Below are 60948 nucleotides of genomic sequence, written 5' to 3' on the forward strand. Positions count from 1 at the left end.
GCATATAGGAGGATGCCATTTGGATTATGTAATGCTCCAGCTACCTTTCAAAGGTGCATGATGTCAATCTTCTCTGATCTTATTGAGGATGTGGTTGAAGTTTTTAGGGATGACTTCTCTGTCTATGGAGATTCCTTTTCTTCTTGTCTTGCTAATCTATGCAGGGTTTTAAAGAGATGTGAGGAGACAAATCTAGTCTTGAATTGGGAATAGTGTCACTTCATGGTTGAAGAAGGGATAGTTCTTGGTCGTAAGATTTCAAAGAAGGGTATTGAAGTTGACAAAGCAAAAATTGAAGTCATGGTTCAACTTCAACCACCAAAAACAGTCAAGGACATAAGAAGCTTTCTTGGTCATGCTGGATTTTATAGAAGGTTCATCAAGGATTTCTCAAAGATAGCTAAGCCATTAACAAGGTTGCTTTGTAAGGAGACTGAGTTCAACTTTGATGAAGATTGCTTGAAGGCTTTCAAGGAGATCAAGGCTGCTTTGATATCAGCTCCAATAGTCCAAGCTCCAAATTGGGATCTTCCATTTGAGATTATGTGTGATGCCTGGGACAGAAGAAAGATAAGAAGCTGCATGTTATTTACTATGCAAGTAGGACCTTGGATGAAACTCAAGGAAGATATTCAACAACAGAGAAAGAGCTTCTAGCAGTGGTCTTTGCCTTTGAAAAATTCAGAAGTTACTTAGTAGGGTCCAAGGTAATTGTGTACATTGATCATGCTGCTTTGAGGCACATCTACTCAAAGAAGGACACAAAACCAAGGTTGTTGAGATGGATTTTGCTTCTCCAGGAGTTTGACATGGAAATAGTTGATAAGAAAGAGATAGAGAATGGAGTAGCTGATCATTTTTCCAGAATGAGGATAGAGGAGGAGATTCCAATCGATGATTCAATGCCTGAGGAGAAACTGATGCAAATTGGGACAACTCGGCCTCCAACTCGCCCGCCTACTCGAACAAGCACTCGGCCGAGTATGTTTGGGCACTCGATCGAGCAGGATGAGATGGAGGAGTGGATGGCACTTGAAAGTGAAGATCTACCTTGGTATGCTGACATAGTCAATTACAAGGTGTGTGAAGAAATCCCAGCAGACATGGACCCTTATAAGAAGAAAAAGCTCCTCAAGGACATCAATGGATACTATTGGGATGAACCTTACTTATACAAATAGGGATCAGATGGACTGTTTAGGAGGTGCATAGCAGAAAATGAAGTTGGAGGAGTGCTAGGGCATTGTCATGGTTCTACTTATGGAGGCCATTTTGCAACTTTCAAGACAGTCCAGAAAGTCCTACAAGCTGGTTTATGGTGGCCTACATTATTCAAGGACACTCACAAGTTCATCACAAAGTGTGATGCTTGCCAAAGAATGGGGAATATCACAAGAAGGAATGAGATGCCCCAAAATCCAATTCTTGAAGTTGAGATATTTGATGTGTGGGGAATTGATTTCATGGGACCTTTTAACCCTCCTTCAAATGGGAATGTCTACATATTAGTGGCAGTGGACTATGTCTCCAAGTGGGTAGAGGCTATTGCGAGCCCTACTAATGATCAAAAAGTGGTTCTTAAACTTTTTAAGACCATAATCTTCCCAAGGTATGGAATTCCAAGGGCTGTGATTAGTGATGGAGGAACACACTTCATCAACAAGATCTTTGAAGGAATGCTAAGGAAGTATGGAGTTAAGCACAAGGTATCTACAGCCTACCACACTCAAACAAGTGGGCAAGTTGAAGTGTCAAACAAACAAATCAAGGCCATTCTATCAAGAATAGTAGGAGCAACAAGAAAGGATTGGTCTAGTAAACTTGATGAAACACTTTGGGCCTATAGAACAGCTTTCAAGACACCTATAGGAAGAATCCCATTCCAACTGGTCTATGGCAAGTCTTGCCATCTCCCAGTTGAAGTTTAGTACAAAGCCCTATGGGCAATCAAACTTTTGAACTTGGATCTAGAGACAGCACAAGCTAAGAGAAGCCTTGAATTGCATGAGCTTAAGGAAATCAGATTGAAAGCTTATGAAAACTCCAAAATCTACAAGGAAAGAACTAAAGCCTTCCATGATAAGAAGATTCTCATCAAAGACCTAAAGGCTGGAGACCAAGCTTTGCTTTACAATTCAAGACTCAAGTTATTCCATGGGAAGTTGAAAAGTATATGGGGAGGCCCTTTTGAGATAAAGGAGATCCTACCATTTGGAGCTGTCACACTTCTCAACAAGGATGGTAGTGAGTTCACAGTCAATGGTCAGAGAGTTAAGAAGTATTTGGGAGAAAAGGAAACACCTGAGAAGTGCACAATGCTTCTCCAGGATGCTCCTCAAGCCTAAAAAGGCATCAAAGTCAAGCTTAGTGACTTTAAACAAGCTCACTAGGGAGGAAGTCCCTAAGGTATCTCTGTTTATATTGCTTAGGATTTGTTTTGGTATTTTGATTTATGTTTTGGTGTTTTGGTGTTTTCATGGTCAGGGAAGCAAGGGAGTTTAATTAGAAGAAGAAAAGGAGATTCGCAGTCCAGCTCGACCCCCCCCACTCGAGCACGTACTCGACCGAGTCCCAGTCGGTTGCCATCATCGAGCTGCCCCAATCACCTTCTCCAAGTCACCAACCAGACCCCAACTACACATTTGACAGCATGAATGAGGATGTGGACAGCTTCTTCTCCAATCCTTGAGGTACCATTATCACCTTCACTTGTAAATATCATTGCATTTCATATTGTGTTTTGTTTTTGGTCTTGAATCCTCTTACAAATTTCTTTCACACAGAGGACTGTGTGATTTAAGTTTGGGGGAGGGTTTGAGATAACATTTGATGTTGTGTTTTTTTTTCTTATTTCATATTTTTAGCATCATCATGTTAGTATTTGCATAGCATCTAAGGCATAGAAAACCCCTAAAAATTTGAAAAAAATTTGCAAAAATCTTTATAAAAAGAGTGTTCATATAGTTTGCATTGCATAATAGCATCTTGTTTAGCATGTTTCATGTAGGACTGTTAATTATTTGCATTAGGGATCTATGATGAGTTTTGCCTTGTTAGCTTGTTTAATTCACTAAACTAGGATCAATGCCCAAGTTAATAGTACTTTGATGCTAGTTGAGTAGTTAAAAGCATAAGATTGAACCAAGCCTTGAATTCCTGCATTGCATTTGGTCTAAATTGAAGCATGTTGTGATTTGATGCCATTTCCTATTTATATGAACCTAATATTGACTTGTAATTATCAGTTTGTGCATTGCTTTAAACTCATGGATACCATATACATATTTGGATCATCTTTCTCCTTTTTACCACTTTTGTTGATCCAAGTAGCTGATTGAATCATTAAAATCAGTTTCCAATATCCTTAACCAACCCTTCTTTCAAGCCATGTTTATTCTTGAGTGTGTAAGGCCTATTTTGGGATTGAGCTTGGTAGAAAGTGTTAGGTTTGAACTGACAAGAATAATGCCTTGCGTAGTTCTAGATTGCATTTTCCAAACTAGATAAGACTAGGTGACTTCATTGTTGGGTTTGGGATTTGGTTGTTTGAAAAAGAAAGAAAAGAAAAGAGGAAAAGAGAAAGAAAATGTAAGAGTCTTTAGGAGGGGAATGTGTTTAAGTAAAATCAAAGTCTAGTGAAAAAATGGGAAGTATGATATTGTTTAAAGATGGTTTCAGTCAAAGAAAAGAAAGAAAGAAAAAGAAGAGTATAGCAAAATGCTTTTATGTCTTAAGAATAAGAAGAAAAGATAACCATAGCAAATAAGTAAGAATCTTCCATTCCACTAGAAAGATCAAATAAGAAACCTCTCCTAAGGCTTGAAAACAAAAGAGAAAAGGGTATTTGAGAAGAGAAGATAAAGGGTAGAACTAGGATCATTTGGGCTTAGAATGATAGGATCAAACACTTGGGTTACTTTTGGGTAGACAAGGTTTTGCTCTTGTATGTGTCTAAGTGTTCTTACCTTTAGCATTCTTCTAAAGCTCAATCCATTTTTTATGAGAGAACCTTGATATTGATAAGCCCCACTCTAAACAGAGACCATCATTGTCTCTAAACCTTTATTTCCAAGCCAAATAAGTTTAAAACATTGCATAAGATTGATCCATGTTCTTGATTAAATGAACGTTAAAGGAAATGGTTGATTTGAATGCATGTGGACATCTAAGGCTCAAATCAGTGAAGGTTGTGATAGGTTTGTCTAAAGTCTTTAAGTACAGCTCATTCAACTTGCATCATAGTACTAGTAACTTGGACATTGATTCTAGCTGGTTTATTTGCAAGCTTTAGGAGCTGAGATCCCAATTTCAACCCTCACCTACCTTCTTATGTCTTGTTTATTTGCTTGAGGGAAAGCAAAGACTAGGTTTGGGTGTGTTGATGTTCACATATTTTATCCTGTTTTCCCTTAATATATTCACATCTTTTGCATCTTTTCCTATCCTTTTTGACCATTATTGCATAGTTTTAGGATTGTTCTTGCATTAGAGTGTAGTTGCATTGCATTTGCATCTTTTCTTGCATAAACAGGTGATTTTGGAGCCTAAGGAGCATGGAAGCAATGCTTAGGAGAAGTGAAGCAATCATGAGGAGAAAGCAAAGGAGTTAAGACTGGAGAACCAAGGTTCGGAGTCCAACTCGACTGCCCACTCGACCAGACACTCAACCGTGTGCTGAGAGTGACTCGACCGAGTGGAAGGAGCACAAGAAAACCCAACTCGACCGGTCACTCGACCGAGCACCGGGTCGAGTTGGCTGAGCCGCCTGGCTGTTTTGTCTTTTAGCATTTTTAGGGTTTCCACTACTTTTTCTATTTAAAGGCCTTGTACTCTGCAGCCACAAAGAGTCCAGCTTTTTAGATAGTCAAAAACCTAGTTTTTACCCTTTTGGAAATTATTCCTTTTGCACTTTTATTTTTAGATCTTGTACCTCCTTGAAGGAGAAAAACATAAGATTCTTGGATTTTGTTGGTTCCATAACTTTCAAGATATTAAGAATTCATTTTTGATTCCTTCTTCAATATTGTAGATCTTTCCTTTATCTTTCTAGTGATGTAAGTTTCGGTATTTTATGGGTTTAGTTGTTCATCATGTGTTCTTGTGAGTAGTTGTTTAGGATCTTGAGGATGGGTTATGCTGGGTTGTGTTTGAGGTTTGTTTGATTTGGTCAAGCTTGATTGTTGTAGATCTCTTCTAGGCTAGATGTTCTTAATGCTGGTCCTATAACCGAGAGGGTAGGATCTGATCTCAAGCATCTTAGCATCACACCAATGTCTAAGGAGCATAGATAAGGCTAGATCTAGAGACTATCATTAGGCTTGCTAAGAGATTAGAAGTCTTGCTTGATTTTTGACATATTGCTTAATGCTTGCTTGTATAGGTTCTTTACTTTGTGAGAACAAGTCTAGAAATATATGAGTTTGATTGTTTTTTGCCATGAGAGTGGATTAAACATGTTCTTAGAAATTATTGTCTAGAGATTAGCTCAAGTTCTTTGAGATTTGTTGGCCAAGTTAGATGACCTCAATCATTAGTCCAGCCCATGAATCCCTCCTCAAGACCTTCCTTGTTTATTGATTTCCTAGCTTAAATCATGTTGTTTGATTTGCTTTTGTATTGCTCTGTTTTTCTTGCATTGCTATGTTTTCCGGATTTGTCCAGCTCGACCCTGCACTCGATCTACACTCGATCGAGTGCTTGCTCGAGTTCATCCCCAGAATTCTTGTTTATGATTTGTAGTTGTCCTGTCTTGTTTTCTGTTTCATTTTAGTTGCATTTCTGCTGCATTCACTTAGTGTCCCGTTCATTACTTGTCTTGCATTAGTTCATTACTTGCATTATCATAGTTCTATTTCTGTTCTTGGTTCATCATAGCTTTGATTAGTCTGTTCTCTTTACATTTAGCATCTATCTTAGTAGTTTTTACTTTCTGCATTTTACATTTCATCAACAGGATTGTTAGTGACAAACATCCTTTACATTTGGCTTGACCTAGACATTTATGCACATCCTGATTGCTTGCAAACTCTCATATTGGATTGACACCTCTTATTCTACAATTGCATAAGGAGAATTGAAACACCTTGCTTTCACCATTGTTCATCATCATATCATTCATTCACATTCCATTTCACACACCAAGAAAGAGACAAGTTTCTGTTTTTTGTTTTCTTCATTATTTTAGGTTGAATGTCAAAAGAGTCGAATAGACGTATATATACATGTAATTTAATACAGAAAAGATATTTACTTTTTTTTTTGATAAGTGATATATAAGAATATATGTTTACCATTTTTTAAAAAATATTTTGTATAGATCTCCAGACATAAATATCTTTATTACACTTTCATTTAGTTTAGAGATAATAGTAAACTTCTTAATGTTTATCATTACGACTTTTAATGCGTATATATATTTTCCATTTTTACTTTAATCATGATATTAAACTTTATTCTGTTCTGTTTTGAATATGTAATACTTCTTAAGTTTATCCACCCTGCTTGACATAACGTAAAAATAATAAATTTTAATATTCCATCAAAAAATAATAATTATTACATTTTAATAAATTCATACTGAAAAAGTTATATATAAACCATTTTCATATACTTAATACGGGTACTTGATTCGTTTACTTCTATCATTCATATATACAATTTCGGTATTTAAATATACAATCTCACGATATATTGAAATTTAAATAATGATGCAAGAACTTCAGCTTTTGGTCGATTGTATTGCTACTAATGTAACTTCGGTACGCACATTTTCATTGTTAACACGTCTCATCTCATTTACCTTAAGAACGTCATTATAAACACTGTCAATTTTAAAATTAAACTTTATAGGAATATTATTATTTCATAAATTATTCATCCGTATAAAACAATATCCAGAAAACAGCCATTATAAGATCTCAGAACATTCATTATATTATTCTCTAAAATATGTTCTTCTACTCGCTTCATGCCAGAAAATTTGCTACGACACCAATTATTTTTCCTTCCATATGCAGTCTGTTTTTAAATAACAAAAAATATTAGATTAGATATAATAAAATCTAATTCGAATATACTTTTGGTAATTACCGTGTATCTTAAATAAAAAGGAAACGACTTAGATTCTTTGCGATAAATTCCTTCTCTGCAGATAATATCAAAGAATAGGGTTAGAGTTAAGGATTTACAAATAAACGCTAGTATCATGTTTTTGTAAAAGGTTTAATATCAGGGTGACCTTTATACACAAATTGTTACCGTGATAATACCAAACTAAGCAATTTTAACAAACGTTATAACATTATTACTGCTGTTTTAACATAAACAACTACCGAGCAATAGCTGTAAGACGTCGTATTGCTAACAATGCATCTTTCACCTGCTGAATAATTAATCAATCAAAATTATGCTATATCCGTGAAAATAAGATTAAGTAATTTTGAACATTAACATTTAGTTAAATTAAGTTTATACCATAGATTTTGGGATACTATTAGCACCAATAATAGACTTTCTACAAAAAAAAAAGAAAAGTAAATACAAAATATTAGTATGATTTCTGAATCAAAAGTATAATATTAATAATCTTTCTTATAAAATTTTAAACAATACCTGAGTTTCAGCATACGAACATTGGTGGATTCACCTAAATAAAAACATTTGATAGACTTTGCCACCTCTACCTATTGATTTATATTTAATTATAAAGATGATAGAATAATTTTCTATTACAATTACCAAACATCTTCCATTAATAGTAGCATCTTCTGAAGTGTTCCTGTAACTATAAACATGAGTCTTTTAATTTAGCAGCATCAAGGTATAAAGGAAATTAGTTTAGGTATACAAAAATATATATCTATATATACTTAATTTTCTTGGGGGAGCACATAGAACTAAGATCACGACCATCTACTAACTCACCTGAAACATAGGAATTAGTATAATTTGATTTACAAATATTTTAATAATTCAAGAAAATATACAATATTATTCAATTAGTAAAGAAACAATACACAAAGTTTTGGTGATGCTTGAACTTGCGTTCCAAACAAATAGTACAGAAAAAGGATATGAATAATTAGAACACGAACACGAATACAAAGATCCATATAAAAGATCATCAAGACTAGAATACAAATATAAATTCGAGAACATGAGAGTAATTTAGGGTTTATTCTTTTTTAAATATTTCGAATTATGGAGAATGGTTAGGGATGTACCTATTTATATTAACGAATAACCTATATTTTTAGGGTTTCAAAGAAGTCGGTATAATTTGGTTGAGTTTTCTATTAAGCTCATTATTATTTCAGGTTTTCGGGTTTTATAACTTATAGAAATCACGTTTTTGACGATTATATAGATTAGATAATTAAAAAAAAAACTAATCTTTTTAATTTTTTATTAATCTAAAGGGTATAAAGGTCCAATTTTGAATCTCATTAATGGCAAATTAGTAATCTTAAGTCTGAGGATGAATGTGATGTGTTTCACCAACTTAAATAGAGAATAAAAGCTTGTCCAAATTTTTTTAAGGGCAATTTCATTAAGGGTAAACAACGTCAATTTTTGTGAGAATGGTTGTGAGCCATTTCGACTTCTCCTTTAATATATTAGATTGTATTTGAAATTATTTTGAAACCCAAAAGATGCATTAGTAATAGAAAAGTCTAATATCTCGTTTTGTTTCATTTCTGCTAGTTTGTTTGAAATTATACTTACCACTGAATCTGACAAAACTAACTCAAGCGTTTCACTAGTGTTTTGAATATACTGACGCCATGCATAGATGACTTTTACTTGGACCCTCTATGCGGTTTTGTAGGATTGAATATCTTTCAAGAAGGCAAAAGTAGCAGCCAACAATTCTTGGGTTCACCCCTAAGGTGAACCCTTTTGTTCACTTATCTTTAATTAAACCAATGAGAATGTGACATGTCATAATATATTTAATAACTTATTTATTCACCTCTTTATAAAATAAGAAAACAAAATCTGTATATATTATTATAAAATTAAAAATTCAAACCGCTCTTTTGTAAACCCAAACCGGTATATAATTTAATTCTAATTGTAAAATCTAAACCCTAACCATCTCATTTGTAAACCCATTAGCTGAAGTAGGGTTTTGGCCGGAAATTTCGATCTTCAAGGATCCAGCGGTTCGCTGAGGACATACTTTCAACCAATCCTTCAGCAATTTGACAATATCAACTTGTCCTTTTGAAACATGGATCTTTTCTATGGGATTAAATACTTATGAATGTATGAATGATGCAATCAGACAACAGACACAAGCTAAGTCCCTAAGATGTATGATTAGGTGGAATGCAAGAGGTTTCAATTACTCTTATGTTGTTGCAGTATAAGAGATGTCAATCCATAATGAGTATGATGCAAGCAGTCTAGATGTGAACACTTATTTAATTTAAGCCAAATATGAAATGGTTTTGATGTAACAGTTGTTGACAGAATTGTAAATGCAGAATATAAAATAGTAAGATAATAGACTAAATGCAAGGTAATAACTGAAACTAAGATATGCAATGAAACAAGAGTGAATTTAAAAAGATGCAGAACATAAAGTAAGAACTTGGAATTGGACTCGAGAAAGCACTCGATCGTATGCTCGATTGAGTATAGGGTCGAGTGGAAAGTTACGAAGAACAGAAATCAAACTTAACAATCAAACAGAGCAAATCTAAGTAGATCAAATGAAAAGCGGATAACTGTAATCAAATAAAAGAAATCAATAACACAGAAGGTCCTAGGGATGGATTCATGGGCTGGACTTGAGCTATACTAATCTAAACTGATCAACAAACCTCAATCAACAGTGAGTTATCTCTAGACAATGATCCTCTAATACTTATTAATCCATTCTCATGACAATAATAATCAAGCTTAGATGCTCCTAGATCTAGTTCTCACTAGCTATTACACATAAAAGCAGGCATAAAGATCCAGATCATCACATGTCAAAAACCATCCTATACAACAAATCTCTTGGGATAGGCACAGTAATCTCCAGCATTAGTATTATCCAGAAGCTTAAACATTGGTATGATGTTAAGCAACCTAGGATCTGTTCTTACCCTCTCAGATATAAGAACAACATAGAGCATGCCTAATCTAGAAGAGATATTTAAACAAACAAGCTTGATCAGTCTAAACTACCATAACTCTCATCCAGCCTAATCCACCCCTAAGATCCTAACACACTACTCAGATGAACAACTCATGATGAACAAAATCATAAATCCAGAAATCAATGAAACTTGCATGATTAGAAAGATAAGATGGAGATCTACAACTTTGTTCAAAGAAATAAATTTAGATTCTCAATACCCAAAAAGTTACAGAAGCAACAAAGTATGAAAATCTAGAGAAAAAGCTTAAAAGTGGCTGATGATGTAAACTTAAAAGCTAAGATCCCAAAAAGGGTAAATACTAGGTTTTCTGATATTTTCTCTCTGAAAAGTCGCTTCTCAGCGGCCATAGAGTACAATGGGTATATATAGAAAAGTAGGGAAACCCTAAAATGGCTACAGGACAAAATAGAGAGGCGGCTCGGTTGACTCGACCATGTGCTCGGTCGAGTCAGGTCTTCTTCTGCTCCTTTCAGTCGGTCGAGTCTCTCTTAGCACACGGTCGAGTGTGGTGGTCGAGTGGACTTCCGGACCTTGATTCTCCTCTGCTCTAGCTCCTTTGTCTGACTCTCTTGATGGCTTCACTCTCCCTTAGCACTTATCCATGCTCCATTAGGTCCTAAATCACCTGTTTATGCAAGAAACAATGCAATGCAATGCAAATCTACTCTAATGCATAAACAGCTCTAAAACTACTCAATGATGACCTAACAAGCTAGTGAATTATGCAAAATGTGTAAATAAACTAAGGTAAAATAAGGTAAAATATGTGAACATCACCTTTCAACGCCAAGCTTTTATAAACAAGTCTTGGTACGGTGCCAAGGGCAAGACGTTCAGGAACAAACTTAATGTCGATCTCTACATGTTTCGTGCGTTGATGTTGAACGGGTTTTGTGGAGAGGTAGACAGCACTGATGTTGTCGCAATAGGCGAGAGTGACTTTGGTTAGGGGACAATGTAATTCAAGGAGGAGGTTGCGGAGCCAGGTTGTTTCGGCTACGACATTGGCCAAACTGCGATACTTAGCTTTAGCGCTTGAGCGGGAGACAGTGTGTTGACGTTTGGAGGACCAGGAGATTAATTTGTCGTAGTAAAAAATGCTGTAGTCGGAAGTCGATCGTCAAGTATAGGGGTAACCAGCACAATCAGCATCCGTGTAAGCGATAAGGCCAGTAGATTGTGTCGAGTAGAGTTGGAGACCGTGATCAAGAGTGCCCTTGAGGTAGCGCAGGATACGTTTGAAGGCTTTGAAATGAGACGCGTGGGTCATGCATGTATAGAAAGATTTGTTGGACGGCAAAAGAGGTATCCTGGGGTGTAAAATTTTAGTACTGGAGGGCACCAGTGAGACTACGATAAAAGGGTTGAGTCGGATACTTGTGGGCCATCCTCGTTGGCAAGGCGAGCACGAGAATCTCCCGATGTTGTACAGGTGTTGTATTTAGTCATGTTGGCGTGGTGGAGGATGTCGGCAGCGTAATTCCGTTTTGAGAAGAAGAAGTCGGAGGTGTTTCGTTTGATAGCAATGCCAAGGAAGTAGTGAAGCTCACCAGGTCATCTCAAACTCACTAGGAAGAGAGGCGATGATGTCGTTGAGGAACTTAGTGGAAGGTGAAGTGAGACCAATGTCGTCGACATAGAGAAAGAGATAGGCGGTGCCTTGTGGTTGATGGTAGACGAACAAGGACAGGTCTCCTTTGCTTTGCACGAAACCAACTTTACGCGCATATTTACCGAAGCGTTGACTCCATGCACATGGGGATGTTTTGAGGCTGTAGAGACCGTTTAAGCAAGCAAACATGATCTGGTTTGTCCGGGTCGCGGAAACCGGACAGTTGGTGCATGTAAACCGTCTCTTCAAATGTGCCATTAAGGAATGTATTTTTGACATTAAGTTGATGGATAGGTTAGTTGCAAGATAGATAGAACTCCAGAACTAGAAGAATTATTTTAGGCTTAACTACAGGGCTGAAAGTCTCATCACAATCGATGCATATCCCTTTTATTTGCCATTGGTGGCCAACCGGAACTTGTAACAAGATTGCTTGCCATGTGCACCAAACTTATGCCTAAATAATGTCATAGAGCGCACAATGTTAGTGTTGGACGGTCGTGGCACCAAGTCCCACGTTCTCTTTTAAATTTGAGCTCCATGCTCCTCATGCATGAATGCTGTTCAGTTAGGATCTTCTAAAGCTTTTAAGTGAGAAGTGGGAAGACGAAAAAAGAATTCAGTATGAAGAGAAAGAGGTTATTTCTGTTAGGTGATTCCGCTTTTACTACACGTCGTCTTAGAGTAACCAACAGCTTGTTGAGGCGGCAGTGCAGCGGGTGGAGCTGGAGGTGGTAGAGGGGCGGTAGTTTGTTGGTTGAGTGAAGCTGGTCGGCGGAGAAGAGGAGAGATAGGGAGAGGAAGTGGTGATTCAGCGGGTGGAGTAGAAATTTTAAACTGGGAAGGATTAGAAAAGGGAAAGCTTGACTCATCAAAGGTAACATGTCGTGAGATAATTACCTTTCAACTGGTGAGGTCAAGACAATGGTAGCCTTTATGATTGGATAGGTAGCCAAGAAAAACACACGCGGTGGAGCGAGCATCGAGTTTGTTTAAAGTTGTAGGAAGGAGATTTTGATAACAGAGACACCCGAACACCCGAAGGTGAGCATAGGTTGCCGGCTTGTGAAAAAGTTTAGTGAACGGAATGTCATTGTTGATGGCAGATGAAGGAAGAATGTTGAAGAGATGAGCTTCCATCATGAGTGCTTCCATCCAATATGTGTTAAGCGTGTTTGCTTGGAAGAGTAATGACCAAACAGAGTTGTTTAGTGTCCGGAGTGTGCGCTCGGCTATGCCGTTTTGTTGAGAACTGTGAGGACATGAGAATCAAGGGATGATGTTATGAGAAGAAAAGTAATTGGGAAATTGTCGGTTTTGGTATTCACCACCATTATCGCATTGTAAATTTTTTATGCTGAGACCAAAATGGTTATAAACATAAGCCATGAAAGTTAAGAACACGGAAAACACATCAGATCTGTTACGAATTGGAAAAAAACAAAGAAATGAGTGAAATTATCAATATGAATAACAAAACATTTATTCCCTTTGATGGTTAAAAGGTGCAGGTGATGTTACGTTCCTTCCAAGTGGTGTCGTTTTCATTGGCGGGGGTAGAGGTGTCATCCATATGCCCATAGACGCCGAAACTATAGCAGTGAGTCTCAAACAGTTCATGCCAAACATCATAGTTCATTTTCTGCATATCAAGGACAAGAGGAATGTGTGACTTGATGTGAGTCACGGTGAAAACTTTGTCGAGTGGTTGAGCCATTGTAAAGGTGGGGTATAAGAGGGAGAAAAACATATGAAGATAAAGGAAGAAGAGAGAGTAACGAGAGAGAACAAGAAGAAGAACAACAAGAGAGAGAATGGGAAAGAGACTTTGAAGAGGGGACGGCTTTTTTTAATAGGGTTTTTAGAATAATGGCTATAATACCATGTTACTGAATAATGTGAGTACAACTTGTACGATATATATACAAGTATAGGAGAGTGTGATATCCGAGGATGCGCCGTTGGTGGTGATGATATCTGTTGTTGTTGAGGATTATATCCGAGGAACTGCGTTTCCAAGGAACATCCGTTCGTAATTTTTTTAATTTTTATTTCTTTTTGAGGAGACTAGTCTCCTTTGTTTCACCAAAATATATATAGTATAAGAGAGTGTTCTCCAAGTATTAGCTTTAAATAGATGGGAAGTGAATATTACATATTACTTTATCTTTCAAAGTAAACTTTGTAAGATTTATATAATTAAACCTTTGTCATTTGAATAAATATCATAACTCTAAGTTATTAGTTGTAATATCCAAAAAAATATACTTAAAAAATAATTTTAAGAGAAATTAGTATTTATAATTTAAATATTTTAAATACTTTTAATTTGCTAATAAATTTTTTTTGTGGATGATGTTATGTAGCTGATTAGAGTTTACATAAATATAATTTATATATATATTTTCAAATGAAATAATGAGTTACATCAATATTTACTGACACCAAACACAAAAATTACAATCTATGTAAAATTATAAAATCTAAATATTAATTAAAACATATAAATAAACACGCAAAAAATACAATATATATATATATATGTTTCTAATAACTATTAAAAATGGTCATGAGAATTAAAATCTAGTCTTTTTTTATAGGTCAATTGACAAAAATAGCACCAATTTTAGTTTTTCTTCCAAAACTAGCACACACATTAAATTGTTCCAAATATAGCACAAATTTATATAATATTAAAAATAAAATATTAAGGAAATTAAAATAAAGATATAGAAATCGTGATTAGTGCTATTTTGGAAGACGATGTTCTCTCTCAATCCTCTCTCTCCGTCATTCCAAAACCGATCGCAGACGGTGTTCCACCAGCGAACCAAATCGGATCTTAATCGTAGGTGAGTCATCAAATCGAGGTCAGTGAAAGCAGCAGTTGTGTTCGCGACATCAAAGAGAACCCCAAGCATGAATCTAAAGCTTAGAGATATCTCAGAGATCTGGTTTCCAGCCAAGCGTATATTGGCCATGACGAAGAAAAGAGACGACGAAATCTACGGAGACAAGAGATTCAAATAGATTCAAATTGGTCTGAAGTTTCTATAATTTGGGTCTCTCAATCATAAACTCTAGTCCCATCCTTTTTTGTTTATTCATTCTGTATTTTATAAAATTGTGTTGGTGAATTGAACTTTAGATGATGATGAAGTTTAAGTCTACGAACAACTTAACCATTTGGTCCTTGGAGATTTTTTATTCTTCAAATTTTGTTAGGATTATCTCAGATTAGATTTGTCATTTGTTCATTGCTCATGACAATAAATGGTAAATAGAGGAATTTAAGAGATCTAGTTTTAGATGATACATGCTTGTTGTTTGCTTTGAGTTCCATAATTAAACAAATTGTTCTTGAAAGCAAATGGCAGAGCTTTTGATGGAACTTAGCTCTCTTGTGAAGATCTCTGCAGATGTTGATTATATTTTTTAAATCTAAACCTTGATATATGATGTTTGTATGATTCATTGAAACTGTTTTTTTTACAGACATTTTTTTAGAATGCGTAAACATAAATCATGTCAAGACATGAAGTTGTGAAGAAAACAGTCCAGCTCTAACAATCACATCGGGGAACTCATATCATTCAGTCCTCAAATCCAGCTTCTGAATTCGTCATATGCAACTTGTGATGATTTTGCCTTTATGTGAAAATTCATGAAGCATTGTTGAGAATTCGGAAGACCTTCCTGAAACATATTCCCTGATTTCAATTTTTATTGCATGTAATAGGGATTAAAGACTTTTCCAATCTACATGATGTATGTGAAACTTTTAGATTGTTTTGGTACTTGTATGATCTGCATCTTAACAATGTCACAAGTTTCTGCTAGCATTTTGTTTTAACTGTGATTAAACTTCAGGAACGAACATATAAAATTCAGGAAGAAATGTATGAAATTCGGGAAGCGTTCTATAACATTCAAGAAGCATTCTATGTAATTCAGGAAGGATTCTTTGAATTTCAGGATAACCTTCATAACAAAGTTTAGAGTTTCTAACAAGAGAATATGCAAAATACACAAAATTAGAGATTTAGAAACATATTTATTTAAATTTAGGAAAAATTCTATAATATTCAAGAAAGACTTCTTGAAATCCAGGATGGAGTATATGGCGGCTCAACCTGCTTACGGGTACGAGTATTATCCAGGTGGACCTTATGGATACCCGATTCAAGCCCACGTGCCACAGATTTTGAGCGATGAGAATCCAAACGCGTGTGAAAATTCAAGAAGCATTGTTGAGAATTCGGAAGACCTTCCTGAAACATATTCCCTGATTTCAATTTTTTATTACAGGTAATAGGGATTAAAGACTTTTCCAATCTACATGATGTATGTAAAACTTTTAGATTTTTTTGGTACTTGTATGATCTGCATCATAACAATGTCACAAGTTTTTGTTAGCATTTTGTTTTAACTGTTATTAAACTTCAGGTACAAACATATAAAATTCAGGAAAAATTGTATGAAATTCGGGAAGCGTTCTATAACATTCAAGAAACATTCTATGTAATTTAGGAAGGATTCTTTGAATTTCAGGATAACCTTCATAACAAAGTTTAGAGTTTATAACAAGAGAATATGCATAAAAAATGAAATCCGTACCTCTAGTTAATAGAGTAATCTACTGATATTTGACATATTGAAACAAAACACACAAAATTAGAGATTTAGAAACATATTTATTTAAATTTAGGAAAGATTCAATAATATTCAGGAAAGACTTCTTGAAATTCAGGATGGTCTTCATAAACATAATGGTTTAAAAGGTTCTTGCATAAATCCTATAATGATTGAAAAAAATTCAAAGCATAAAATATATCACATTAGAGTAATTTGTGATACATTAAGGTATCACATAAATAAAATATTAAAAACTCATTTATTTTAATTTAGAAAAAAAATTATAAAGTTTATGAAGACATCATTGAAATTTAGGAATGTCTTCCTGAATGTTCAGAAAATCCAAAATTGGTGACGACCAGAATCAAAAGATCATCCACGATTGTACTCTCATCTGTGAGTTAACGAAGAAACCTGTAATAGTTTCTAAAATTCATTTGAATTAACCATACCACATGTTTTCTACAACAACAAAAACATGAGTTAGACAAAACTCTGAACATAGATATATTATTCAGTGTTTCCCTTCTCAGTTTCTCACGACGAGCTCTACTTCCTGGCTTGTTACATAATCCAGTTCATCTAACGTGCATACAAAATCATATTAAACAAAAGAAGCTGGTGGTAAACTAATCCATGTAAATAACCAAACAATAAGCACACTACTACAAAACTAAAAAAAAAAAGACTGAATTCAAACTCCAAAAATTGGTAGAGACCAAGAGAAATCATTAGCTGCAAACAGTTCTACATATAGGAAACACACCACAAAACTCTCACCATTTTCTGTATAATCCGCCATTGTTGATAATCTTTCTTTCCAAACACAACAACATCATGTTAAATAATACTAAAGAGCTTGGTAACAATAGTAGCAATACTTCTCTAAAGAACACATGCCTACTCTTCCCAATGAAACCTTTCTCCACTCTCTCAATCCTAATCCAAATCTCATGCCCTAACCCACTTTCCTCCACACAACTCACGACCCTCCCACAACCATCATCATCATATATCTTCTTCCTCTCATCACCGCTGTAGTCATAGAGGTTTCTTGGGTTAAAGACGGTGACTTTACAACAAGAGAGAGTTGTCAGCTACTGAGATTGCCAAGGATCAGAATCACAATCATAATGTACTAAATCCATGATGGATTTAGCTTCCATCAACCTAGACAAGCCAACCAGTGTTGCTAAAGCATTTGCAGATTCTTTTTACCACACTAACATCATACCATTTTTTATGTTCTCTACGGCAAGATTCTGAATTAATAACTAGTACCTGAGAGTGTTGATCTTAGACCAAGATTCTTGGTAACCAAATGATGACAAGAATCGCCAATTGCTCTCGATATCACCGGAGGTGGAAGAAAACTAAGAAGCAGATCCAATTTGCTTTTCATCGATACGACTTTTTCGCCGTCGCGTTCAGCTTCGCTGGAAACAAAGTTGCTTATAACTCATGCGAAGCTTCTGCAATCGGCAACAATCTTGAATTTTACACCATCTTCGATCTACAATGTCTTTGATTTTGCAGATAGACAATGGAGATGAAGATAGACAATAAAAAATGGAGATGGAGATGGAGATGGAGATCTACACTATCTTAGAGGAAGATAGAGATGAGTGATGTTGTAGATAGAAAATGGAGCACCGGAGATGATGGAGCAATATAGAGATGGAACACCGGAGGCGATGGAGCACCAGAGACGATGGAGCACCGGGAAAATCTGAGATCAGAAATGAAGATGTCTGATCGGAAAATTCATCAAGTTTCGCCGGAGAGAAATGTGAGAGAGATCGGGTTTTGATTTTTTGAGTTTTTTAAAATAATAATATTTCTTTCTATTAATTACTCGATATTAAGAAATACTAGTTTTGCAACATTCCAGCGTGTGTGTGCTAGTTTTAGAACTAAAACCTAAATGTGTGCCATTCTAGAGTATTTCTCTTTTTTATAAGCGTTGTCAATTCTTATTATCCACACCATTTTCTATTACCGCTTAACCTTGTTACGCGTTGACTCATAGTTGTTACGTGAATGTATCATGTGAATATAATCGACCTGGTTGAAAAAATCATAAAGACGTAAAAAAAAAGGATGTGAAATATGATCAGATTCCATTTATAAAAATAGCATAAACTGGATCCCACATGTGAAAGTGAAACAAGGTGGGATGTGAAGATGAATATGGCATTTGTTTCTTTATGATAAAACATGTCAGTTTTTGGTTCATATAACTCAATGTTTGGTCACCTCCCTTTCCTTGTTTTCTCTTCTTTATTTTCCGATTCCAATTAAATGAAGCTGCAAACAATAATAATATTTAGAAGTCCAACACAAAACTTTAACAATGGTTAAAAATAACAAAGTAACACTTACGAGATTGTTCATGGGCTTCTTCCAGTAGAATCCATGAATGATTAGAAAGACAAGATTGCAAGCAATAAGAACAAAGATCGGTAAGGCATGTACTCCCATCCACTCTAAGACAAGACTTGCTCGTTTGTATCCATAAACGTCAACCTGCATGTGAAGATTGTGAGAGAGAGATTTACGTTTTAACAATGTGATGCTTCCTACTCTCGTAGTATATGTAAGTCATTAAGAGCATAAGATAATAGCAAACCAAACCATTAGGTATATCGCGGATAACAGAAATCCAGAAGCGCCTGAGGTGACACACATGTAACTTAGTGTGTATAGAGGTTTATTTAAATGCATTCCTGCAAAGAACCAAAAAACGAATGACACAATGCAAAACTGTGATTAGACCTAAAAAAATGACGTGTGACTGTAAATGAGAGATATAGGAGTCAAGGAAAATACCAAAGAGGTCCAGTGCGAGACCAAACATCAGAAGACAAAAAGAACGTAAAATCCATTGATTCAAACGCTTTTTGTGGTCCTGTAAGAAGTTAATTACATAGCAACAATATTAAGTTTCTTATATAGATTCCAATTCACCAAAACCATAGACACTACTAGATTAACGCGAGACGCTTACTCTCTTAAGCTATGGAAGGCTCGTTATAAACCTATCCCTTACTAACGTCTCTCTTACCAACTCACAACAACTCTAATCTGCTATTTAGAGGATATATATATCTAAGAGTTGAGCAGCTGAACTTCTTCAAAGAAAACTAAAGATATATTTACCTTGAAGTGGATGATAATATGACCGTAGTGCAGACCCACCAAGCATGTAACGGTGGCCATCAACGAACTACAATTGAACAAACTTGCGAGTTACTTTGTGAACAATGATGAAGCAAAACTTGCAATGGAAATGGTTTTTGGAGAGTAGAAGCAGAGACCATAAGAGGCCTTCAGGGTCAAAAGGTGCTTGACACCAAGAAGGAGCGCCTGGAGGTAATGGCCCATTGTTTGGAGAATTTACACTGCATTGCTGAAAATATATAAGAGTTCATGTGAAATGGATATAAAAAAAAATATTGAGAGAAACAAGACATGGGTTAAACTAGAACCTTGGTTCGTGCATATACGGGTTTCCTGTACAAATGCTGGATTCCTAGAAACATACGGTCAATCATTCCAACTGCATTGCAGCCTGGTCCAGTGTGTCCTCGTACCCCACATTTCACTTTCAGATTCTAAACAGTTTTAAGGATCGTCAATGATAAAAAGAGCGGTAAAGAATATGTAAGAGGAAGGTTGTGTAGAAGGAAGAAACACTATCTAACCAAGAATGTTGATGATCCTTGGTCTTCTCTTGAAATCTGATATTCCCAGTCCGGCACATATAAGCCATATAACAAGGACAAATATATTGTTGTAATAACAAATGCCACCACCCTGTCAAAGACCAGGATAAAATCAAGCAAGTGCATAACAATTTTTTGTATACAAATTGCAAGAATAAGATAGTTACCAATGAAATCTATATTTCTTGATCATAGATAGCTCTGAGCTGACATTATGGCTTCCCTTTAACCAAATCTCGCACAGTGCAGCAACTAAGTAGGCTATAGCTATTCGCTGAAAACATAACCCAAAAAGGCCTACTAATTTACAATGAGAATGTAGGAACACAAAAAATTTCAATGCTGTCTCTAGATAATATACCTGTAATATGCCCATGAATCTAATTTTATCTACATCTATTCCGTAAGTTAAGTTATTGAGACCATGAATAAATCCTCCTGAAAACTTAGAAAAAAAAAACAGTATAAATGTAAATGTATAACCATCAACACCATGAGTTAAAGGACAAAGTTATCGAACCAAACCTTGGAGAAAAAGACCAAGTAAGAGAAGTTTCAATGATCGCATCAAAGCTTTTCTTGTTGCAGCGAACCTGCATGACAAGTTCTGTAAGCAAACACATCGAGAGTTAGCGGACTCGGTCTTGAGAGAAAGACAAGAAGAACAGAGCCAAAAAAAAAAACATTGAACCCTCTCAGATTACCTTATAAGCAAAGGCAAGAGAGACACCAACAATAAATAAGAAAAAAGGCATGACAAAATCCGCAAGTGTAAGACCATCCCAAGGTGAATGATTAATAGCTGGTACAATCCCTCCAGCATCATCCACAAGTATCATCAACTGTGATTACATTCAAACAATTCAAACTCCACTTACATCGCTAATTAGGTATTTAGAAAGCGATTAGGAAAAACAAACTTACGGCGACGGTAAGGCCACGGAAGACATCAAGAGAAACTAATCGTTCCTTGTCGGGAGGAAAAGAGGAACGAGAAATCTGAAGAGCAGACTCAATGTCTTTCTTCTCTCGCCATTGATGGTCATCATCATCAATGCCTTTGATTGCTTCATACATTGTCAGTTTTGTTCGCATCCCAACAAATTCATCTACTCCAGCGTCTCTATATATAGATTTTTTTGATATATTTTTCCCTATATATATAGATATATATATACATATATATATATAATTAGAAAAAAATATATCGAAATTTTAAACCTTTATCAAGTAAGAAAAGAAACAAGACTTTGGTTTTGATTTGCCTCTACTAGAACGGTTGGAGCTACCCACTTGAGCCGTTTGTTTACAGTTTAATAACTTGGGATTTGCACGTGACTGTGTCCTGATTGGACCTTATCCGAACTTGATTCGCTCACAGCGACTAACTCGTTATTTTCTTTTTCTTTATGGGCCTGCAAGTGAGAAAGCCCACGCTAAGGAGAATAAAAGGCTATAAATCAATTATCCAAAATTATCAATGCAAAATGATAAATACAAAGAGAAAATCATTTATTTTATTTTTGAGTGGATTAAACTTCATAAAGCATTAAGAGCATCCTGCCACAATAAAAAGCATTAAAAGCTTCAATATCTAAAACCTTAGAGGCTTAGACCACCACAATTGGTAAACTAATGGAGTTGGGTACTTTTTAAAAATAATGATAATAATTTAAGATTTTAGATATCCATCATTTTTAGAAGAGTATATTCTTTCTTAGGCACCAATTAAAATAATAATAAAATTAATGATAAAAAATATACTCATACTAATAAAGATGCTCTTATGGTGAGAACTTTATAAACAATTTTATACCATACTAGTGCTTGAACTAACTATAAACAATGTAAAATAGAAAATAAAAGTATGTTAAAACATGGTAACATAGAGGGATTAATTATAGAATTGGATATTATTTTCTAGAATTTTATGGATTTAAGACTTACTATCCATACTTAGAATGAGGCATTTTCATTCAACTAAAATGACGAAATAGCCCATCATCAATAAACACACAGTTCTCCTGTTATCTCTCTTTCCTCGTAGTGAACCTGTTATTTGCTTCTCTTAAATCTCTTTTGATTATTCTTTTTCTAATTCTTTAATCTCTCTTGGTGTTGGTAGTGGAGAAATACGAACCAACAATGGTTTGAGTCTTGTGAATATGGTAACAAGGAGATCTGGTGAATGAGATGATGAGATTGGTTGCCCAAATTTGGTGTAAATTTTTAGATCAGATTGGAATGATTGAACAGCCTAGTGCTTGTGATTAAATCTCTTGGGTTCCCTAGATAGTATCCTCTTAGGGTTTAGTTTCCTTCATCCAAAAAAACTAGATTGACTCCATTAAAATTATATGATCGGAGATGGTGTTTGCAGCAAAGCGGTTTTATGTTTCTGAAGCCAAGGATTGGTGTTGAAAGTGACGGAGATGGTGTTTGTGAAGCACAATAATGAGAAGTGTTTTGGTTGAGACGAAAATGGGTTTTGATCAGCTGAGAAAAAATGTTATCGGAGGAGGAGAACGAAGAAGAAGATACAGAAAATAGGGACAAAATTGTATTTTACCCTAAGCCAAAAGGACCTAAAACTGAGGGTTCGGACAATAGTTCCTATTTTCAAAGATTTGGCCCAACAAAGCCCTTAATCAATAAATATCCCTAACATAGAGAGACATCATGAGTATATTCATTTTAAGGTAAAAGTAATTTTTTTTTAGAGTAGTTATTTTTGGAATTTCTTTATAATTATATGTTTACAGTATCATTAAGTAATTATACAATTTCCTTAAGATATTGTATAATTTTCTTATATTGTAGGATTGGTGAGTTTCAAGCTTTATATGATAAGATTGGTGAGTTCTAATTAATTGAAAATATATATTTTTCTTTCTAAGTTATTTTTCAATTAAAATTACATCTCTTAAATAACACAATAATGTATGAAACTAGTTATCTAAACTTATAAGAACTAAAATTAAATTTTAAGATCTATATTGTACTAACTACGACAATATTACTTTAATATATGTTTTTATTAATTTAGACAAAATTCATTTAATATTTTAAGTAGTATCAAATTAAAAGAAAAAAAATTAAATTTACGCATAATGAAGCTTGTAATATATATAATTTTATTTTATGGTTAATAATAATAATAATAATAACAACATAGATAAAGTATAAACTATTTAATCAATAAGAGAAAATGTGAAAGATATGGGTATTACAAAAATGGTGCACCAAATAAAAAAACACATGTGTGTTATGTCTTGATGATTTTGAAAGTTTCACATGATTTGAGAAATCATTCTACTCTATTTCTATTAAAAATAAACTCTTTTTTTTTTTTTTTTCAAAGATAGGTTCAAGCTTGATTTAGGGATAAAGATGGTTTAAGAACATCTAGATCCTCATCTTTAGAAAAGAGATGTCTTCAAATCAAAAAAAATAATAAACAAATAACAAATATTAAATAAAATTGTTTTGGTGTCTTTAAACTCAAGACACCAAACCAAGTTAAGAGGTAAACTTATATGAGTGGCGGCGATTTTAGGGTTTCGACGAGGCCTAATGAAGTGGTGATGATGGATACGGGTGAGAGGGTTAGATCTCCGGGGGATCCACCGGATATGTCCCAGTCCTGGTTGCAGAAGGTAGTAGGGAGTATGAGTGGTGGAATCCAGGCTCCGGAGGAGGTGTTGTCTGATGAGTTTGTGACGGAAAGGGTTTCGCTGGCCTTTCCAGATGGGGAGGATGGAGAGTCGGTGATAACTATTGCGGATGATGTCTTGAAAGCTATGCATGGGCTGTGGAAGCAGTGTATGATTGTGAAAGTTCTTGGGCGGACCGTTTCACTTCCAGCTATGATCCGCAAACTGAAGGAGATCTGGAAACTGAATGGTGTGATGAATGTAATGGACTTGCCGAGACAGTTCTTTATGATTCGCTTTGAGAAAGAGGAGGAGTACTTGGCTGCCTTGACTGGGGGACCGTGGAGAGTGTTTGGTAGTGTTTTGACGGCGCAGGCTTGGTCGTCGAATTTTGATCCTCTTGTTGATGATATTGTCACAACACCAGTGTGGATTCGGTTAAGCAATTTACCCTTTGATTTTTACCATAAGTCAATCATTTTGCTGATGGGTTAGCTACTTATGCGTTTTCTCTTCCTTTAGGCTTTCATGTTTTTAACACGGTCCCGGAATCTGTTGATGGGCTGCTACGTGCGGATGCTGCTGGTCATTTGTGCCTGAGACATATTCGTGTGTAATTGTTCTTTGTTCTTTTAATAAAATCTGGGGTAATACCCCGGTCGTTTACCAAAAAAAACTCAAGACACCAAAACAATTTAATTAATATTATTCTTAATCTATTAATTTTTTAAAGATGAAGCATCTCCCTCTAAAAATGAGGGATCGAGATGGTCTAATGTCCATGCCAAATTTGGCTAGGGTAAAATATTAAGACGACCTGATTGATGTGAAGTTCAGGGCCTGAACCAATCTTCCAGGGCATGTGTCATGTGTGCACCAATATTTGAGATACAATGATTCTCCTCCATGCGAAAGATGAACGTGTGGCCAACTTAGCCACAGTGGAGTTGATCTCAAGAACGACACACGTCCTAATATACCGCCCACATCCTAAAACAATACGGACTACATACTACTCAGAAGTCATAATAGATTTCTCTACACTTGTTATTGTTTATTTTCTCTTTCATATGGTTTCCATTTTATGGACTGGTACGAATCATTCCAAGTTCAGGGATTACAAAAATAACCAACTCAAACGCAAGGCGATATGACACCACGGAGTTACAAAGTAAAAAGAATGACAGGAAATGTCAAACGAGTTTCCGGTAAAATCTTATTCGGCATCATTTAGATAAACAGACAAACAACCTTATGCTCCTGTAGCTCCGGATTTCACAAGGTTTTCAAGGGCCTTTAGAATCTGTGGCTCGCTCAGCCCATCCAAGTTTACACACCTCTCAACACCCATATCTGCACAAGGGTTTTACAAGCCAAGCACAAATTAACGGATGAAGAAGAAAAGAAACAGAAGCATTTATAAATACTGGTTCCCAAGTAGAATCGAGGATGGCAGTTTTAACGCATACGCATGGGGGGGAAACACGATGATACTTTACGTTTTATACAGTCATCTAACAATAGTAGTCATGTGGAGCGGAGTCTTAAACAGTGGCATCTCCCATGGAATAAACAATTGTTGATTCTCTGATCTCAGCAGCTAAACAACTTCCTAAACATGCCAGTTACATGGGTACAGATATCTATACTTAACTACATGATGGGAGTGGGAAAAAGTTCTCTCGTCGCAGATACTTTTTAGTTGCTGAAGACACACTGATATGTGATTACTATAAAATTCAAAACAAAACCAAAGAATACGAGAACAGGCAAACAAAGCAATCGCATGAATTATATAAGATATTAGCATTCACAGAAAACACAACAAGGAACTAGGGAAAACAATCCTCGTTTTAAAAGCACAAGCAAATACACAAAATACAGTTTCATCAAAGACTCTTAAGGGTGAGTGGGCACTTTTAAGTTTAATGGGTTAACTCAAGATGTTAAAGGACTCTTTCATAAAACAAACTGAATGCAGACAAAAGAGGAAGCCACATCTGTTAATTTACCAATCAAATCGAAAAAGTCTTTAAAAATGCATTTTCATCAGGGTACAAGGCTATAAGAGTGAGTGCGTATATCAAGTGTAATGGCTTAACACATGATGTTATAAAAAAAAACATAAACAAGAGAAGAAGCGACATTTGGAACTACATTCACATCAAATCTTTAAAAAACATTAAGCACAAAATAATTTCAACTCTCTACAAATTAGACAATTTGAGTCTAAGTAATGGGGGGGAGATGAAGCAATTTACCAAATCTTGCCCACATCTGAGGCTGGATCCCACTACATTCACGGATCAAGATTGGGAATTTAGGGTTTAGAGACTTCAAATCTTTGTAATTCTTCTCAACAAACGTTCTGAAAACGAAACAAAACAAAACCCCCAAAAAAAAAAAAAAAAAAAAAAATCACAAAACCAAACGGAAATGGAACATTGAAAGAAAAATCTCCGATCTGAGAGATTGCTTTTTTTTTTTTTTTTTTTTTAATTTGATCAAAAAATTGAAACCTGGTGGGAGCACTAGCTGGAGACGATTGACAAAGAAGAATCCTAAGCTCTTTCATAGACTTCGATATGCTTCCTCTCCATGCCATGTCTCGCTCTTCTTCTTCCTCTCAAACTCTTCAGATGTCACAAAACAGACAAAGAAAGAATCAAAGACCAGGGAGAGAAAACTTTTGTGTTCTGTGTGAAAATGGACTTAGGCCCATCAATATTATTGGGCTTAGGCCTATTAAAGTTAGTCGGTTTTGTTAGGTTTAGAGAGGAAAAACAATAAAAAAAGAAAACTAGGTTACGTATATATCCTTAATTCTCTTCTCTGCCACAATTGCTTTTTTTTTTTTTTTTTATTATACAATAAACAAAGGCTTGAGCGTTGTTCCTTCGCGTAGCTTTTTTTTCTTCTTCAGGTGCTTTTCGATCTTCATCATTCTTCTTTTTTTTTTTTTTTTTTTTGGGTTATCGTTTCGTAATTGTTTGATTTGATCGATCGAATCTGTGATCTGATATTTTTTTTGCATGTGTTGATCGTTGTTTCTTTGGTGTATTTGTTTATTAACTTTCCTCGTTTTAAAAATCTTATCAGAATATTTTTTTTTTGGTAGACATATCGTTTTTGATCATCTTGATTCGTATTTTATTTTATTTTTCTGCTCGAAGATTTTTTTTTCTTTTTTTAGTTTAAAGGTAGATCCATCAGTTATATACCTATTGCCTTGATCATTGAAATTGCGAAGTAATTTATTGAGCAAATAAAATCGTCGTTGCGATTCATTAGCGATGAAGGCATGTTTTGAACTATGGTAGTTTATTAGATTTATAACCTGCGTCTTTTATAAAGTGTTTTGATTTATTGTATGATTGATGATTAATGTATTAAAACGAGTTGGAACTGCTCATATGACCCAATTATTGTATAACGTTTTGGTAATTGTTTTGTTCTTTGGTAATGGTTTACTGGGAATTGTATTTCCTGAGTTTATGGTGTTAAACTAGCTACTCTACTGATGTTTCAGGTGTTTTTTGTTCTATTTGTTAAGATGGGAGACAAAAACGATGACGACAAGAACATTGAGATATGGAAGATTAAGAAGTTGATCAAATCCCTTGAAGCTGCTAGGGGTAATGGAACCAGCATGATCTCACTCATTATGCCTCCCCGGGATCAGGTTTCTCGTGTTACTAAGATGCTGGGGGATGAGTATGGAACCGCGTCAAACATCAAGAGCAGAGTCAATCGCCAGTCTGTTTTGGGAGCCATTACCTCTGCGCAGCAAAGGCTTAAACTTTACAACAGGGTCCCTCCCAATGGTCTTGTGCTGTATACCGGAACCATTGTCAACGAGGAAGGCAAGGAAAAGAAGGTTACCATTGACTTCGAGCCTTTCAGACCCATCAATGCTTCTCTCTACCTCTGTGACAACAAGTTTCATACGGAAGCTCTGAATGAATTGCTGGAGTCTGATGACAAGTTTGGTTTCATTGTAATGGATGGAAACGGGACTCTCTTTGGAACTCTGAGCGGTAACACACGTGAGGTGCTTCACAAGTTCTCTGTTGATCTTCCCAAGAAACATGGAAGAGGAGGACAATCTGCTCTTCGTTTTGCTCGTCTCCGTATGGAGAAGCGTCACAATTATGTGAGGAAAACTGCTGAGCTCGCCACACAGTACTTCATCAATCCTGCTACAAGTCAGCCTAACGTGTCTGGGCTTATTCTTGCCGGTTCAGCAGATTTCAAGACTGAGTTGAGTCAGTCAGATATGTTTGATCCCAGGTTGGCGGCAAAGATACTGAACGTGGTGGATGTATCATACGGAGGAGAAAATGGTTTCAATCAGGCTATCGAGCTTTCAGCTGAGATTCTTGCGAATGTGAAGTTCATCCAAGAGAAGCGTCTGATTGGCAAGTACTTTGAGGAAATAAGCCAGGACACAGGGAAGTATGTCTTTGGTGTGGAAGATACGTTGAACGCTTTGGAATCAGGTGCTATCGAGACACTAATTGTGTGGGAAAATCTTGATATCAACAGATATGTGATGAAGAACAGTGCGACTGGTGAAACTGTGATCAAGCACCTGAACAAGGAACAGGAAGCCAACACGGAGAATTTCAAAGTAGTCGACAGCGACTTGGCTTTGGATGTGGAGGAGAAGCTGTCTTTACTCGAGTGGCTGGCTAATGAGTACAGGCGTTTTGGTTGTGCGCTTGAGTTTGTGACCAATAAATCACAGGAAGGGTCTCAGTTTTGCAGAGGGTTTGGAGGAATCGGAGGGATACTTCGTTACCAGCTTGACATGACTGCCTTTGATTCTGAGGATGGACAATTTGATGATGATGATTCGGAATAACAATCAATCAAATCCTCACCATCGCTGGTTGTGGAAGATGGCCCACCGTCATGCCTGAACCAGCCTGCGCGGGCTATCGGGGACGCGCAGACGATAGTTAGAAAATAATTGAAGAAGCACCTTTTGAAGGTTAAAAAATGATCTCTTGAAACGTAGCTTTCTTGTTAGAAATCCTTAGCTTAATTATCTCTGTAATGATGTTGTTTATTGAAACAGGTGGAGAGTCAAGGAACAGGTGGAGAATGAAGAAGATGTTGCTTTGGTAGCGTTCGTCGTTGTCTGCAACATTTACCGAGTTTTCTTTTGAGTTGGTGTTGTTTAATAATTTTGCTTTGGTCAGTTTGATTTCACTATTTTATACTCTCTTGTCTTGAGAGAAACACGTAATGATTTGGGTTTTATTTCATGGATGTCTTTGACTTTGGGTTGATAAATTAAGTTTCGGACGAAACAGCATTTTAATCCACGCTTCTTAGTTTTGCTTAAAGCTTTTTATCCCGTTTTAGAATTCAATAACTAGATTTTGACCCTCCACTATATAATTTCTATTTTATGTTGTATCTATATAATTTCTATTTTATATTGTATTTATGTGTTAAATATTAAATATTTTGTAAATAAAGGAATAACTAAATTTTCTAGTTGTTGTGCGGTTAAATATTTATATTACTAGATGTTTTCTCATGCAATGCATGGGTTGTGGTGTAGTTGACATTTTTTTGTTTTTTTTTGTTTTTCCGTTGTCTTTTTGTATTATTTCGTTTTAATTAGGCATATACGGGCTTCGCAGTCAATTGTATTTATACACTATATGTTTATACCATTTCGTTTAGATGTGTACAATTGTGACGTTCCTTTTTTATGAATTATAAGGATGTTGTTCTTGCTTTTGAGGATCCAATCTTATCATTGACTGATATGGTTCCCAATACATTTATTGTAATTAACTGCTTATGTAAACCTTCCATACGTTGATGTTGCAATAATAAGTTATTTAAAAATAATAATTATCCGTGTAAGTGATTATGTTTGTATGCCCATGTTTTGGTCTAATATCAATAAGATCATTTTTGTTTTTTTTTAGTTGGCTTTGAAACCAATTTTGAGTTAAGCAAATAATCGGTCGAATTATGGTGTTAATAAGTAATATAAATTCTTATGTATATATATTGTATATATGTGACTATAAGTTTAGCTAACTAAAAATTATGTAATATTTAAATATAATCTTGATTTTTTATTAGTGGGAGGAATGTATGGAATTATTGGATAGAAGTTATTTTTGAGTTAAATGACATTTTATGCCTTTAAAGTGAGTTAAATATTAATAAAATTTTATATGTGTCTTTAACATTTTTTAAAAAGAATACCAAGTGTTTCCTTCCAAATTTGAAGTGACATAGTATTTTAGTTTTCTTATATGATTTTATGAACTTCAATGTAAAGGTTTTTCAAAGTAATAAGTACACTCGCACTGATTGAATTATAAAATTTGGAGAAATGTTTATTTCGATTAATCATCTGCTCTTTTAAACATATTAAATAATTATGTTGTTGTTCCTACAAATAGGACAACATATATTATAGTTTAACTATGGAGTTAAGCAATGGAAATAGAACTTGTGATTGCAAGACAAAATGCTTATATATATTATGTTACACATTGATCGTTTAAAAATGAATAGGAACATCTAATTCTCAAATAAAGTTGATTTTTTTGTTAAACCAAAATATGTGAATTTAAATTTAACTATAAAAATTTAAAAAATAAATATGAATAGATTAGAAGGGCAAGAAATATAAAAGAAATATTTTATTTTTATATAAATAAAATAAAAATTGAAAACAATGTTAAATATATATAATGTTTTCTAAATTAAAATATAGAATCAAACTCTTACAAGTTACAACACATATGAGATATAACAACATTTGATATTGGTAGGAGAGGAGGAGAGAATGATTGCTATAAGATGGTAATCCAAATTAGATAATGGAGATGAATCTTTAAAAAATAGTACAATATATATAAAATATATATATATATATATATATATAATACTTTCTAAATTAAAATATAGAATCAAACTCTTACAACACATATGAGATATAACAACATTTGATATTGGTGGGTGAGGAGGAGAGAATGATTACTTATAAGATAATAATCCAAATTAGATAATGGAGATGAATCTTTTAAAATAAGAACAATGTAAAGTATATACCATGTAGTCTCTAAAATTAAAATTTAGTATTAAAAATTTACAACGACATTTCATTTGTTTTTTTACAACCCATACAACAAAAATAAGAAATTAAAAACAAAATCAAAAATCAAAAAATGATTTAAGGTTTCGTAGAAGAGAATGAGAGGATGTGAAAATGTGATAGTAAAAGAATGCTAATATGAGAGAATGAGAGATTGAGAGAATGCTTACTTATATAATAAGAAATGATGGAAGTTACATTTAGAATTATGGAGTTACAATAGTAATTTGTTGTGTTTGAATAAAATTGAGTGGTAGAATATGATTAATGCATAATTTATTTTATTTTCAGTTATAATTTTATTTTAATGTGTGAGTTAAATGTATTGTGTTTATTGGGTCTTAAATATTTTTTAAAGCAAATAAAAAAAATAAAAAATTAGAAAACATTAAATGAAAATCAACCAATAAAGAAAGACGAAAACCTTATTTTTTATATATATGATATATTGCTTTAAACTTTGAAATGAGAAATGCATTATAAACAATAATTTTACATGAGAAATATATTAATTTAGCCTACCAAAATATGAATATAAGTTTAGCCAACCAAAATAATTATAAAATATTAAAGTTTAACCAAAAATATTTTCTCTTGAAAGATAAATAAGTTAGTAGGAGGAATGAATTAATGTACAATTTTGACCATTTGTTTGTTATATTTAGTTTGTTTTGTTTAGTGTTTGAGATTCTATTTTGATTTTTAATTATTATAACAAAAAATAAGGGATCTAAATACATAATCAGTAATTATACGCTGTGATTAAGTCACACTTTTTAATGATTTAATTATTTTATATAATCTTAGTTAAATCAACTTGATTTTATGTCAAATATTCTAATATTTGTAATGTTGATAAATAATTGACATAAAATCACCTGTGTTAATACAAATTTAATAATATTTTATTAATTTTAACATGTTCTCCTTATAACTCATCTACTATATAACCACATCATATAGTCTTTTAGAATTTTTTAATTTTACATATTCATAATAATTAAAAAATTTATTAAGTCTATTTAAATAATTGTCAATCGAAGTTTTTCTTACGTTAAGAATCAAAGATCACAGATTTTGGAAAAAAAAATGGGAATCAAATTATGTTTTTCTTTGTTTAATAAGGATTCAGATATAGAATATCTTCAAAACATAACATAATGTATGGTTAAATATATGATAGTTTCTATTTTCATATTGATTGATGTTATTTTTTTAATTGAAATAAATTGTAAATATTTAAGAAACAAAATCTGGAGTAATGTTAGTTTTGGAAATTTTTTAAGGGTTAATGTTGTAAAAAACTTTTTAAATAAACAAAACTAAAAGAGCATACCACAAAATGTACTTCAAAAATGTTAATATAGATATTTAATTTATCAATTGTCGAACAAGTTAGGTTAGCCTCCAAATCTTGAGCCTGAACATTGTTCATTTCTACATCTTTTAAGTCATGTAGAAGCAGAATTCAACTAGGGAACTTTGCTCACTTCTCCTTCCTCCACATCAGCATCCACCTAATCAATTTTTTTGCATAAAAAAATTCTATTTTTAATATTTATTTATGGCATATTTATATATTATAATTAATAATAGTCAAAAATAAATTAAAATGAATTAACTAAAATCATTAAATTTTAAATTAGTATAAATAATAATACAATTTTTTAGTAAATAATAAAACTAATAACTATCTAAAAAAGAATTAAGTAAATTAAATGAAAATTTTAAAATAATAAAAATAATACTATAAATTTGTTCTAGTAATAATGTTACTATCAAAATTATAACAAAAATGATTATATTTTAAAATTTAGAATGTGTTAACGAGTTTTAGAATGTAAAGTAATATTTTAATGCATGGTGGAGTAAAAAACCAAGTTATGTAATTGTATTTATAAAAATCTAAACATGAAAATTAAATTGCAGTGAAATATTAGTTTCTAAAAAACATAAATTAAATGAAAAAATTTAAATAGTAAAAATAATATTATAAATTTGTTTTAGTAATAATGTTATTATTAAAATTATAACCAAAAAATGATTTTATTCCAAAATTTAGAATGTGTTAATGAGTTTTAGAATGTAAAGTAAGATTTTAATGCATGGTGGAGTAAAACAACAAGTTATGTAATTGTATTTATAAAAATCTAAACATGAAAATAAAATTGAAGTGAAATATTAGTTTCTAAAAAACATAAATTAAAAGAAAATTTTAAAATAGTTAAAATGTAAATTAAATAAACCTCAGGGACTTTCATCGCTATCGCTATCATCGTACATGTTCTTGATCAAACCAATAGGTTGCGGGGACGAGGTCACACCTTGTGGTTCACATTCCATGATGGAGATCACTATGTTCTACTTTTCCATCTACTTGATCGCATTGGGATATGGTGGTTACCAACCAAACATTGCAACTCTTGGAGCGGATCAGTTCGAGTAGGAGCATCCTAAAGAAGGGTGCTCAAAGATCGCCTTCTTCAGCTATTTCTACCTTGCTTTGAACTCGGTTCACTCTTTTCAAACACCATCTTGGGATATTTTGAAGACGAGGGAATGTGGGCACTCGGGTTTTGCAAAACATTTACATTTACATTTACGAAACATTTGCATAAATCAGGCATTCAAATTTTAAAAAACTTTTATTTGGTTTCTTCCGGTTCTTTATTTTAAAGATTTTTAAAAAGTTAAATATTTAAAAAAAAATTTTTTTAGAAAGTTAAACTTTATAAAATATTAATAGTATTTAAACGTTTATGAAGTTTCAAATTTATAAAGTTTAAATATTATAAATATTTCAAGTTTTTAAAAATTTAGAAGACCTTTAAAATATTAATAATATATTTAAACTTTTATGAAACTTCAAATATGAGAAATACTCAACCGTTTTAAGAATTCTTAGTATTATAAATATTTAAACATTATAAGAAGCACCAATCTTATAAAATGTAAATGGATACAATCTTAAAAAAAACATATCAACTCAATCTAATATTTATAATACAAAACAATAAATATTAAAAATTAAGATGATATAGTGCGAGTTAAAATATCTCGGGACGGAGTTATATAGTAGGAAGGGTTTGTCGATATTTATAGAAATTTTAAATATCATCAATTTGGTGTTACACGGGTAAAACATCATTGTATTATTTTGTAACATTATTGGTATCAGAAGATACACATATCTAATTAAATTGATTAAATAAATATTATGTAAAAAAATAAATTATACTATGGTATTATATGGTTTAATCTTTAAACCATAAAATTAACAATTATTTTATAATTATAACATATTTAACCAAGAAATACAATATATAATTTAAATGTTTTAGTTATAAATAATTTGTCTTGCGGTGTCACGCATGTCCTAATCTAGTTAAAATAAAGTAAAATTAAAACCAAATCCAAGTGGTAATAAAATATAAAATCATATATTTATAATTTTAATAATATTATTAATTAATTTGAAAAACACATTAGGTTATTGGTTGGTTCGGTTTTAAACCAAACCGAACCAAACCATTTGGTTTAGAAAGAAACATAACTAAATGGTCGCAGTGTAGGATTGGATTTGGTTTAGTTCGGTTCGATTTAAATATCAACTCGTAGTTTTTCCAATTAAAGATAAAAATGTTACTCCCAATTAAAAAGACTTTAAAAAAAAGAAAAAGGGGTTGGTTTGGTTTGGTTTTGAGGTTCCACCTACCTACCCCACCTACTACTAAATGCACGACACGTCATGTAGAGCTCACAGTTTTACCTTCCCACTCTCTCTTCTCCTGTTTTCCTCTTCCCCCAACTCTCTCTCACAATTTTGCTCCCTCCTCCTCCTCCAACTCCAACACGAAAATCAATGGCTTTGCAAACGCAGCAGTCCTCCTTCAGAATCTACACGCCATCCACCACCGATGCACGCAGCGGACTCTCCCCGTTCAGAACCGTGGCTGTTCGCCGGTTAACGGCAAACCGTGGAGTCGTCAGATGCAGCGGCGGAGACGCCGCGAAGAAAAAAGCAGTTCCTAATTCGAACTACGTAGTTCCTATGGACAAATTCTCTTCCTCATCTTCAATTACTCGGCCTTTGATTGAGATACTTCGTGACCTTAACAAGAAGATCCCTGATAATATTGTTAAAAGCCATGATCCTCCCTCTACTACTGCTGCTGCTTCTGGATTTATCCCTTGGTACTACTTACTCTTCTTTCTTTTTTTTTTTGGATCCTTTCGAGTGTTGTTGCTAATTTCTTGTTCTTTTTTTTAGGTACCATGCAAATCGGATGCTTAGCTTCTATGCTCCTGGTTGGTGTGGTGAAGTTAGAGATGTTATTTTCTCTGAGAATGGTAATGTCACTGTTGTTTATCGTCTCACTATTCGTGGCTCTGATGGTGAGGTAAGCTCTTTCCAAAATTCTCAATTTTCTAATACCTCCTTTCTTTTGAGGTGTTAGTCTGATTTTGACTAAAATTTTGTTTGTCTAAATCAAACCTTTTGCATCCCATTCATTGTTTCTCTCTTATCAACGATTAGGTAAAAGATTCTAGTTCATCTATTGATGTTTGTTTGTGTCTTGTCTTGTGCATAAATCATACATTTCTAGAGGTTAATAATATCCATCCAAATGTTAGGTTGCAATAGTATATTTACAATTATGGAAGCTATCTAAGCTCCCACTCTCCTCTGAATATGTTAGAAATTATGAAGAACCAAGTGTTTGTGCTACACTGATTAGTGTTCTTTCTTGTCACATCTCATCTTTTACCGATATTGTAGCAATAAATCCAATTTAAAATGTTAAGTGTTTGTGTTGCTGCACTGGCAGAGGATTCTGAATTTTTCCTTTCTTGTACACAGTCAGAGTCAGATAAAGAACTGGATATAAGTATTTATATTCACATTCTGAATTTTTCCTTTCTTGTACACAGTCAGAATCAGATAAACCAACATATGTAAACCTGATTACAGGACTAAGTTTTGAAGTTTTATGTAATGCAGGCACATCGAGAATCAACTGGGACAGTAATAACGACTGATGATCACACTAAGGATCCAGTTGCTGCAGCTGAGGAAATAGCATTCTGCAGAGCATGTGCTCGATTTGGTCTTGGCTTGTATCTGTATCATGAATAGTAGGCCAGTCATTTCAAGTGTGTGCACCAGTGTTCAGTGACATGTTCGTCAACTAGGCAGGACCCTTCATTGTGTGATCTTTCTTTTTATTTTTGACATCCTTGTGTGAGATCTAGAGTACCAAAAAATTATGCAATCGACACGAGTTTTTATGTATAACCCAGACACTTGCTGTTATATATACTTACATTATATTAAATAAAATGCATTGCCCCTGTCTTATGTCATTCAATTACTTTTATGTTTTGTGTACATGAGTAACATTATGGTTTCAGAAGTTTGGAACCCATATTTGAAGCCATCCAAGACGTGATTGCATCGACGAGCACTGCAAGATCTTTGGACATATCAGCACGAAGGATTTTCGAGTCCATTCCAAGCGAACCTCCAACCTCTTTAGCCATAGATTCCCACGGAGTCCCAACAGCAATATTTGCCAAAAACTCACTTCCGCGATTCACCGCTTCTGCCATTCGTGGTGGAACATCCGGAAGAGCCTGTCCAGACAGCAAAATGAGTCACTTTCAACATTATAACGTCACCAAGAGGAAAAAAGTTTTCTAAATATATTATAACTACGGGTGTTCAGTCCGTTTCAGTTCGAGTTTAAATCTACTATAAAAGGTTTGTTCAGTTTAAATACACATTAACCAAATCAAAGACTCATTTTCAGCTCTCAAATTGGATCAGTGAGGTTTGGTTTTTCCAGATTGAACACATTTAATCTTAACGCAGTTTTGGACTCTATCTACATGGCACTGGCTCCAATAACTGTTTCAAAAGAGTACCTGTTGCAGAGGGAGCCCATGATCCCCTGGCAGTGTACGTATAGACATATCTAGCTTTGAGCTTATGGATGATTCCACGCCAAGTACCTGAGCTAGGATTGATGTTTCATCTATTGAATCGTCCTCGAACTTTATCAACAGATTTCTAGAGATTCCATAGTAGGATCTTATCTGAACATTATTAGCAATAATCTCGATTAGTATGATGGGATATGATAGATGGTAAGGCTCCGTGATGAAACATAACCAATTAACATAATGGGTGTCACCTACAAGGCGTCTTGTTTCTTCTGGTTTTGGAATAAAATCTTCTCTTCCCTTTACTAAGTCCATGTACAAGGGAGGGAGCTGTTCCACTAATGGAAGAATTTGCTTCATGATGGGAGGACTAAGCGTTTCTAATTGTTTTCGGGTCATCTCTGCCTGCAAGTATTTTTGTTGTCACTTATTTGAAGGACGAAAGAGATTATAAGATATGAAGCATTACAACTTGATGTGCTAAATATCAAAAGTAGCATTTACTGAGTAAGTGCACTCATGACGGAATTTCTTGAGTTAGCAGCAAACAAATTGATCAATCAATATCACTAAAAGCAAGAAGTTAGACTATCACTTGGGAAACTAGCGAGGAGCTGCACATCTTAATAAAAGCCGAGAAAAGGAATCAAAACCTTACCCCAAGGCGAATTGTTGGGGATGTTGCTATCTGTGATAACAATGGTCCAAGGCTCTGAGCCATCGGGACAAGAACTGGGGAGAACAAAGGAATAGCTAAGCTCGCTTCCTGCAAAATTAGGGGTTCCAAAAATATATCACTTCCTAGTTCTCACAGGCCCAGTTACAAGGGTCTAAATGTAAGTGGAATACATTTTAAGAGTACATTGTATAATCTGAATGAGGGAGAGCCAAGGGAATATTGGGAATGTTTTATATTTCAATGTAAAGAGGTGATATGACAGGGTTTAGTATGATCTGGTGTTTTTCAGAATAATTGCTTTACAAAAGTTTGACTCTGATTGCCCTTTGGAAGATAGATAAACCCATTTACCTTGTTATTGAATGCCATAAATACATTGCCATTTCGCTGAACGGCATACCTTGATCCTGAATGACTAGTGAAAACCAACTCAATAAAAAAAAACTAATGAGCTGAATCAGATTTAGACATTCACAACCATTTAAACCTAGTTACCAATTAGAAGGTGAATGACGGATCCCAGTGAATGACCAATCCCAAAAGATGGAAGATCCTGCACCTGTTGAGAGCAAAGGAACTACTACTCAAATTGACACCAATTTTTTTGTTTTCCTGGAGCATAAACAAGCTCGAACAATTCTCTAGGATCCTCAAAAGATACTCACTGTTTCTTGTAGAGAGCGGCAGCATCTATCAAACTTGAATTGTACTTCGTCTGCAATATTAAAGTGGTCGAAACCACTTGCATAGGGTGTCGCGATAACCAAAACATCCCTGCGCGAGAAAATGGGTTAAATACAGCACAACATTATCATAAACTCATGAAATAACCTAGAGTTAGATAAGCCAGATTCCTTAGTATATTTTTTTGTTTGATCTTATGAAACTGCCTTGAGATACATAGTTAATATAAGAAAATACCCAGAAATCACATAAAAGTATGCTCAAACAGACTTACTTCTCTGCTAATCTCTCAAGAAACAATCGATAGGTAAGCTGGGGTGCTGCACCAACAAATATTCCGCCAATGAAATGAACAACCATCTTCGGTTTCGAGTTTCTTGGTTTAAGCACCCATGCTCCCTAAACCAAGTTCACTGAATTGTTTAAAACAATCTGAACAAAAAAAAAAAAAAAAAAAAAACTTATTCTGAACCACTCAATTTGACTTTTGATTGTAGGAATCACCCTTCTACAACATCGTTCCCAAGAATCTATACATCAAATTCTAATTTCAAACGTTCATCAACACTTGCAGTAAAGTTCTCAAACTTATTCATCAACATCCATGTCAAATTAACAATTGTAGGTAAAATCCTAAAATGTGAATTGAGATACCACAAAAAAAAAAAAAAAAAAAAACACCTCAACTTCTGACCAATCAGAAGATCCACCGGAACTACTTTGAGATTGCTTAACAGTCTCAGTTAATAACCTGAAAAAATCGTATTGATTAGCCAAAAGTGAGCTTAAAGGTGAAAAAGCTAGTTACGCAAAACGATGGCGTACCTAACCTACCTCTCGATCTCGCCGTAGACCTGAATTCCGGAAGATTGAGGCCGATCTCTGTTTCTCTCGTCGTAGCTACAGAAAACTCTTCGTGAGATACGCTTATTACCAAAGAAGTTGAACATCGAGGGTAGAGACTGGCGGCGACTGTGAGATAAGCTGCTACAAAATCGCCGGCGGGGAGAAAAAGACGGTGACGCCCAGAGGGAACAAATAGCCATAGCTCGGAGCCGGAGAGGATTTTTGGCTTTTACTATCTGAAGGTGGTTCGTCGCTGAGAGTTTATTTATTTATTTATTCCGTTCTGATTTTTGAAATCGCAGCAGTCGTGTACGCTTTGGCCTTTCTATGACTGTAACAGCATCTTGTTTCGCAGCTAACGCAAACATTGTGATCATCTAAAAGCTAATTAAGATATTAAGGAAATAAATCCAAAAAAAAAAAAAATCCATTTAAAAAAAATAATAAGAAAGAAAATATTAATTATATATAATTTGTATTCAAATAAAAACTAAGATCACATCATTTTAAATAAATTATTAATTGAGATGATAAAGGTAATTTGAAATTTTCATTTTTTAATGAGTCTGTGACACTGTGAGTATGAAATTAAGTAATTAACAACATTTAATTTTTTAGATATTAAATATTTTATGTTCTAATCATTTTATGTATTAAGGAAAATTTTGGGTATTAAAAAGATCTATATTAAAAAAATAAATGGTTTTTTAAAATGATGATCCATTAAAAATAATAATAAAACTTATATGTACTGCAGGTTAAAAGTCCAGTTATTATTAAAGGTCTATATTAAAAATTAAAAGGTTTTTTAAAAAGATGATCCATTAAAAATATATTGAATTAATAGGTAAAATTTATTGGGTCAAATTGTCAAAGAGAAATTGGGCTCAATTATTTATACCTAATGGATCACATATTAAGGCAAAGAAATTAGTATTGTTGCTTTCTATTTTTTTTTTTTAATGAAGAGTATGATTCTCATGGAGGATTTGTATGGAACATACTACAAGTCAACGGTTTGAAGCCACGCAGTGTAAAGCTTATCAGCGTATATTAAAACTCCATGAGAAAAGTCTAAAGTCTTCTCTAATATTATTTAGTTGGTAGGAAAAAGAGTTGCTGCATAATTTGGTTTACCATTGTCGAGTTGAATTTAGACGCCAGCGGTCAAAATTTGACTGATACGAAAAAACATAAGAAATTTTCAAAGTCCTAAAACTCACTTAGTATACCATTTCTATTCTTCATGGTTGTAATTTGTAACAAGACAACACAGTGGGTTCTTTTCAGTAAATCTACAGATATAAGGTGGCATATTTCTGAGGTTTGAGGTAGACGTACATTGTCTTACTAACAACAAAAAAGAGTGTTATTGCAATACAAGTGTTATCAAGCGAATTTGATGAATGTAATAGGGTATATTTACCGCTGGTTAGGTCTTGCCAAGAATGATTCAACCTCAGAGTGAACATGGAGAAGTGTTCATCTGTTGAAGCAATTGAGACGGAGCAGTATCGATACGGGCAAACACTTCCTCAGGTTTGTACCAAGAATGATTCAACTTAATAGTGAACTTGGAGCGGTGTTTCTCTGTTGAAGCAATTCAGACAGAGCAGTGTCGATCTGGGCAAACACTTCGTCTTTTGAACGGTTTCCCTCAATCTGGATGATAATAATAAATGAGGTGCCATTTTGCTTTACGAAACTCATTAGAGAAGAGATAGCAAAACCGAAATGTAAAAGATTGGAATGAGAGATCTCATGCCTTAATAGTTATATCGTCGTACATAGAAAGCACATCTGTCACATTTTGGTTATGAGTCTTTAGCCGCAGTTTTGCCTACAGCGGAAGACAAAAAAAATCAGAGACATAATTGGACTAAGAAAGAGTTTCATGAGTGAGAAATAATGACTGCATGGGTAAACTATCAAGAGACACAGAACTATAAAAGAAGTACAGACTTGCCTTCTCTTCAGTATCATCAAACCGTTGGGTGAGTCTAGCAGCAATCTCTTCAGTCTCTGGAGGAGAATACTTCATGTGGTAGATCTTTCCCGTGACAGGATCCAACCGACGCCCAACAACTCTTTCAATTAGAATATTTTCAGGAACCTGTTCACAGAGTAGGAGTAAATCAAATGAGTCCATACCCATTCATAGGATAAAGAGTAAAAGGCAATATGACTGAATCTAATTAAAACATCTCACACAAAATATAAATAGCTAACGGACCTACATTATCAGTTGTCTGAATTTACCAGAATAAAACTTTTCAGCAATCTGTTACAGAATCTCTGGTCCAAAGAAGTAAAAGTTAACCCATCACTTTGAACTTAGATGTATTGCTAAATCTAGTAAGTTGTAGACGAAGAAGCCCAGAGATGAGAGATAATGAGCACTAGAAAAAGAACAGTGCTTACTTCCAGGACAATGAAAAGATCAGGCTGGAATCCAAACCCGTTAAGAGCTTTTCCCTGTGATGAGCTCCTAGGATATCCATCCAAAAGCCATCCATTTTGCTCTGAATCTTTCTGCGACAAACGATCTTTTACCATCATTACAACTATTTCATCAGGTACCAGTTGTCCTTTCTCCATAAATTCTTTAGCCCGTCTTCCATTTTCACTTCCAGAAGCGATTTCAGCCCTCAGCAAATCTCCAGCAGAGATATGCACCAAACCATACTGCATACCGAGAAAAGCATGAAGTCTTCCATGGAAACAGCAGAACGTAAAAGTACAAATGAGTAGCAAACAAAGTGCCTAAACTTCTAGTCTCCACTTAACACCAGACACATTAACTGAAGCATGTATCATGTTAACCTCTTAATAAAAGATTATTACTAAATCGCACTCAACATCCAATAAATAGTTTAATGCTTGAAATCATGACTAGAGAAAGACCTGAGTCAACTCATGCAATGCTATAGTTGGCCTAAATTTAGAGATTCATTGACAAAAATCGATCATAAAATGAATTGGATTAGTATCCAAAAAAAATAAAAATAAAAAGCTTACTTTTTGGGTAATCAGCTCGCATTGTGTACCTTTACCAGAAGCAGGAGCTCCTGATATCATAATTTTCAGAGGCTTCGCTTTCTCAGCCGCCACAATCTATATTTCCTTCCACACAAAAAATAAAAACAATCCATAATTAAAAGCTCGCGGATGATGAAACACAAACGCATTCAAAAATTTCAAGCTCATAACAACCATCCACCTGAAATTTGGGGGAGATAATCGACGGAGATCTGGTAACACGTCGGACACGGTAAAGAGAGTGGACGGCATCGCCGGAAAAAGAGAAGGATGAACGTGAAGCTGATGAAGGAGAGGTACGAGGCGTGTACAAGGTCACCGGCGGCGGAGAAATACAATGCACACAGCCCGTCATCTCTCTCTCTCTCTACGAGCTTTGTGGTGGTGGTGACTTAATATAGAGGAGAGGGACCAGAGAGAACTAGTAGTTCAGATTATTAGTGGAGGCCCAAACCTAAATGGACTCATTTTACTTTTATTGGTTTTTACCTTTTTCCATTCATTTTCAGATTTTTTTTTTGTCAATCGGTGATCTAACTAAAAATCGACACATGCTGTCGTCTGAGTTTTGTTTCTCTCTCGAAAACCCTATTGGTTTATAAACTTATTATATAACTAGATCCTTCTCTCTCAAAAACTCTATTGGGTTATAAACTTATTATATAATTAGATGCTTCTCTTTCAAAAAGTCTAGATCTTTAGCCGTTACCGTTTGAGTTTTGTTTGCCTCTCCGCCGTCCGGAGTTTTGCTGGCGGTGTGAGAGGGCTCTACTCTCTTTTTTTGTTTTATTTTCCAGTTATAATAGTAAGGTGACTCGATCTCTTCCCCTCCAGATGTACTGAGGAGTGGCTCAACTATTGCGTCGTGATGGTGCGGCCGCTGACGCTATAGAGTGAGATCTCGGCTCATTTTTCCTCTCTGGCGGCTGATGGTGGTTCGATGCTGCTCTAGGCGGCATTCTTTGTAGCTTCAGGATTTGGATCTGGGTCTTGGGTCGTGTCTCCTACTACACCAAACCTCTATGTCGGAGATCCTAGTTGTCCGGAGGTTAACACTTGAGTTAGTTTTTTTTGAGTCTACCGGTTATTGGAGAGGATTATGTGTGCGTCGGTGGCCAAGATTTGAGGACATCCTTAACGGCGCGTTCTTGAGAGCTTCCTCAATTTTCTGGTTTCAGTCCGGCTAAGAAGCGAGACAATAAAGAAGATGCGACGTGGCCAATCCGGAAATGCACCGTGAGGTGAAGCTATGCTAAATTGTGCTCCAATTTCTTATCTTTAGTTGATTAGCATTCTGGATTTGCGAGATTAATTCGGAGAAGCCTTTGCTCTTGCTGGTATTGTCTGTTTTTGGCTTAGAACTGGAACAATGAAAGCCATAGATACCAAGCTCTTCTGATGTTGCGCCTCAGGGTGTTGATGCTATTGGGACAAGTTCTACTTGCCGATCATATGGTTCTAATAGCTTGGATTTGAATTGTTCTTCAGTATAAGATTTGGTCTTTTCTGTGTTAGTAGTTGTTCTTGTGTCATAGGGTTTATTTAGGTGGTTTAAGAGATGATTTCACACCGATTTGTGGTGTGTTATCTATCTCGTTGTGGTAAAAAAATGCTTTATTTCTCGGTTAGGTAGCGTTGGATCCGCTAGTGATTCAGGGTGGTACTAGACCGACTCATTGCATTTGGTCCAATTCTTTGGAGGGGAATGTTAAGTACCTTTGATTTGGATGTATTATCTTGGTTAATGAATAGTTGATGTTGAGCAAAAAAAAAAAAAATCAACACATGCTGTCAACAATCTTAAGTTTTTTTGTTTTTGTGTTAGCATCTTTATAAATTTGAAACGATATCAGATTGATAAAATTACTCAAACAACACTTATAAGCTGGTTGTTACTAAAACGACACTTGCAACCATACTTTTATTCAAACAACACATATAATTATGAAAAAGATGTTAAAGCATTATGTCAACTGTAATTTACAAAAATGTCATTAGAATTTATAAAAAAAAAAGAAAAAGCCGAGTAAATAGAGTTAGACCAAATGCTTTTATAAAATGAAATCTAAACAATATTTTGTTAAAACTCTCTCCGTTAGGGTGAATCGTTGATTCCCAATTCTTTGTTCGAGGGTGAGGAAATCTGGTGAGTTAGAGTGAAAGAGATGTTATCTTTGTCGAGAAACAGTTAAGGGTTTGATTTAGAGGAAGATAAGCAATCGTTTGAAGGTTCGCAGAAAAAGATCGAAGCTACAGATCGACGGTAATCCGGTAAAGGTGAGTGAAAATTATAGTTGTATAGTCGAAATTCTTTCGACAATGTTGTAAGTACAGTTATGATCCCTATTTTAAAATCGCTAGGCGTTAGTCGGGCGGTGAGGAAGGGTCTAGCGATTAATCGAGAAATCGTATATAAATCAGGGTTTAATCGGAGACAAGTTTTAGAGGTTTTATCTATATATATGTATAATATACTAAAAGTGTAACATATTTTAAAGTTTCGAGCCTAGGCTAGTGGTTTGTGTTGGTTTGTAAAGCCAAGCAAACACGAGTTAGATGCCCAATATGCTTATTTTAGTGTTTTTGTCTATTTTATTAATAAGAGAAAAAAATGGTCATTTCAAAATCATCTTCTCTATTCGACCTCAGCATACCTATAACCCTATTCTATGGTTGTTGGTCATTTCATTAACTTGTTTTGGACTAAATTCACTTCCAGTTCAATTGGTTTCGATAACTAAGTTGTAGATTTGAGATATAGCATATTATTCTAGGCTAAAAAGACAAAAAATATTTGTTTTCCAATTTTTACTCCGATTTGGGAAATATCGTGGCGGAGGTCCGTCGTCGAGCGTGATGTTACTATAATTTACCATATTTAAGGCCTTGTTTAGTTCATGTTTTGCATCATATAGAAATGATTCCTTAGGTTTTATAGCCATTTATGTCCAAATATGCACTTAGGATGTTTAGAAGCATGCATTGCATATATTTGTGCATTTGGAGTATTATTAGGTGTTATGGAGCTCTAAGAGGGTAAAGAAGGACTTGGTGTTATTTCTGGAGCTAAACAAGAGGACTGAAAGTATCAGGAAGTGGATTCGCAAGGCAACTCGACCACAGCAGTCGAGCAGGCACATGGTCGACTGACCAACAAAGCTAGCCTCAAGCGATGACACTTATTAGTAGAAAAGATTGGGTAATGGTGTGTCGTTTAATTTCGAGTGTAAAGAAAAAGTAATTTAGAAACATATTGAAACCCTAACTGGAATTTGTTATGGTGGATAGGAATTGGTGGCGGTTGGAGCTTGACTGAAGGTAGATTTGGGTTGATAACAACTAATGTGAAGAGAAAGAAGTAAAAGGTAAGATTTATTTTGAAATTGGTGGGGATTGTTTGTGAAGATATAGTTGTCTTTTCACTTTGTGAGACACTATATAAAGTGATAGCAGACTATTTATATATTGGTAGAGTTAAATAGATGGTTCTTTCTTCTTTGCTTGTAGTAGAGATTGTAAATCAAAAGAGTGAATATGTGTTGATATGATAGAGTTATGTTTGGTCATATTAGTTATATTTTAATGTGATATATTTGTGGCAGAGATTCTGATGGAATATATATGTCATTTGCAGGACATGGGATCTAGTAGCAGTGAAAAGAAGTTAAGGTATCCTCTTAGACTATATCCTGAGTAGAAATCTCCTTTATACAAGAGGAGCAGACACATTAATTGCACATTAAACAATGTTGGACTGTTGAGAGAGTTCCTTGAGGATGTAGTGTATAATGACATTCGTGATAACTCGCAAGTGGGAGAGATGTTTTGTATAATCTCACTAAATATTATCATGCGGCTGCGTCTGTTCATTGTAGAGTTATGTCTTTTACCATAAAATAAAAATCATTTGGTTACTTTTGTTTATTGTAGAGTTGTGTCTTTCACCATATCTTATTCACAATTTTTTTTTATTTCATTCTGAATCTCAATAATATGAATTTTAATATCTAATATCCAACATTATTTTATAGTCTAATTAAAGATTTTAAAAATGAGTAATATAGAAATTTAATCAACTTTAATTATGTAACTTACAAGTGTGTTTATTTATCTTAACTCTTCGTAAAATATGTGTGTTTAAATATTTAACTAATTAATCTTTTATTTTTAGAAGTTGCGTATTTTATTATAATTATTGGTTGATAAATTTTCACTCAAAATGATATGTTTTTGTTATTTTAAAAACTTTTTTATGAGAAAGTTGCATTTACTTATTATAATATTTCATTTGATATTCTCACTTAGGAATTAAGATCACTTCGTCATAATATTTGTTTATTAATAATATAAATATCAATAAATGTTACGATGTTTGTTACTCTTTAATATAAATATTTGTTATCAATAATTTTTCATATCATATCTTATACTTATAATACAAACAAAAATATTTACAAGATTGTCTCGATTCATTATGATTTTTCATTTAATGATTTTTAACTCAGAGAGTTGAGTATTTTGCCATAATATTTTATTATTATAAAGTTTTACTTTTAATGATTACTAGGTGCTTCCCCAGGCAACGCGTGGGTTGTGGTGTAGTTGGCACTTTCTTATTTTTTTTTGTCTTTTTCGTTTTCTCTTTTGTATTATTTCGTTTTAATTAGGCATATACGGGCTTCACAGTCACTTGTATTCATACACTATATCTTTATACCGTTTTGTTTAGATGTGTACATTTGTGGCGTTTATTTTTTATGAATTATGAGGATGCTGTTTTTTGCTTTTGAGGATCCAATCTTATCATTGACTAATATTGTTCCCAATACATCTATACTATTAAAGCTGAAGTACTCACTAGACTCAAATTAGACCATAACTTTGTTTTGGTAGGTTTTTCATTAAAAATGATTAGAGAATCACTTAATTTAATTAAATTAAGCTATAGTTTCGAATTGTCTAAAAGACGATTATACCCTTGGATCGATCACTTAAAACCGACCGGGTCGGAATGCGGATCCTCTCTGACCCGAAATAGAAGAAAAAAAATTTGCGGATCTGTTTGTACTCCAGATTAATAATTTTCGGATCCTGTATATTATTTGATTCAAAAATAGTTAAACACACAACCAAACGAAGTTATAATCGCTATAAATAAGGAAACTGGTATCTGATTATTTAATGGCTTCAGTAATATCAAATATTAACTACTACCATATTTAATCCCTACAATTATTACGAACATTAATAATAATGAGAAATCTTTAATACTTGTTTATTGTAATTTTTTTGCTTCCAAAATAATCAATAGATTAAATACGAAATTGTATATATATGTAAACTTCTTTGATTTGCTTTTATATTGTGAGATATTTACGGAAACAACAAATCAACTTAATACAATTAAATAAAACCAAATCATCATTTAGTTTAGATTTTTCAATATTTCCTTAACGAAATTATAGTAATTAATTATGATTAGTATAGATGGAAAGAATAAAAAACACAGAAATTATATATATTTGTCAGGTATTCAAATTTAAAAGTTTAATTTGGTTCTATATTTGAGCATATTTAAACTTTTAAAAAGTAAACATATTATAATATATTTACGTTTTTTTAAAAAGTTTAAGATATTAGAAATATTAAAATTTTATAGAATGTTTAAATTATTATATATATTTGAACTCCGTCGAAAGTTTAAAATATTATAATATATTTAAAGTCTATAAACTATTTAAGTAATATTAATATTTTTACTCTTAAAATTTTTTAAATAGAATTAGTTAAACCCATTAAAACATGTATTTTTATCAAACTATAAATTAAATTGGTTTTTTACAATTTCTCTGAGATTTGATATATCAAATATTCACTTCTAAATGATAACCTAAAATACCTAATCTCAGTATAAATACAATAGTTTCATAACCATTGAAATATCTCACACTAAAATTTAACAAGCAACTTCTCCTATTTTGACGACAAACCGAAATAAAGAAAAACCCATCCTCTTACAAAACCACTATCCGATATTGCGGTGTGTCTATCCTCTTACAAAACTACTATCCGATATTGCGGAGTGTCTATTCTCTTACAAAACTACTATCCAATATTGCAGTGTGTCTGTTTCCGTGAAAAGCTACATTCTACAAACTACTTACTCTATTAGGATTTCCAACTTAGTGTATAACCTCAAATATACTAATAAACAATATATAAACAAAGAAAATAAGTCAAAATAAAAAACTACATTACAAAAATACAAATTACAAAAAAGTAGCTAACAAAATATATAATCTTGTGCTGTAGCACGGGGTATCACCTAGTTTATTGTATTTTAGATTTTCTAATTAACTTCTTATGTAAACCTTTCATACGTTGATGTTGCAATAATAAGTTATTTTTTAAAAATAATTATCTTCTGTGTAAGTGATTATGTTTGTATGCCCATGTTTTGGTCTAATATCAATAAGACCGTTTCTGTTTTTCTTTAGTTGACTTTGAAACCAATTTTGAGTTAAGCAAATAATGGGTCGAATTATGGTGTAAATAAGTAATATAAATTCTTATATATATATATATATTGCATATATGTGATTATAAGTTTAGCTAACTAAAAAATTCTGTAATATTTAAATATAATCTTGAATATTTATTTTTTTTTGTGGGAGGAATGTATGGAATTATTGGATAGAAATTATTTTTGAGTTAAATGACCTTTTATGCCTTTAAAGTGAGTTAAATATTAATAAATTTTATATGTGTCTTGACTTTTTAAAAAAGGAATATGAATTGTTTCCTTCCAAATTTGAAGTTACATAATATTTTAGTTTTCTTATATAATTTTATGAACTTCAGTGTAAAAGTTTTTCAAAGTAATAAGTACACTCACACTGATTGAATTATAAAATTTGAAGAAATGTTTATTTCGATTATTCATCTGCTCTTTTAAATATATTAAATAAGTATGTTGTTGTTCCTACAAATAAGACAACATATATTATAGTTTAACCATGAAGTTAAGCAATGGAAATGAAACTTGTGATTGCAAAACAAAATGCTTATATATATTATGTTACACATTGATCGTTTAAAAATGAATATGAACATCTAATTCTCAAATAAAGTTGATTTTTTTTGTTAAAACCAACATATGTGAATTTAAATTTAACTATGCAAAATTGAAAACAATGTTAAATATATATAATACTTTCTAAATTAAAATATAGAATCAAACTCTTACAACACATATGAGATATAACAATATTTGATATTGGTGGGAGAGGAGGAGATAATGATTACTATAAGATGATAATCCAAATTAGATAATGGAGATGAATCTTAAAAAAATAGAACAATATAATATATATATATATATATATTACTTTCTAAATTAAAATATAGAATCAAACTCTTACAACACATATGAGATATAACAACATTTGATATTGGTGGGAGAGGAGGAGAGAATGATTACTTATAAAATAATAATCCAAATTAGATAATGGAGATGAATCTTTTAAAATAAGAACAATGTAAAATATATATCATGTAGTCTCTACAATTAAAATTTAGCATTAAAAATTTACAATGATATTTCATTTGTTTTTTACAACCTATATAACAAAAATAAGAAATCAAAAATAATAAAAAACGAAAAATGATTTGAGGTATTGTAGAAGAAAATGAGAGAATGTGAAAATGAGATAGTAAAAGAATGCCAATATAAGAGAACGAGAGAATGTTTATTTATATGATAAAAAATAATGGAAGTTACATTTAGAATTATGGAGTTACAATAGTAATTTATTGTGTTTAAATAAAATAGAGTGGTGGAATATGATTAATGTATAATTTATTTTATTTTCAGTTATAATTTTATTTTAAGGGCAATTGTCATAAATGCAATAAAATAGGTTTTTATTCCAAAAATACAACAATTTAGTTTTTTTTTCTAAAAATACCACTAAAATGTAATTTTTTCCCAAAATACCACATAATTGAACTAAAGTTATAATACTAAAAACTAATTCCTAAATTCTAAACAGTAAACCCTACCCCTAAAAACTATACTCTAGAACTAAACGTGTCAACCCAAACCTAAAAAAAAAATTCTACATTCTTAAAAATTAATTTTTTGTATTTGTAGTAATTTTGGAAAAAAAAACTTTTGTGGTATTTTTGGAAAAAAAACTAAAATGTGGTATTTTTGAAAAAAATAATTTTTAGTGGTATTTAAAGGAATTTATCTTATTTTAATGTGTGAGTTAAATATATTATGTTTATTAGGTTTTAAATATTGTTAAAGCAATTAGAAAGCAAATAAAAAATAAAAAATTAGAAAAAATTAAATAAAAATCAACCAATAAGGAGATACCAAAACCTTACTTTTATACATATGATATTTTTTTACCGATAATAAGACATTTTTCTGATAATTTACGATATGTATATAATTTTGAAATGGCATTTTGAAAACGGATTTTCTACCCAATCATTCTTTAAAAGAAATCACTTAATCATCTTTTTCTGCTTAAAAATGTTATGATTTCTAATTTTGTTTCAAAACCATTTTTTTTTTGTTTTTGGTTTGCTTGAAAATGTTGAGAATTTATTAATAAGAGGTATAATTTGTACGGAGAAAGAAATTAAAGGAATGCGACAAAGAAGTTCCTAGAATCCTCTTTCTCTGGCCTTTTTTTTTGCCTTTTTCTTTCTTGGATTCCCTCTCCAGTTTCAGATGCATTACACCATGAACGGTGATCCCGAGACGGAGATGATGGATACGGACTCCGCCGAGACGTTTATCCTCGACAAACCAGGCACCGCCAGAGATTTCCTCTCCGCCGCTCGGAGGCTCGTCGATCAAGGAGAGCCATCACAAGCTCTTCAAGCGGTATTTTCGATTTTCTCTCTTCCATACCCTAAATTTTTTCCCCATTCTTGTTCTATGCGTTTTCCGTTTTGCTTTGGAGCTGTCACTTTTTTGGTCTGTATCCCTTTCTTTTTGCTATCTTTTGGACTTTGATTAGGGTTCGTCGGAATTGGCTTAAGCTATATTGTTAAATTCTTTTTTCTTCTCTGGTGAAGTCAATAAAGTAGTTTACCCGGTTTGGATTACCCAAGATTTTTAGTTGTTTGATTTGGTTTAGATTCTGCAGTGATTTTTTTTTTTTTTTTTTTTTTAACATAGTTTTTGGAGGCTTTTGTTGAGTTTGATGGATCACTAAGATAGATTGGCTTTTTTTTTTCGGGTGATATTATCATTAGTTACCATTATAACTTTGGATTCAAAAGCTCAAATGTGTATTGAGTTTGAACCATTCCCTTCAACTACTTGCCAACAGATACAGCAGCATTGCCTTCAACCCCCTTTCGTCAAGTCTCCTCTATGGTGGACTGAATGAAGAAGTAGTTTACTGGTCTGAACCCTATCACATCGCCCTTTATCGACTAATCTCATAATAAGAAGATATAAAATTGTAGAGGAATGACCTCTCTCTTTTTTTTTTTAATTATAAGATATTGGAATTTATTCTAAACATAATTATATTGCTAGCTTTTGAGTATGCAATTCTAATGTTATCATCCTCTTCTAGAATTTCAGAATAATAAAGTATCTTTCCTTGTTGAATTTGAGATTGGTTGTGAGTGTAGGAATCATGATTTGATTTCCCGCGCACCTGATTTGTGAGACTTTTATGATTGCAAGATCATTCACATTTATGTATATAGACTGCATTGAACTTCTTTCTTTATAGTACCCTTCCCTGAGTCAGTTTGTCTTGTTCTTAACAGGTCGTGATGGCGATGAGAACCCAAGGAGGAGATGAGGCAGTACTTCAGATTCTGAACCGTACCCGTGAACTTTACAAGCGTAGAATCCAAGAAACAGCTAGTATGGATCAGCTGGCTTCTATATTTGCAGAGTGTGCCATTACAGAAGCACAGCCTCTTGGGCATGAGCCAACATCAAAAGGCTTATTTGGTACCAAAGAATCAGTTGCAGCAGATGCTCACGGCATATCTATCCTGGAAAAAAGCGGGAGGTCACAGATCATGCTCGATGCCTTTGCTGACGGAAGCAGCTTTATCTGTCTGCAATGCGGTGGTCTGGTGAGCATCCATAGGAAAGATGAACACTATGCGTACTGGTGTAGCAATATGTAATGCAAGGATGTTATTTTGTTGGCCAGCATATTGCGTTTGCTGTTAATTGTTGTTGATCTTTGAATGCAATGGGAGAGATACATATAACGCCTAAAAATTGCCTTAACCCTTTACATGTAATGCGTGTGTCTTGTGCTCAGTAATAAACGCTTGAAGAAAGGACATTGTATCTGTCACAACTTCGGATCAGGTTAATCCTTTTCTGCTTTGTGCTCTTGTTTCATGTCTCAATCTTAATTCGTAAGCTATGACGCCCTACAACTTGTGAGACTTGGAACAAAACTAGGCACTAAAAACAAATATTTTCTCATTTACAACAAACCAAAGAACAAATAAAAAGTTGTGTTGTTCATACAAATATCTGCAACTTGAGGACGGTTTATTTCCTCCATGAACTCCTTTAGTGATGTGTATAAGATGTCAATTCTATCAACATGAAAAGAACAATCTGACTCCTAGAAAGCCGTCAACTATCTGTTAGCTACAGGCCACAGCAAGCGATTGGCAGCACCCGCTGCTCGTCCTGATGGTTCTCCTTAATACGGTAGACACGCCAAATAACGAGGTTCTTAATACCACACAAAACCTTAAGAGTTTTCCTCCCAAATGAAACACGGCAGCAAGCCTACTCTCTCTGTTGTGAATGAATCGATCTTCGTTAGAAAAGAAAACGATATCATCTCCAAGTTTCTTAAATAATAATAGAAGAATTTGTTACCTGCACCCATTTGTATGATCCTTTCCATAAAAGTCTCATACTCACAAGTGGAGAGAGCTTGGACACTAAAAGATTCTCTCAGAAAACGGCAAGCAACTATAAATCACATGATCTTATTAGGCAGAGCCTTGTGTCGTGGTTTTGACTTGAGGAGTGTTTCGTCACTGTGCCTAATCCACTCAGAGAGTCTCCATGGCTTTTGCCACTTCCATTTAAATTGAACGATCCACTGGTGATGACTTCTCTTCCACCTCCAAAGTTTCCCACCTTGTTTTCCTACGGCTGATAGTTTTCTCATCGATACTTGTCCCATCGGTACCATCTGCACAAACCAAAAGTTACATAGGAATCTTTCACCACTATAATGAAGCTTGTGTTTTTATGCGCCAATGTAATCCTAGAAAAGCAATAGTAAAATGAATTTTAACCTTCTTGTTTGTATCAATAAATGTAGCCGATCCTCTAACTTTCCCGTTAGCAATCCCTGGGGTAAACTTGAGCTGTTTCTGTGCTGGCACGGTCATTGGAGACGTTGTGCTCCGGTCTTCAGCTAAATCTTTCACTGAACTCGGTGGGGTTCCCTGCACCAAAATTTTATTTCTCATGCGTTAATATGGCTAACCAAAAATATATATGGATAAAATAAGAAAGGTGGTATAAATCTTACTAAAGTTGCAACTGCTTGCTCCCTCAATTTTAACTCCTTTTCTGCTTCTTTCCTTCTTAACTCACTCTGCCTCAGAAGGCCAACAATTTCTTTGAACTGATCTTTCATTTCTTTGATTTCTACATCTTTCTCCCATAATTGGCACCTTCATAAAAAAAAAATGCATGAAAAGCTTGATTGGAGATTCAAAATCTAATGCTGAAAACGATTTTCTTGAATGTTGACTCAAGGCACCTTGTTTCGGCAAGAGAATTGAACATATACTGAAGCAAATTCTTTGCCTCTCCCATTGATCGTAGCTGGTTCCAGCGGCCACGGTTTGTAAAGGCACGCTCCCTTTCTTCTGCCTCAGAGAGTTGTGACGCCATTGCTACTAGAGAATTAGAAGATATACCGAGCATGTTCTCAAGTGACGATATCCGGGCCATCCTTGCATTAGGTGACAACGATGACGCCCTGAAACAAAATTTGTTATTTAAGGATAGGGAACAACTTATAAAGCAATGGAAAATTCATGAAAATTAAAAAAGTACCTAGCAAAGCCATTCTTTCCTCTTGGAGGACTTAACCCTTTCACTGCAAACTCATCCACTTGTCTTAAAACAGCCAACTCTTCGGCCAGAGCAGCGCGTCTGAAATTATCGTTATATGCATAATCAGTAACCACAAAATAAAAATATAAAAAAGATAACGGCCATTTTCATGCCAAACATTATTGCACAACTAAAATGCATTCGAGACATACACATGGCTTTGTTTCTCGTACTCATGACGTACTTCATGCACATTCACCATGACTTCCAACTCATGATCAAGCCAACGCTGCAACGACTTCTCATTGGTCTACACGAGTATGAATTGAATCAGACTTTTCAAGAATCACAATGATACAAACTAGAAAAGATAACGAAAAATTGGGATTGTGTTAAACCTGTACCTGACCATTTGTTCCAAAGCCATTTGTACCAGCTGCATAGATAGATAGTTTTATACTTAGAATAACAAAACATAAAACAATAACCACTCGTACATAGCCCAAGATATCTATCCAACCGGCTCCATGCATCAACTAGATTAGGTGCAAATTTCCAATAGACTATGTAAACGTATCACAACAATCAACTAACTACTTGGTGACATGGTTTACTTTATATGTTCCAAGTATTTTACTAATGCTCAAACCACGGAGCACCAAATCCTAAAGTTTTTATTAACCATACCAGTATGTTCACGAGGAGATGATTTCCGAGCTTCCAACAACTCTTTCAACCTTTTGGTAGCCATTGCAGCTTCTTCTGTCTTCCTCTGAAGAACCTGAGAGTGAAAATTTTCTTTAGTTTCAAAGCTGAATCTTTTTCTTTCCTGGTCTTTCAGAGAATTGGTAATAAGGTAACAATCTTGTGCTTACCATTTTCTGGCGCTGATTTAAAGCTTGCAGCTTGTGCCTTTCATACTCGCTCTTTCTCCCTTCTTTCCGTAACTGTAAAAAGTTTAAATTTTTAAGTAAAAATAGAATCTAAGAACATTTGAGAAAAGACTTACTTGGTCAGAAGTTATCAATGCTGAAGTAAAAAGAAAACGGAAAAGGTACCTGCAAAAGTTCCTTCTCCCGGGAGGCTTTCCACTGTCTAAACTGTTCTGCTTCTTGTTTCATTCTGTGTTGAAGTTGAACCTAGAAATGTAAAAGGAAGAGAATCAAACTAATGCACTGTCAAAGAGAAGGTGTGACATGAGTGAGTCTATATGCATGACTTGATTGCATTTTCAGAGTAAACCAACAGAGATGTATCATATTTTAAATTTTTTATACCTTTTGTGCCTTGATGGATTGGATTTCATCTTGTAACCTCCGAGCCGCGTCATCACTCTTTTGTTTCTGCTTCAGTAGCTGAACCTGGCTCTCTTGCTTTTTCTTAAGGTCTAGAATCTGTGCTTCAAGCGCTTTTAAGTTCTGAGCATGCACATCTTGCAACTTCTGTGCTTGACCATCAGAAGCAAGGTTCTCAATTTCAGCCAACAAACGGTTTCTCTCTTCCTGAATGAATGAAAGAAAGAAAGAAACAAATCAACAACTCATAATATGTTTTTGTAATGAAACTTCTTCGAAGCACCAACTGAAAATGATGTTCGACCTGAACAGATCTCTTTTCATCCTCCACTTCTGCAATTTTCTTTCCAAAATGTTGCTTTAGCGCAGCCGGATCATACCCGTCAAAGAGCTTCATTTCAGACTGTTTTCACACATCGATTTAAGCAGTTATAGTTAAGAATAAATCTCTATGTGCACAAAAGGGAACCACCAGTGCATGAAATAACAAGTGAAAGAGACCTCTTTTTCCTCTAGACGGCGGTTCAGTTCATGCAACTCTTTGTCCATACTATTTTGCAAGAGCTTGTGCTCCCACTCCTTTGCCTCTTCGTCTATTTCCCTGGAATCACCTGCAGATATTAAAAGGCCTCTTTTAGTTTCCCAACTCTTTTGAGTCCAAAAGAAGACTCTTTTCCACCTTTAACTAGTTATACCTGTTGTGGCTTCAACCATGGGATAATTTGAGGACTCGATACTGTGCAAGCTCCTTTTAAGCCCATCTGGTCTGACAGAACCAACAAAATCATCCTGCCACCAAATAATAATTAAGACATGTCACAATTATTAGCAACAAGGATCTACCGTAAATAGTTTACCTCAATAATGAAAGAAAAGGAAGAAAAAGAAGTATTATTTAGTTAGAGAATATTACAGCTCGTATGTCTTTAAAGTCTTTATCAGAATGCTCTACACCAGGACATCTGCTACGGTACTCATGAAGTTCACGGCAAAGGTCTTCGTTAGCAGTTTCAAGCCAAGAAATCCTTTCCTTAAGAACCTGCATCATCATCATCACACCATCTTTATACCCCTGAAAAAAAATACATGTAAATCCAAGATACTAAGGTTAACTAACATACCTGGATTTCTGCACATGAGGATCCTCCGTTCCTTAAAGAGAGCTCTGCCTGCAAGTATTCTACCTGTTGGCGCATTTTTAGCATCTCACTGGAGACAGGATCTCTATTAACCTGTTTTTTTGAAGAGTCATATCATAGGAAGAGAAAATTAGACTAATCTAGTATCAGTCAATAATTAGTTTCTTTCAATTGGCATAGTGTAGAATGGCTTACAACAGGTTTATTCCGGATGTTTCGAGCACGATTTGCATATTTTAAAGTGTTAAGTGTTTCCTCCGCGTTAATATCTGCCGGACTGATGCAAGCTGGAGGAACCCGAATACCAAGCATGGAGAAATTGAATGAGCATTAACCAAACTTGCGCAGATAGATAAGAATGAAAACAAATGATAAAAAAAACTTGCAGGTTACCTATCATCACAGTTCTGCTGTTGCCCCCAAGGGAATCCTAAAAAAAAAAGTAACATTCTCAACTCCTTGAGAATGGAGCAACCAGTGTTTACATGAAGCAAAACTGAAAACGAATATATATATATATATATATATGTACCTGCAGAAGCCGTGTAAGTTTACTGTCTCTGTAAGGAACATGGGCACCGTCTTTACGCTTTTTCTCATCACCGAGCGCACTGATGACATTACCGAGTGCAAGGAGGCCTTTATTTATGTGAACCCCTGGTGAAAAAGAATCAACTTCCATTACAGCGCACAGTCATCAAAAAGGGCTTATTTCTGGTTTTGGAAAAAGATAATGCAACAGATCGATGAACACATACATACCTTCCTTAAATCTTAAACCATCAGAACCAGTTCTTTTGGCTCGTTCTGAACCAGCAAGGTCTACTAGGTGCAACTTGGCACACAGATATTCTTCTTTCAAGCTCCCATTATAAGCACCGTTTTCAGGAGAATCCGTGTTAATTTTGCGCATCTGCTCCACGGTGATTGTGAAAATGGCATGTGAACGACTGCATAATATACCAATAAAAAAACATGACTTTTTTATGACAGTTTAAGGTATTAAGTTGTACATAATAACAAAGTGTATATATATAGGTCACCTGGACTGATTATTCATGTTAGTACTACCGGTAGCCCTGCTGACAGACCCTTGGTCAAGACAAGCTGCCATCTCTTTCAGCGTACTAACGCTGACTTCTGTGGATCCCGCTAGTGTGATAACACCATTGGATGTTTCTCGTATCTGTATTGGTGGCTTCCCAGGGACATGTGTTACCTTCCCAACGTGCCCAGTGCTACTAGTGTCTGATTTGTTAACAGTGCAAGGATCCAGCAAATCTTGAACCTCTTCTTTATGAATCTACCAAATCAAAATCATTTATGTCATGTCAGGGGTTACAACAACCAAGAAGCAACGAGGTTGGAAGAAAGAAAGAAAGAAAGAAAGAAAGCTACCTCGATAAAAGAAACATGGATCTGAAACTCAATCTGCTGCTTCAAAGTCTCCATCTTGTTGAAGAGAGCGTTCATAACTTGAGGGATGATTCCGGTTTGGCTGCTGTCTCCGCAGCCCGTACCCATTGTGTATGTTTTACCCGAACCCGTCTGTCCATAAGCAAGAACAGTAGCATTGTAGCCTTGAAACAAACCATCAACGAGCGGGGCAGCGCATTCTTCATACATTTCAGTAGATGGGGAACCAGAGCTCCCATATACATGATCGAATGTAAATGAATGTGATCCAATTTGTACCTGCCATCATATTTACAACACATAAATTACAATCAAAATTTTCCAACTAACATTTAAGCATGTGTATGCAAATTAAAGATATCAAATCACAATTCCCAATTTTTTATTTTTTGGCAAAAAGACAAGTAAGGGTCAGTAGTGTTCAGAATTAGCAACAAAAACAATTGATCTAGTGAGCTATTTAATTAAGGAACTAATTTAATGATGCAATAATTCTAAAAACAGAACTACTTAGCTTGGTCAAACATGCATAAAAAAAAATTAAACACTCCGAAAAAAATCATTGATTCTAAAAAAAGTCTCTCAAGATCTAGATCTCAGGGGAGAGACAATTCCGATACAAAAAAAAAAAAAAAAGCTAATCTGTTAAAAATTCACAGTAAAGAATTCTTCTGCAAGTCCAGTTTAATAATAATCAGACAGGACAAAGCAGAGAGATTATAACATTATGGAAACTGAAACTTCACCTGTGGTTTACCGGTAATGACAGTGACGCAATCTTTACAACCTTGCATCTTTTCGTCGCCGATGAGCGGTCTGATGTGAACAGCAACCTTAACGGAACAATCATCCGGCGGCGTCGATTCCATTGGAAGTAGAGAAGAAGTAAACTCCAATCGAAAGACAAGAGAAAGAGAAAGAGAGAGAGAGAGAGAGACAGTGAAGTTGCAGACAGACAAATGTGGTTTGGAGAGAGAGAGAGACTTGAAAAAGAAAAGGGTAGAAATGGGAATATTGAAAAGATAAAAAAAACTTTGTGAGAAGAGAGCTTAACCGCAACGACAATAACACTCTTTTACTTCCCTTAGGCTTCACTCTTTAGTCCCTTACTATCTCTTTCTCTCTGATAAACGGACCGACGTGACTTTACTTTCACTCTTTCCCGTTTTAACCTCTGTCTATCTTTCAAGTGTGATTTCTGACAACAACAACAACAAAATAAAGTGGTGGAAGAGAGAATATTTAAGCAAAAGAGAGAAATTAGGTCAAATTCTCTACTTTATTGCATGTGCCATTGTATGCAACAAATGATTGTAGTTATTTCTTACATAGGGTTTGGTTTTCTTAGGGCAGTATAAAGAACAAATATGTGCTCTCACCTAATTTCAACTGGTGAGTTTTTTTTATCGTTTGTCCTCCTCTTTATATTTGCAACTACCAAACTTTTGTGGGAGTTATGCCTCACAAGCTATATGACCAATGCATTGGTTAAGTTGTTTACATCTAATCTACAATTGTTTATAGAATATTAGTCTGTTTGGTATTTTAATATAGGATTAGATCAGAAAACAGACACCGCCAAAAAAATGGGTTGGTGACGTAATTGTGAAGTAAAGACGGCCATAACATATATATATCGAGTAGGGAAAAAACGAAATTATCACTACAAAGTCTACAATGATATTTAGTGAAAACTATAAGAAAAATTGAAGAAACGTTAGATATATAAAAAGTAAACAAATAGTGGATGCAAAGCTTAAACTAAAAAAAAAACCCACGAAAATTAGTGGATACGATCGTTACCTTTTTATTTTAAGTTTAATGCACATAGGAAGAGAAAGAGAAAAAAAAAAAGCAAAGGACGACTTTTGAAGAAAGGTCCACAAGGGGAGACAATGCCAGCTGGCGGAAGAATCCTGGTCACGTGGCTGTAGCAATGGGTCCCTAAAAGTATCGGCTTTATGGGAAGGAACTCCCCCTACTTCTCAGCCCAAACCATTTCCTTATTAAAAGAGAAATAAAAGTAAATAAAAGTAAAGAAATAAAAAAAATCAATTATATAACAATATACTATATAAATTAAAGAATTAATTGAACATTTTATAATTGATAGTATCAAATTATATGTTGTCTTAAATATATATTTAAGATAAATAAGATAATGTATATCATATAAAGTCAATTGAAAAATACACTAAAAATATTAAAGAGAAAATGCACATGTCAAAAAAAAGAATGTAAAATAATAATTTCTTAGAGCTTATCAAAAAAGAACCTTATTATATATGCAATTTTATTCTAATTAAAACAAACTAAAGTATATTTAAATAGATATAATTTACAAATATTTAGAGATAAATATCTATTAAAGTAAAGAAATAAATGAGAAAATCATTATGGGACACTATACCAAAAAATTAAAGAATAAATTAAATATCTTATAATGTATAATATCAAATTAAATTTTGTCTTAAATATAAAGATAAATAAGATAATGTATATCATATAAAGTTAATTGAAAAAATACTTTAAAGTATTAAAGAGAAAATGATACATGTTGAAAAAAGAGGGTGCCAAATGACAATTTCTTAGAGCTTGTCAAAAGAGAATTTTACTTTATTAAATATAATATATATATATGCAATTTTATTCTAATTAAAACAAACTAAAGTATATTTAAATATATATAATTTATAAATATTTAAAGAGAAATATCTATTAAAGTAAAGAAATAAAAGAAAAACACGTTATGGGAAAATATACCAAACAAATTAAAGAATTAATTGAATATTTTATAATGTATAATATCAAATTATATGTTGTCTTACATATAAAGATAGATAAGATAATGCATATCATATAAGTTCAATTGAAAAAATACTTTAAAATATTAAAGAGAAAATGA

The 60948-nt window shown here is 34.0% G+C and overlaps 9 protein-coding genes across 36 annotated transcripts; 4 read left to right on the forward strand and 5 right to left on the reverse strand.

Annotated features, from left to right (window-relative positions):
• Positions 1–18500: 18500 nt before the first annotated feature.
• LOC104760766 (uncharacterized) lies at positions 18501–21345 on the reverse strand. Of its 2 annotated transcripts, none has more exons than XR_002036461.2 (13): positions 21051–21345; positions 20831–20968; positions 20652–20733; positions 20488–20564; positions 20294–20400; positions 20106–20217; positions 19890–20015; positions 19719–19802; positions 19561–19627; positions 19231–19309; positions 19036–19127; positions 18784–18927; positions 18501–18708 (listed from the first exon to the last, which is right to left on the reverse strand). XR_002036461.2 is itself a non-coding variant. In XM_010483725.3 (13 exons), exons 1-13 carry the CDS (start codon positions 21219–21221, stop codon positions 18682–18684), a joined length of 1314 nt encoding a protein of 437 aa, XP_010482027.1. In that variant the 5' UTR covers positions 21222–21342; the 3' UTR covers positions 18501–18681. The 2 variants fall into 2 exon arrangements, 1 of the variants encoding a protein (XP_010482027.1); XM_010483725.3 differs by having other exon boundaries at positions 19719–19810; positions 21051–21342.
• A 2138-nt stretch (positions 21346–23483) lies between these two features.
• Positions 23484–24511, forward strand: LOC147922754 (uncharacterized). The gene is made up of 2 exons (XM_087497567.1): positions 23484–24216; positions 24302–24511. Exons 1-2 carry the CDS (start codon positions 23663–23665, stop codon positions 24315–24317), a joined length of 570 nt encoding a protein of 189 aa, XP_087353693.1. The 5' UTR covers positions 23484–23662; the 3' UTR covers positions 24318–24511.
• A 301-nt stretch (positions 24512–24812) lies between these two features.
• LOC104760767 (NADH dehydrogenase [ubiquinone] 1 alpha subcomplex subunit 2) lies at positions 24813–26502 on the reverse strand. Its single transcript, XM_010483726.3, has 3 exons — positions 26299–26502; positions 26041–26147; positions 24813–25132 (listed from the first exon to the last, which is right to left on the reverse strand). The coding sequence occupies exons 1-3, from the start codon at positions 26382–26384 to the stop codon at positions 25032–25034; spliced, it is 294 nt and encodes a 97-aa protein (XP_010482028.1). The 5' UTR covers positions 26385–26502; the 3' UTR covers positions 24813–25031.
• A 54-nt stretch (positions 26503–26556) lies between these two features.
• LOC104760768 (eukaryotic peptide chain release factor subunit 1-1) lies at positions 26557–29130 on the forward strand. Of its 2 annotated transcripts, none has more exons than XM_087497565.1 (3): positions 26557–26702; positions 27309–28772; positions 28860–29130. In XM_087497565.1, exon 2 carries the CDS (start codon positions 27333–27335, stop codon positions 28641–28643), a length of 1311 nt encoding a protein of 436 aa, XP_087353691.1. In that variant the 5' UTR covers positions 26557–26702; positions 27309–27332; the 3' UTR covers positions 28644–28772; positions 28860–29130. The 2 variants fall into 2 exon arrangements, with proteins under 2 accessions (XP_087353691.1, XP_087353692.1); XM_087497566.1 differs by having other exon boundaries at positions 27333–28772.
• Positions 29131–34570: 5440 nt separating this feature from the next.
• LOC104760771 (DNA repair RAD52-like protein 2, chloroplastic) lies at positions 34571–36263 on the forward strand. The gene is made up of 3 exons (XM_010483731.3): positions 34571–35105; positions 35182–35311; positions 35914–36263. The coding sequence occupies exons 1-3, from the start codon at positions 34774–34776 to the stop codon at positions 36046–36048; spliced, it is 597 nt and encodes a 198-aa protein (XP_010482033.1). The 5' UTR covers positions 34571–34773; the 3' UTR covers positions 36049–36263.
• LOC104760770 (uncharacterized) lies at positions 36177–39484 on the reverse strand. Of its 23 annotated transcripts, none has more exons than XR_015588163.1 (10): positions 39052–39484; positions 38899–38968; positions 38492–38616; positions 38199–38307; positions 38029–38092; positions 37885–37940; positions 37513–37620; positions 37106–37259; positions 36837–37007; positions 36177–36545 (listed from the first exon to the last, which is right to left on the reverse strand). XR_015588163.1 is itself a non-coding variant. In XM_087497570.1 (10 exons), exons 1-10 carry the CDS (start codon positions 39261–39263, stop codon positions 36312–36314), a joined length of 1299 nt encoding a protein of 432 aa, XP_087353696.1. In that variant the 5' UTR covers positions 39264–39484; the 3' UTR covers positions 36177–36311. The 23 variants fall into 23 exon arrangements, 19 of the variants coding, with proteins under 19 accessions (XP_087353696.1, XP_087353694.1, XP_087353710.1 ...); XR_015588165.1 differs by having other exon boundaries at positions 37885–37948; XR_015588162.1 differs by having other exon boundaries at positions 38029–38110.
• An 862-nt stretch (positions 39485–40346) lies between these two features.
• LOC104760773 (adenylate kinase 2, chloroplastic) lies at positions 40347–42568 on the reverse strand. 2 transcript variants are annotated; one of them, XM_087497436.1, is made up of 6 exons: positions 42284–42568; positions 42082–42186; positions 41485–41748; positions 41030–41176; positions 40829–40903; positions 40347–40725 (listed from the first exon to the last, which is right to left on the reverse strand). In XM_087497436.1, exons 2-6 carry the CDS (start codon positions 42139–42141, stop codon positions 40621–40623), a joined length of 651 nt encoding a protein of 216 aa, XP_087353562.1. In that variant the 5' UTR covers positions 42142–42186; positions 42284–42568; the 3' UTR covers positions 40347–40620. The 2 variants fall into 2 exon arrangements, with proteins under 2 accessions (XP_087353562.1, XP_010482034.1); XM_010483732.3 differs by having other exon boundaries at positions 42082–42177; positions 42284–42563.
• Positions 42569–50584: 8016 nt separating this feature from the next.
• On the forward strand, positions 50585–52434 carry LOC104760774 (uncharacterized). 2 transcript variants are annotated; one of them, XM_087497438.1, is made up of 3 exons: positions 50863–51001; positions 51453–51527; positions 51904–52434. In XM_087497438.1, exon 3 carries the CDS (start codon positions 51910–51912, stop codon positions 52273–52275), a length of 366 nt encoding a protein of 121 aa, XP_087353564.1. In that variant the 5' UTR covers positions 50863–51001; positions 51453–51527; positions 51904–51909; the 3' UTR covers positions 52276–52434. The 2 variants fall into 2 exon arrangements, with proteins under 2 accessions (XP_010482035.1, XP_087353564.1); XM_010483733.3 differs by lacking the exon at positions 51453–51527 and having other exon boundaries at positions 50585–51001.
• Positions 52435–52558: 124 nt separating this feature from the next.
• Positions 52559–60078, reverse strand: LOC104760775 (kinesin-like protein KIN-4A). 2 transcript variants are annotated; one of them, XM_087497437.1, is made up of 26 exons: positions 59847–59975; positions 59423–59551; positions 58790–59241; positions 58026–58322; positions 57671–57930; positions 57390–57577; positions 57160–57284; positions 57021–57057; positions 56823–56914; positions 56610–56720; positions 56402–56527; positions 56184–56277; positions 55990–56099; positions 55793–55891; positions 55471–55695; positions 55252–55332; positions 55069–55140; positions 54881–54974; positions 54598–54629; positions 54406–54503; positions 54194–54292; positions 53895–54116; positions 53661–53805; positions 53422–53574; positions 52994–53315; positions 52559–52909 (listed from the first exon to the last, which is right to left on the reverse strand). In XM_087497437.1, exons 3-25 carry the CDS (start codon positions 58910–58912, stop codon positions 53097–53099), a joined length of 3102 nt encoding a protein of 1033 aa, XP_087353563.1. In that variant the 5' UTR covers positions 58913–59241; positions 59423–59551; positions 59847–59975; the 3' UTR covers positions 52559–52909; positions 52994–53096. The 2 variants fall into 2 exon arrangements, with proteins under 2 accessions (XP_087353563.1, XP_010482039.1); XM_010483737.3 differs by lacking the exon at positions 59423–59551 and having other exon boundaries at positions 59847–60078.
• Between the last annotated feature and the right edge of the window lie 870 nt (positions 60079–60948).

The sequence above is a fragment of the Camelina sativa genome, chromosome 18 (assembly GCF_030686135.1).
Source record: "Camelina sativa cultivar CO46 ecotype springtype chromosome 18, ASM3068613v1".
In the NCBI taxonomy this organism is placed as follows: Eukaryota; Viridiplantae; Streptophyta; class Magnoliopsida; order Brassicales; family Brassicaceae; genus Camelina; species Camelina sativa.

Coding starts and splice junctions, on each gene's coding strand:
- LOC104760774 (XM_010483733.3), top strand. CDS start 50,846: ATGCATTACACCATGAACGGTGATCCCGAGACGGAGATGATGGATACG. Junction 51,002..51,903: donor CATCACAAGCTCTTCAAGCG/GTATTTTCGATT, acceptor TGTTCTTAACAG/GTCGTGATGGCGATGAGAAC.
- LOC104760766 (XM_010483725.3), bottom strand. CDS start 21,221: ATGCGAACAAAACTGACAATGTATGAAGCAATCAAAGGCATTGATGAT. Junction 19,128..19,230: donor TCTCGCACTGGACCTCTTTG/GTATTTTCCTTG, acceptor GGTTCTTTGCAG/GAATGCATTTAAATAAACCT. Junction 18,709..18,783: donor AGAAGCCCATGAACAATCTC/GTAAGTGTTACT, acceptor TATTGTTTGCAG/CTTCATTTAATTGGAATCGG.
- LOC104760767 (XM_010483726.3), bottom strand. CDS start 26,384: ATGGCATGGAGAGGAAGCATATCGAAGTCTATGAAAGAGCTTAGGATT. Junction 26,148..26,298: donor CCAGCTAGTGCTCCCACCAG/GTTTCAATTTTT, acceptor TTTCGTTTTCAG/AACGTTTGTTGAGAAGAATT. Junction 25,133..26,040: donor TCAGATGTGGGCAAGATTTG/GTAAATTGCTTC, acceptor ACCCTTGTGCAG/ATATGGGTGTTGAGAGGTGT.
- LOC104760770 (XM_087497568.1), bottom strand. CDS start 39,263: ATGGCTATTTGTTCCCTCTGGGCGTCACCGTCTTTTTCTCCCCGCCGG. Junction 38,969..39,051: donor GTCTACGGCGAGATCGAGAG/GTAGGTTAGGTA, acceptor CGATTTTTTCAG/GTTATTAACTGAGACTGTTA. Junction 38,308..38,491: donor CTTGAGAGATTAGCAGAGAA/GTAAGTCTGTTT, acceptor TTTCTCGCGCAG/GGATGTTTTGGTTATCGCGA.
- LOC104760768 (XM_087497565.1), top strand. CDS start 27,333: ATGGGAGACAAAAACGATGACGACAAGAACATTGAGATATGGAAGATT.
- LOC104760775 (XM_010483737.3), bottom strand. CDS start 58,912: ATGGAATCGACGCCGCCGGATGATTGTTCCGTTAAGGTTGCTGTTCAC. Junction 56,721..56,822: donor ACATCCGGAATAAACCTGTT/GTAAGCCATTCT, acceptor TCAAAAAAACAG/GTTAATAGAGATCCTGTCTC. Junction 53,575..53,660: donor AGCAAGCAGTTGCAACTTTA/GTAAGATTTATA, acceptor ATTTTGGTGCAG/GGAACCCCACCGAGTTCAGT.
- LOC104760773 (XM_010483732.3), bottom strand. CDS start 42,457: ATGACGGGCTGTGTGCATTGTATTTCTCCGCCGCCGGTGACCTTGTAC. Junction 41,749..42,081: donor GCGAGCTGATTACCCAAAAA/GTAAGCTTTTTA, acceptor CTCGGTATGCAG/TATGGTTTGGTGCATATCTC. Junction 41,177..41,484: donor ATCTTTTCATTGTCCTGGAA/GTAAGCACTGTT, acceptor CTCTGTGAACAG/GTTCCTGAAAATATTCTAAT.
- LOC147922754 (XM_087497567.1), top strand. CDS start 23,663: ATGAGTGGCGGCGATTTTAGGGTTTCGACGAGGCCTAATGAAGTGGTG.
- LOC104760771 (XM_010483731.3), top strand. CDS start 34,774: ATGGCTTTGCAAACGCAGCAGTCCTCCTTCAGAATCTACACGCCATCC. Junction 35,106..35,181: donor GCTTCTGGATTTATCCCTTG/GTACTACTTACT, acceptor TCTTTTTTTTAG/GTACCATGCAAATCGGATGC. Junction 35,312..35,913: donor TTCGTGGCTCTGATGGTGAG/GTAAGCTCTTTC, acceptor TATGTAATGCAG/GCACATCGAGAATCAACTGG.